Source organism: Calypte anna, chromosome 2, assembly GCF_003957555.1.
Source record: "Calypte anna isolate BGI_N300 chromosome 2, bCalAnn1_v1.p, whole genome shotgun sequence".
NCBI lineage: Eukaryota > Metazoa > Chordata > Aves > Apodiformes > Trochilidae > Calypte > Calypte anna.
Window position 1 is genome coordinate 49,718,053 of NC_044245.1, and position 72,089 is coordinate 49,790,141.

At 41.7% G+C, this 72,089-nt stretch overlaps 1 protein-coding gene across 1 annotated transcript; it reads right to left on the reverse strand.

The window, feature by feature from the left end:
• Nucleotides 1-16,479: 16,479 nt before the first annotated feature.
• On the reverse strand, nucleotides 16,480-51,412 carry TBX20 (T-box transcription factor 20). The gene is made up of 8 exons (XM_008503374.2): nucleotides 51,215-51,412; nucleotides 48,759-48,993; nucleotides 47,231-47,395; nucleotides 41,959-42,067; nucleotides 36,314-36,472; nucleotides 32,637-32,713; nucleotides 21,197-21,306; nucleotides 16,480-16,927 (listed from the first exon to the last, which is right to left on the reverse strand). Exons 1-8 carry the CDS (start codon nucleotides 51,339-51,341, stop codon nucleotides 16,587-16,589), a joined length of 1,323 nt encoding a protein of 440 aa, XP_008501596.2. The 5' UTR covers nucleotides 51,342-51,412; the 3' UTR covers nucleotides 16,480-16,586.
• Nucleotides 51,413-72,089: the final 20,677 nt, after the last annotated feature.

Genomic DNA, 72,089 nt, shown 5'->3' on the forward strand with positions numbered 1-72,089 from the left:
CTGACCTGCTGCCTGTAGTAGGTCACAAGCCCTGAGGTCTCCATTTTCTCATGCAGTGCATAAAAGCTCAATCAGTCATAATTAAGTTTCTCATGTAATTCAGGAGATTGAGGAGGCATCCTTGTACATACATCCTCAACCCCAGGATACAATAAATACCATTTTTCATAGAATGGTATCCACTCTATTGTCCATATTCAAGAATGGGTCTGTCTCTCATGTGATGGATTTTTGATGCCTTCCTCTCTGGAGAACTGACTCTGGAGGTCTCTTCCTCCTCAAGGCTTCTGCAAATCATAGATTCACAGAATCCTTTTAGTTGGAAAAAAATCTCTTAAGATCGTGAAGTTCAACCATTAACCTACTACTGCCAAGTCCACCACTAAACTATGTTCCTAAGCACCAGATCTACACGTCTTTTAAATACCTCCAGGGACTCCACCACTTCCCTGGGTAACCTGTTTCAGTGCCTGACAGCCCTTTCAGTGAAGAAATTATTCCTCATATGCAATCTAAACTTCCCCTGGCAAAACTTGTGGTCATTTCCTCTCGTTCTGATTTCCTCGTGCTCCTCTTGTTCTCTTGCTCTTGTTCTGCTTGTTACTTGGGACAAAAGACCAAGACTCACCTTGCTACAAAGTCCTTTGAGGTAGTTGCAAAAAAGCGATAAGGTCTCTCTTCAGCCTCCTTTTTTTCCAGATGAAACAACCTCATACTACAAGTCCCAAGGGTCTTGTGGAGAGTATGTGTCTCATCCTTCTGGCTCATTGTCACTGCTGTCTGGAAAAGGAGAACTACACCCCTTGGGCTTGAAGGAAAGAAAGCTAAAGAAGTCAAGAGACTTCACACCAGCAGACAGATACCTTGCAAGAAGAAAGCAACTGCATCTTCAAGTTTGTCTTAAATTTCTCCTGTTGTAACCTTTACCTCAATACTGTCAGATTTCAGTCTTCTCTCTAGTCATCAAAGATGCTTTATCCTTGTCTTACAGTCCATGTAATTTTAGCACTAATGGAATTGGCATGTTCTTTCTTGGGGCTTAGCCCTCCTGTTTCTGAAAAGCTCCCCAGATATGGCTGGGGAGAAAAAGGAAGAATAGAAATTTCATGACCAGTCAAGCATATGACTTACCTTCTAAGAGACAGCAGGACTATGGCAGACACAACCTCTGGACTTCAGTATTTCCATCGGAAGGAGATTTATTCCCATTTCACTAGGGAGGCCAGCTGAGCCATTTTGATCCTCCAGCAGAGACTGCGCTCATCCCTTTCAGAAAGTGGATGAATCCATTTCTCTCCTTGTGTCCATTTAAATACTAGAATCCAAAATCACAAAGATTAGAAATGAAAGTAAGTCTTTAAACTCAAGATTTTTACTCAGTTTCTGGGTATGCATAAATGAATCTGTCCGATTATACCAAAAGATTCTTTACTATTCTTTATTTCAATGTAATTCAATGGTCGTGCATTCAAATAGTAGGGTGTGGTTTTGCATTTGGGTGACTTCTGTGTCAATAACAATTTAGATCTGTGTAAAGAGTGGAAAGAAAAGAAGTCAAAGTGTGAAGGGAACTTCAAAGAGAGTAAATCACAAGGTGTCTTAGCTCACTGCCAGCACACTTTCTTAAACTCGAAGTGGAGGTCTGCAAATGTATGAAAATTAATGCCACAAAAGAAAACACATGCATCTTCATGCAAATATGCAACCCACATAGCTTTGCCCTGAGTAAGGTGTTAGGTGTGGCACTCCTGCCTGGTTCAGCAATAGCAGGTCCTGAAGGACTATCCAGTTACACAACTCTGGTGTGGAAAGGAAGCTTTAAGTGGGTGCAGACATCTGCTTAAAGCTTTGCAAGGCTTCCCGAGCATTATAAATTGGCTTTTGTGTAAATGAAAATCAGACGGCATATTTTCTGCCTAGTAGAGTGTTGAGTACATGTTCCAAAAGTATTTAAAGATAACTTCTTTGTTAAGATATGGGCTGGCATACTTGTTTTGTCTACCAGGAAGAAATTAGCAGTAGTGCATATGGGTATGAGCTAATTATTTTCTCTTGTTCAGATAGCATTTATTACAGAGAATGCGAATATTTGCTGAAAATAAGAGTAAAAAAAAAAACAAAAACAAAAACAACCAAAACCAGAAATCTTGCCATCCTTAACCACAAAAAAAGACATTACATTTTACAGCTGCTTGGCTATCATCCAACCAGTATGAGTAGAAAACAAACAAACAAAATAACTGAGACAGAAACAAACCAGAGGAAAGCCTAATCAACTTAAGAAACACAAATAGCTAGCTGATGCAGGCCAGCATCCTCTCAGTCGCCATGTGGATTTTGCACCTGAGGACCCAGTGGGCAGTCTGTGAGTACCTACTCCAGACAGAGTGTAGACTACATATTGTGTAGGGGAAAAAAAAATAAAAATAAAACAAAATAAAACCCCAAACCAAACCAAAGCTCGATTTTGCTGCCTGGAAAAGGTGTGAAGTGATCAAGCTGAGTTCCGTGGCAGGAGGTGGCTGGGAGAAGGACTGAAACGCCATTGCTGATGCAGGGGTTTGCAGGCAGAGGATGGGGGGGGGGGGGGAAGGCAGCAAGAGGACTACTAGGAATGGCATCTGGAGCAGATAGAATCATAGAATCATAGAATCATAGAATCATGGAATTGGCTGGGTTGGAAGGGACCTCAGAGACCATCGAGTCCAACCCATGAACCACCATTGCAGTTGCTAGACCATGGCACTGAGTGCCACATCCATTCTCTTTTTAAATATCTCCAGAGACTTCGGAGAAGCCAAATCTTTTTATCCTCCTGGTGTTTGGTTTGGTTTTGGTGTTTTTTTGTTTTCTTTTTTCCTGTTTACACTACACTCCCCACTCCCCCCCCTCCCCATTTCCCTCTTCTCGGCCGCCGCGCATTGCGGGGTCAGCCCAGCAGGGGGCGCGCCAGGCCGCCACACGCGCCGTGGTGGAGGGGGGGAGAGTGGGGGGGGGACGGGGGACTCAGCGTTCCTGTGCCTCAGGCGGCGGCTCCTGTACCGGGTCTAAGGGGGTATAAAGGGAGGGGGGGGGAAACAGGTGTTGGCCCCCAGAACATCGGGTTTTAGGTTTTTTTTTTATAAGAAACAACGGTGCGATTTGTTCTCGCGTCTCTGTAGCTTCAGGTGAGGCTGATAGGTGAGAGGGAATTGCGTTGGTGCCGCCGTGTAGCGCGGCGCGGCTCCGTCCTCGTCCCCTTCCTCTTGGGAGGTGCTCGGCGGCGAATGGCTCCCTGTGGGAAAGGTCCCCGATAGAGGCACCCGGGGCGGGAGCATCTCCCTCAGCTTTGGAGTGTTATGGCGATGGGAACGGCCGTGGAGACGCCGGGGGACACCCACCTGCACCAGGAATTGCGTGTGTGCGTGTGGGAGTCGGTAGTGCAAAGCTTCCACCCTCTGCAGCATGGCAGGGGAAGGGGCTTGTGGCGTGGAGCCGTGCCCGCTCTTGACCCCAAGCAGAGCATGCAAGAGGGAACCAAGTGACTGCCTGTAAAAGGAGCCTGATGGACAAAGATGAGGCTGTAAAAGGAGCCTGATGGACAGATGAGGCTGTAAAAGGAGCCTGATGGACAAAGATGAGGCTGCAATAGCCCAGCCATGTAGGGCGCCTTCGTTCTCCAGCAGGTCAGCACTGCAAAGCAAAAGCACAGGCAGGACACGGGTACTGGGGGAAGGAGCAGTGGTCCCCAAGTCACTGATCTTGCATGGGTAAAATAAAGATCTCAATCTCTCACAGCATTCAAAACTCCAGAAAGAGGTGTGAAATTTTGTGTTGTCTCAACCTTTGCAGTAGTCAGGACTTCCAATTTTACCTTATGGTGACATTTTCCGGTTAGGATTTTTTTTTTTTTTTTTTTTCATCTAGCGATAGAGTATGATGGAATGGCAGTAATGTAAAGGTTAATGTAAAGCTAATGTAAAGATTAGATACTCAGACGAGTGAGTATGAATTAGGACCCTACATGGCCAAGAAGTTCCGTGATCCGTGAATTTTTAAAAAGAAAAATCTGGTTTCTTGAAACTGAAATGAGCTTCTAACTCAGACCAAATTATTTTCAGCTGGAAATAAAAAGAAGAAACTATATCAAGTTCAAAACAAGAGGTTTTTTGGATATATAATAAAGTATTTCAATGTTTCATTTTGAAACTGATGTTAATAAGTTAAAGAGGCATGGTAGCTATCCTGAGGACACAAATATTCGTAGTGAATACAGCATTGCACATTTACTTTAAGTGGGTGCTGCTTCTTGTACTTTTTAAAAATTCCTCTCTTTATATTCCTCCAAATTTAATTTTTGCATTTCCAATTAATTTTGAATAAATTTTTCCCTAATTTTTCCTTTCATCCACCAAGAAACCATGACCACAAGCCCCTTATTTTAGATTCTCTGCATGAAGGAGCTGCATGAAGGGTGACAGTGAAGAAAAGTTACTTTGCTGTGGTTATTTATTTTCATTATGTAACTGGATTAAATTATATTACAAATAAATTTATTTTCCAGCATAGCAATAAAAGCAAAAATTATTCTATTTCTAGTCCCATATATAAATAATAATAATTCATAACCAAACAAGGATCATAAGGGTGTGTAAGATACTATCCTAATTTTTGGAGCAGATTTATTTCACCTATTCCCTTCCTCCCTGTTGTTGTTTTTTTAATGGAAGCTGAAGTTCTCCTGAAATTTTGTTCCTCATGGTCGTGTTTTTAAGAAAAATTGTGGAACATCACAAAAGTCACAACAAAATGACAAAATAAAGACAGCAGGGTCTCCAGCAGGTGGATGGTGAGGAAGGGGGCCTTAATGCTGAAATTAAGTATTTCAGCATTAAAATTGGATTATGGGTGCTGCAGCTATCCCATATTCAAATTTAAAATGAGTCTTGTACCTCACAGCTCTGTGTGTGGATACTTGATACATGTGAGGTTGGGCGGAGCAAAGTAAAACAACTTGTTGCCAATATCTGATATATATGTAAGTAGAAGTAACTACATACAGTAAAAATAGCTGAAACCACATTTTTGTTCTTGAGCAAGGTCCCTGATAAAGTCCTTTTCATCACACAGGAACATAGCACATAGAATCAGGATTCTACCTGACCTTTATCATGTTTAAGAATCGCGGCTTTCTTTGCTACCAAGCACTGTCATGTAACATTTTTGCAAAGGCTTGCGTTTCTTTTTTTAACTTGCCTTTTCCTCACTAGCTTAAAATGCTTCTTAAAAGTTCTACGTTTCAAAGTAATTTCACGGGGAGAAATCTATTTTAAGGTATTTGTTAATTCAGCATCAGTGAAGTGTGGAGTTAAAAAAAAAAAAATGAAGTAATTGTTCATTTTAAGGTTATTTATGCCAGATTCAATTGGTGAGGGAAATTTTGCAGAGCTCTGTTTCTTTTCTTGATTTTATTCCAACAGCTTGGTGCACTTATTAATTCTTATGGCTTTCATTATTTAAATGATGATGATATACAGTTCTCCATTTCCTTTTCTGAGGTCCTTTTTGTCTTCTCTGAACAATTTTTCCATCTGGATGCATGCTCAGCCCTTGTCATGAATCACAGATAAAGCAGAAATCTATTATTGCCATCCCATTTGTTGTCTTTGTGTGTTTTGTGTAACTGGTTTAGCCTCAGCCATGGAAGTTATTTTATGTGGACATACTCCAGAACCAAAGCAGTAAACAGGGAATTAGTAGTGCATTCTAACACAAAAATTAGGACAAGCATTTCTTTTTCTTGTGCTTAGGCATGCTTAAATGGGACATTTTTAACATTTTCTTCAATCAGGATCTGGTATAACTAAACTTTGGATGTACGATCTGTTTTTTTTTCAGGTTACGTGATCACGAGAACCTTCTTCCTAAGCTAAAGTTGTCATTAACCATACTGCAGTTTTGTTTATGATCATATTGCATGTGTGACTTTCAGTAAAATACTCTTTTTTGTGGTTTGCAATTTCTCATGTGATTTTAGGTTTTAAAATGTCTCCCCTAGTCTCCTGTTATCATGCAGTGCAAAGTTTTGTGCTTGGCTCATAGAGCAGTTCATCTCAAAATTACATGTTATTTGCTTAATTTGGTATTTCTATTTACACTACCTCTAAATACCCACTTGAATCTTATGATCAGCTTCCAATTTATTTCTACTGCACCATCCGGATGGATGCTATTTACGTATTCCTAGTTTTTCCAGTGTGTTCATTCTGGAGAAAGTGTCCATCTCATCACAGCTCCACTGTGGATTCACAGAATAACAAAAGTGTTGAAAGTATTTCAAGTTGTAAGGTTTTGCATGCATGAGAGAGACTTGAACACTGCAGATCTTAAGTCTTCTGGCTTCTAGATCTCATGGGGAATCCACAGCCCTGAGTAGCTTTAGGCACAGCAGCTCTGGGCATCATTTCTAGTCACAAGCTGTCAAGGCACTTCCTCGACATCAAACAGTATGTGTGTTTGTGAACAAGGTGGGGACAAACCAGTCCCCAACCTGCTGACTGATTCACTGCCTATACTGAAGCCCTGAAGAAAAAAAAATGTATTATTGCTTTTGCTGTGGGGGGAACTTCAACATGCATGGCAGCAGCAGCTGCTCAGGAGCAGGGCTGGAGGCACTGCTTGCTGGCTGCAGTCAGAGCATGCTGATCCTGCACTCCTCCACCTGATTTTACATTCTGACTTATCCCCATTTCTTATGTGGCAAGACACAGTTTTGCCTATTTCTTCAAGATGGCAGGTCTGCTTTTGACACAGGTGTATAGACAACTCTTCTGCAAAGCATAAGGTGAACGAAGCTCCCAAGAAGAGAATCCACAAAAGCAATCATGTCCCGAACTCTCCAGAAAGACAAAACAACCACCCACCTCCCCAAAAAAACCAAGCCCCAAAAAAACCCTAATCTGCAATGTGTATGAGTGCTTTTATTATGGAGGTAGCAAATGAAAAGGAGCTATCCATGTGCTCTGTAACAGTTTGGCCAAGGCTGAAAGAACAGGAGGACAAAGGCATAATATTATGGCGTGGAGCAAAAGAAGTTTTAAAATACTGTTTCAGGAAGAGATCACAAAAGATTTAGGATGGTCTCTGAAAAAAAACTATAAGTTTTTCAAAGGAGCAAACACTAATAGCCAAGACTTTCAAAAGAGGATTTAGAAGGATGATGCTTGCTAAAATTTGTGGGAACTGTGCATCTACATCAGTAATGGTTTTTTAATCTCCTATAATATTCCTTGTTAGTATTTTCCCTTGTCGAGCATGTAGGAAGGAAAACATTTTCTTTGAAAACACAAGTGCTTGTTTGTCTAGAACTACTGGAAACCATGCCAAGTTAAGTGCTAGGCAGGCTATGAGGTATGTACTAATTCATTTAAGAACAACTGAAAAATACTTAACACCTTGTAGAGGAAATTAGGGGACACAAATGTTAGACTTTTATACTTTCATTAAAAAAAAAAAAAAGTTTCATGGTGCACTGTAAAATGAAGGAGCAAAGAAGTCCAAAGTCTTTAACCATCTGAAACAATCCAATGATCCCCTGGAAATGCACTGTTTGGGGTGACTATGTTAGCTGAAAAATGGAATGATTAAATAAAGTCAGGCTGATAAATCTCCTGAGTACTACTAACTTATTTGTAATATGATTGAAGATGAGTAGTATGACTGGTATCTCAAGTCTAAAAGCTATGACATTCAGAGGAAGGTAATTGAAGCCTGCCATGCCAAAGCCCTGGTTACATGTTCAGATATTATCAATGCAAAGTTTACAACCAACAATTTGCATCAAGATAAAAGTCAATTCTTCTTTTGGCTCCCTTGGGATCGATCCATGAGAGAGCACAGGAAGAAATAATTATAGATCTGTGACTATGTATGAGCCATGACTTTATGACAGGAAGTAACATAAACAGAAAAAACCTGCATTGTCTCACACTCAGCTTTCACACCAGAGAAGACCAGTGAAGACCAATAAACTTTTTATATCTGAAAAGCATGCAAAAAATGCTGGTACAGATGGAACAGCAGGAGTCATTTTCCACAGAAAGACCACTGATTCAAATTGCAAGTTCAGTTCCAGCAGCCCTATTAAGCACAGGCTACCAGTTTAAGAATCACAACTTATTCCAGCCCTGTGAGAACTCAGATAGAAAGAGCATGGATTCTGATTACACCAAATACTCAATTTTTAGTTATAATTACAGTATGCATTGACCCTAGAAGCTGACTGGAAGACAGTGCACACTATAAGTAAGGACATCATCAACTCCTCCAATTTCATATTATTGCTTTCAGGAAATCTTAAGACAGAGATCAAGGTAAAAAGCATAGTAGTAAGTCTAGTCTGAGGTCACAAAAACATATGAATGCATTGCCTCTGAAAGGGCAGGTAACAGCCTTCTGACACAGGTAAAGCATTTTTTGCTACATACTCATCCCTACTATGAATATCTCAGAACAACTGACTAGAAGTGAAGCATCTAAATGGAGGAAAACTGCACCTGTTGAAGGAACTCTATCACCTCCACCTTTTGGAGAGTTATTTGTTCTAAATAGCATCAATTACTCATTCAGTTGCAAGCATTTGCCCATCTTTTATTTCTCTCACTGTTTAAGCTATTCCCCCACAACAGTGGGCTGAATTAAAACAAAGAGCTAGCTGAGTGCTCCTTGCAAATCTGCAGGACAACCACTCATCTTATCACTATTTTTGCTAGCCATCCTTCTCTAAACACAGGAGAGTGCAGAACTTTTTAAAGCAGGTACTCATAAATTCAGTGAATATGTAACTCAAATCCAGATTTTCTAGCACACAGAAAGTTGAAGCCACTCAAAAATGATGGCATATATTCCTGGAAGGCTTCACAGTGACAATGAAAACAATTCAAAGGCAACTAACAGACCAAAATTATTTGGCATGGTTGCTTGGTTTTAATTCCACAAATTATTTAGTCAATGCAGTCCATGTATTAAGCCTGTTTTCCAACCTAAAAGGATGTTAAAAATACCAGGTTTTGTTGGGGCTGCTTGTAAAAATATACTTTATATTAACAGAGCTTGAAAATGCTGCAGTGGTGAATTATGAAATGCTCTCTTTTCATTTGGAGAAATTCTCATCTTCCTGTTCAAAAAATCCTCTGGAAAAATTTTATTCTACTCATAGTCCTCTGGTTATTACAAGGACCAGCTTCTGTTGTTCTCACAAAGGTCCCTAGAACCTTAGAAACCAACCCTACTATCAATACTAGTAAGGATCTTGGGCGTGATATCACTGACACTTTGATTCTTTCTTCTTAATGATCACTGTTAGTTTGTACATAATGCACTTATAGTATGCAATGATTTTATTTGTATTTGAAATGGTCTTTTTACTGGTGATTCAAAATATTTATTGTTCCATAGCATACCAATAAAACAGTGCATTCATTGTGCTTTTCCCCCGGAAGTTTAGAAAATATCACTCTCCAAATAATTTGTTTCCTGCACTGTTCATCTCTAAGACATGCTTCTAAGAAAGATAAATCTATGATTCTAAAATAGACAATTTAGATATAAATGCTTTCTAATCACGAAACACAAAGCAACCTACAGTCATCATGGCTACTTATCAGTCCCTTCAGAGTAACCCTAACTGGGAGGCAGTTCAGAGTCCTCACTTTATTTAATCCCCTGGTTTCTCTTTGGACAACAGCAAATAAAGGCTCCAATTATACAAGTTGCACCGACAGCTTGTTCCCAAAGGTCTTGATTCTACAAAGCACAAGGCGGGTTACAATTGCAGAACCACCAAAATATTTCAGCACCCATTTAACTTTAAGCAAGCAAGCCTACTGGTTTCAGTGAGACTATTTCCATAACTACGTCTTGAATCTGCATCCAGCCAGTATTTCTGATTCAGTAAAGTGTGAGTGTATGCACTTCACATGTCATCAAGAAAGCCCTCTAGCCTGAGGTTGAGCAAAAGACTTCCCATGCACTAAATATCCATGAGGGAATACCTGTGTTTTGCTAACAAGATGACATAAATATATACCACAGAGACAAAAAGCATTATAGTCATTTACCAACTCAGTGAGCTGTCCTCATTTTCATATGTTCCAAATGTAAAAGAGATACATTAATACACAGTTGCAACTCAGCACAGTTAAAAGTGGGTTTGAATTACCTCAGGCTCTTTGCTCCATGCTTACACTCACACACAGGGACCAAATTAAAGCGATGCTACTGCTATTCATGAAGCCCTTGCAGCTCTTTTATTACATTCAGTTCCCTTGTAGCCAGCACCTCTTGTTAACTATCTGCAAAAGACCCAGCAGCTGATCTCACTTTGAGGACAAGCTGAGCTACAGGTGTGTAACAAAAACTTTTGGAGCAACATGAGGATTTTGTCAGAAGCTGCTTTAAGGGATGGCTCTCATAGAAAGCTTGGAAACACCTCAAGAGATGGTTTGGTTGTCCCAAGGCAAGATTAGCTCTAATCACATCATTCTTGACAGGTATGTTCAACCTGTTCTTAAAGACTTCCAGTGATAGACATTGCTCCTTATCTTCTTTAGGCAATCCCATGCTATTCTTCACCATCCCTCCTCTTTGAACATCTCAGATGTCTCAGGTAACTGTCTCCTGCTTTAAAATATGCTATTAAAATAGAAACAAAATCCCATTGAACAAAAGGCTGCAGCAGATACGGAGAGGAATTTATTCCATGTTCTATATTCTTCATTTATTTGACAACTTTATTGCATCTTTCCACAATCTTCGCTTCGCCAGACTAAACAGACCTCATTCTACTCCACTTTCCTCTTAGTTTGTGTTTCCTAGGTCTCATTTGCACTCTGGTGGCAAAACCCAGCAACTTTTCTGAATTTGCAAAGGCTTGTGAAAAAATCATTTGTCTAACTACATGTGAAGTACAATTGCATTTACCTACAGCACAATTCTCATTCCACAGGGGTCCAACTAGAACACCTTTTGCAGTTGAGGAGCCCCACTGGATTTTGCACTCTTGCAGAAGAATCCTTCACTGGTTCCACTGCACTCAAATGAGCTGGTCAGAGGGAAAACAACAGCAGCAGAAAGATTTGCCTAGATAAGAATGATATATATCAAAACACCCAATATTTTAATGAAAGAAACTGAATATCCACACATTTGCACTTCTGTACAATTTTTTGTGATATATATATAATTTTAAGCTGTTTACAAATAACATTTAATGCTTCAAATATTACATAATGTTGATATTATATTTCTAGCAGAAATAAATATATTGCACTTAAAAAGAAACTTTTCATTAGATGTTGCTTCATAGTTTATGTTCATAACTTCTTTTTCCATAAAAAGATTTCCCCCTACCCCCACCCCGTACACACAAACACACACCTCAGTACATGGTGAATGTGCTCACGCAATGCATTTTAAACAACAAAGTCAACACAGCAAACAGCAGAACTGTGGTACATTCTGTTAAAGAGGTTACATCCAGTTTTTTACCTTCCTTATTTTTAAACCAACTCTTTCCTCGTGTTTCTGAAGGTACAATTAAAAAAAAAATTATTGTTTAAATGTGCTAATAAAATACAGCAAACTGCATTTTTTGTCCTTAAACTATCATTAAAAGTTACTTCAGAGTTTACGTAAATCACTGCTTAGTTCTCTTTTAAAAAGATAAAGTCGTTGTCATATGATAAAGTAGATACTATATGCAAGGACAGTTTATTACAGAGTAATACAGAAATCCTCTGGCCAGCAAGTGAGTGGTTACTCAAGAAACCACATCTACTGCAGCAAAAAAATGCTCTGTAAAGAAAAATGAGAATAAGATCTCACTAAAACTAAAATCAGCCTTGCAGGGACTGAATGTTGTCCCTCTGCTGCTGCCGAGTATAAGCACTGTGGCCACAAATCCCTCCTCAGTAAGGAACCCTCAGTGTTACACTGATCTCACTGTTGCTTTTATCCCTTATCAAAGGGTAAATTAATTCATATGAACTTACAGATTTGGAAAGCTCCCCAAGTTTTTGCAATAATTTTCATTGCTATTTGTTTCCCTGTAGTACACACAAATAAGGAGGATGTAGTGCATAATCAAGTTGCCAGCCCAAACGTTTTCCATCTAAAAGAGGATTATTTTCAAGTGCTGTTTAGTGCTTGCTGGATGTTGGAAGTGGCAACATGTTATGTGTACATGCTCATGCAGTGTCCCAGCCTGCATGCATAAAGCTATCTGGGAGAAAATTTGCAATTCCATTTTGTAGATTGTGTTACCAAGCATGGTAGCAACCATATAATTTACCATCTCTGAACTCACGTAGAAGCATTTCCATTAAAAACTCTGTACATTTATCCACTTGGTCTCTGCTAGTCTGTCAGTTTATAGTTAAAAAGAGTACCACTGAAGCCATTGGCACTGAATTTCCATCTTTGACAGTGTCTCAGGCCATCTAAAGCCATACTGAAAACCAAACAGCCAAATTAATGTTTTTTTTATGTCTAGCTTCTCTCAGGGCTCTAAAAGTAGAAGAAAAAAAGTTCAGACAAATGCATGAGTCAGCTTTGTTAGTCTTTGGGATGCTTTTGTTGGATTGAAGACTGTTAACTGTCTATGGATAAAAGGGTAATCCAGAAAACACCCAGAAGTATTTGTAACACTTTGAAGGATAATCTTATTCCCTCTGAAAAGCATATGCAGGCATGTTCTCCCCACCCTTCTTAAAAAAAGCCAAACAACAAACAAAACACAAAAAAACCCCAAGCAAACAAAAAAATCCCATCTCCCAACAACATAAACCAGCACCAGTTTGTTCAGCCAAGAGAGCTCATAAAGGTGAAGAGCACTTCTCATGGGATATAAAATGTGAATTATACTGGAAAATAAACTCAAGATTTTATTTGGCATTCCTAGACCATCTACCAGCAACAGATGTTCTGTCCTGAAAGTGATACAATTTTGACAGCAGTACAGCAACTCCTTAAATAAGTTACTGAGTTATTGTCAAAGCAGTTGTGGGTTTTTTTTTTTTCAAGAAGCAATTTTACTCTTTAGCCAATTAATTATGAGGTTCCATTCATTTTCTTCCAATGGTGAAATCAGTGCTAAAGCTGATTTGTAGTTGAGTTTTAGTGTTTACTTCCGTAGAGGTCCTAGGTTGTTGCTGTTGCTACAGTCCCTGTTCTTGCAGTGAGATTTTAAGTGGGAGTGTTGAATGAAATATTGACTCTATTACAGTCAATAAATTTGCAGCTGACTTCAATGAGGTGGGAATTTTATCCCTGGAATCACTCCCATGCTGCCCCTTGTCCAGAGGAAGGTGAGAGGGACAGGGAGAAGAAACCTTGCAAGGTGTCAGGATCTCATTGGTCATCCTGGGGTCTCTGCGAGCTCAGTCCCTTCAACCTCAACTCTACACAACAGCTTCTGGAGGTAGAAATGGAGGAGGTGAGAATGGGACATACCTGTTGATCTTAGTCCTAGGGAGAGCTCTCACAAGCTGCCTTCATTACCTTGTGTGGGATCTGCCCATAATTTGGCATTAGTGGGGAATGCAGTGGGTTTCTGATGCAAAGGACTGAATATTCTGGAGAGCAGATATGGCAGAGAGCAGTGTTGGGAGAGATAAACACACTGAGAGAGACTTGATCGGACTGGAAGTATCAAGCTGTGGATTTTGACAGGTAGTTCTGAATTACTGGCACTATGAAACTCATCACAGAGAATTTGGATGAGAAGTTGGCCTTATTGTGTTTTTATATAGGAACAGTCTATTGCCATATTTTTTCAGATATGGATTATATTTTATTTGTAGTGAAAAGCACTTGTCTTTCATTTAATATTTTTGTAAATGAAGTTGTCAAAATCTAGTTTCATTCTCGAGCAAGACCCTGGAGAATTGAAACATTTATCAGGGCATTTCTGCATGCTAAATATTGGTATTTTCAGAACAGGGACTCAGATGAGGCTAAAGAGTTTATTTCTCTAATTTGCTTCACAAAGGAAGGACAAGTCAATGTATAAGGAGGCTTTATGTGACTTGTAAAGCATACCTATATCAGCCTACCTGTTCCAAAGTTATTTCTGGAGTCATGTAAAAGCTGCCTACTTAGTTGGTCATTTCCTGATGGAAATATCATCCTTAAAGCTACCGGCTTGAATTCTGAACCTAAGCATATCCCCTGCAAATCCAGATAAGTTAATAACGCTGCAGAAGGAAAGAGATAAAAGAAATAGAATTTCCCCATGGGCTTAGTGCATGTTGTCACCAGACCTTCATAAAACTCTAAGAGAAAGTCAAGAAAATGAAGGAGAAGGATTGAAATTTTCTTTCAAATCTCCCCTGAAATTCTTGTTTCTGTGGAATCATATATGTACTTGAAGAGTTCTGTTGTTGTGGCGCCAGTATCATCTAATTTCCTAAAAAAAACAGGAGCTTTGTATCAAAACAGGTTATAAGTAGATACAACCTTGCAACATGCACTTTTTGGATTGATCTGATAGCCTGGAGCAAAATCTATTACCTGGCTACATCAAGCCAAATTCAGTGTCTGGTTCTAAGTCATTCAAATACTGCAGAACTTGGCCTATTATATTTATTTATCTAACTCCTTGTATTAGATCAGAACCCAGAAACTGTAAACACTTGTTTTTCATTCACAAGCAGACCATAGAAGTTGAAAATTGCCTCAGATCATTTTTTGACAGCAGGTCTAATGATGGGTAAAGGGAAATTAGGATGATACTCCAAATAGCTGGGGTGATTGAAATAGCCAACTTGACAAGATTTTAAATTCATCTACTGGAAAATACATAAAAATGCCCCTTATCTGTGGGATGCAAGTACTGGCCTACAATAGAAACTCCAAAAATCCTGGGAGGGTGTCATTGCTCTGGATGATTTGGCATATAAAATGAGGCAGTGGTACAGAAAAAAAAAAACAAAAACCAAAATAGGCACCTGACTTGCCTTGCACTTCAATGAGGTGGGAGATAGGTGACTCTGTACTGCACTCAGCTTCTTACCATGACACCAGCACACACTGGTCAAAAATAGGGAATAGTTCCCCAAAAATCTGTTTTCTATTCTGTGTTCCAGCTCTTTAATGTATGCAAATCTTTAATGTATGATCTTTAATGTATGAAATTGAATTGCTAGCTCTTTTTTATCACTAGATGTATCATCTATAACTTGGATGCAACTCAGCACAGAAACTCTGTGTTGACTTCTTATTTACAGTGGAATCCTAGCTCCTGCCATGCAGAAAGTCAGCATTGCACTGGAACTTTTCAGCAGTGCAAAGCATTTGTGCTAGCTCTCTGCAAAGAAGTCACTTTTCCTTATACCTCTACAGTTCCTCTGGTGCATCAGACATAACATACTAGAAAAAGTGGATGGTACTTTGAATGAGAACCCTAATTACTAACTCAAAAAAAGGCAAATAGGGATAAAAAAATTACACGTAAATTTCTGCACTGGTATTTTCCTAAGGAAACTCCACCATTCTACTGGGACATGGAAAAACAGACATCAAAACCCTCATTTTCCTGGCCAAACAGCTTGTATAACAGCCATGCCCAAATCCAAGAAAGTCAGAACAAGTAGAAGGATACTCCAATGCCACTCATCTTGTACTAATGCATCGATTCTAGTTCAATCTAGAGAGTCTATAGGCTGATCTAGCCTGAAATTTGCATAAGTTGGTACCCATTTTCAGTTATCAACAGGTCTTCAGTGGCAAGTGCAGCAGCAAGAAACCTTGATATCTTGGTTTTCTAAGTTTCAGTAACAGAATTTCCCAAATCAGTATTTTCCTTCATCATACCTTAATAGAGAGTTTAATTGCTCCTCCTAGGATATAGCACAATTTTTTTTTTTTTTTTTAGACTGAAAGACAGAATGTATAATTACTGCCACAGTCATATAATGTAGTTCTTTTTTGGAACTGATAAGAGTTTTGTGAAAGAAACAAAGACAGACTTGTAAATAGTTTTCTCTTTGGGATTATAGTAGCAACCAAGAAATACTGCTTTTGGTGAATAAAAGCCAGTCTTTTAAAAAACACAGTGGCCTTCACCACCTTGTCCCATTCCCAGTAAATGTGTGGTGAGATAGCCTTAAACATGCTCAGAGTTGTAGCAAGACATTTTCCTGGTTAGATACTCTTCAGTCATAAGAAGAGATGAAAATGAGTAAGAGTACTGCCTTTCTCAGAATTCTTCTAACATATGAAAAAAGACATACACAATTAATTTGTACATTGCTGCATAAACATAATCTCTTTCTGCTTGGTATAATGCACCTTTGGAGCAAGCTGCACACACCCAAAAATCCTGGGAACGTTGGGATCCCTTTTGGCTGTGCTACACAAAGAGCAGCTCCAAGCTGCATGCGCTCTTCTCATGATCCCTCAATGGAGGAATCTATATCCATAATGCATTTTCTTAGCTGGTTTGTTATGAGTTCAAGCACTCCTGCCACAGGCCTTTCAGGAAGGTCCCTCGTGTTTTTCATACCAAACTTGCACATGGAAAACCTCGTGTTCCTCTCGCCTTCCGTCAGTCATACAAACGGCGTCATCACTGCCGAGGAGTGACGCAGTCCCTGGATGGCTGCATAAGGACCCTGCTGAAAATAATGGTGGTACCTGGGCATGTGGAAGGAAGGGAAGGTGGGGCCACTACCTTGCATGGAGCTGGCTAGAGCAGAGGGTGTCAGAGGCATTCCCAGGCGGCTGTATGGAGGCAGAGATCCTTGGATTGGATGAGGAATGGGCGTAGCTATGGAGGCAGTGCTGGTACCCAGGGCGCTCAAGGATTGTGGATGCTGAAAGCCAGGGAAGCTGGTTGAGGAGGATACCCAGGAGCTGAGGGACAGGTTATCAGATGTTGTAAAGGCTGACCCTGCAGGCAGAGAGAAAGAATGCCTGATGCTTGCACTGCAACACACAAAGCTGGTAAAAGAACAAAAAGGGAGGAAGTCTTTCACAGCAAGGCTGATTTTAATGACAAGTTGCCATTGGAAATACTTCCCAAATGCTTCTCTGTCCTTATATCTTTTTTTTTTATATTGCAATTTGCCAGGTGTTGTCCTTTATCACTACATCTTAAGTCGAATTTCCATTTTAAGAAGGTTGTTGCAGTGACTTGAACACTCAGATCAGCTTCATACATTGGACCTTTTTAGGTATGAAAGAACCTTGTAATGCTGTCACTAGATATTGAAGCATCTACTCCGACATGGAATCTAATGGCATTCCATCCCTGTTTTGAAGACATACTTGTAGCTTTTTACATCAGATCCTTAATAGAACTGTTTATTTTTTTCTCAAATGCAGAAATATACAATTTGCACTACAAGTTTTCCTTATTTTTTACTCCAGCAAAACTTGTCAACACTGCATCTTTTAACTCTACTTGATTTTTTTCCCAAAATATAGAACAGAAAATTCTACAATGTCAAAACACTTGCTATTTTTCAACAGTGTTCTAAGAAACAATTCTAATGCTAAATCACAGTAAGAGATGCCAGGCTTCAAGTGAAATGAAAAAATATATATTAAAAAGTTGTTTGAAGGGTGATTTCCTACTTTTGATCAAATGGAATTGCTTTTTTTATTATTATTATTTTTTAATCTGAAAAGTTCCAAAAATTCTTGTCACAAATCTTCCACCTCTTTAAAATGATTTTTCTTTGAAAATTGCAGAATCAAAAAAATAATTAAATAAAAAACTTTAAAAAGGGATAATGGCTTCTTTATATTAAAATGAATTTATATTAAAACTACTCATTTTATTTTGACAATAAAAAATTTTTGGAAAACAACACTTTGTTTGGGTATTTATACGTGGTCATTTTCAAATAATCTGGTGAAAATATTGCCCTTCTTCAGCTCCTCTATGCACATGGTCATCATCAGATGTCTGATTTCTAGAAATGCTGAATACAATAAAATCCTATAAAGTCTTAATTTTCATTCCTATTCAAACAATAATGCAGCTCATGTCCCCTCTGTATTTTCTTTCTTGTCCAACTTCGTCCATTGAGAAAATGTTTCTTACTTTAAGAAATAAATTTACTGGCAAGAATATTTGACTATAATTTCAAGCCAGTAATGCAAAATGATCTGAGATGATTAATTTTACAGCAGGTATTAGTTTAATAAATCTGATTCCAGAGGACAGGTTCATCCAAACTGTGGAAAGAAAAAATATGAAGACATCTATCTCTTGAGGTAAGCTTATTTGAATTATATGTACTAACTAAATGGAGCCAAATACTCAAACCTTGAGCAAACAACAATAAAAATTTAAAAATGCAATTTAAAAATGAACAAACAAAAGGAAAACAAAACAAAACAAACCCCAACATAATTTTTTTTAGGGATACATTCTCAAATCACAAAGTGTGCTGCTCTTGATTAATCCCTACTCTGCTTAATGAAACAAGTTAAACAGCCCAGTAACAGGGAAGAGAAATACTGGTGATTCAGCAGCAGAAATGGACTTGAGACAAATCCTGACCCAACTACCACTGAACCAAACCCAAACCAAGCTCTGAAGTTAGGATCCAGAGCCAAACTACAAGGATTCAACTATACTTACTGACCAGAGCAAAAACTTCCACAAATCAGGCAATATCTGAGCATTATTGCACTACAGGAAAAAGAAGACGTGAACCTGGATTTGCCTGGAAGGTTTACATTTGGCTGAGTTCCAGGTGGCTACTATGAATACTCTGTGTGGGTGCTGGAGTGAAGGCACCCAGACACTATGAATTAAAGTGTTTTAATTGGGTTCATATATTTCATATATTTCTGTTAATTCCTTTGGAAAGTGACTTCTTGTGATAAATATACTGCTGAAGACTAGCCACTTCCATCTTTAGAAGGCTGGAATTGTCTGAGTTGAGAATGTTCTGAATGTAATTAGAAGTAAATAGCAGTGATAGACTTTCTTCTACACACAGCAGAGGATGTGACTTCTCATGAGGAAATTTGTTCCTCCAACTGCAATCATTTCTAATTGTAACTTAGTACCTCAGAAAATCTCATGTCACATTTGCCATTACCAAGGAAATTGCCATAGTAATTCTGAGGCCACTGAGGCCTCAGAGAGCTTGACACACACCATCCAGCAGTGTGTTTGCATTTGGCTGTCAACTCTCATACGTATAGAAGGACACCCCTCAAATTTGCATGCAAGGCAGTTTACATGTGCATCAGAAGAAATAAAAGTGTCCATGAAGTTCAATAGGATTGTTATTTCTTTCCTCATATCTTGGAGGATGTTTCTTTAGTGGATTCTCCGTCCCTGGAGATACTTAAAAAGAGACTGGATGTGGCACTCAGTGCCATGGTCTAGCAATGGTGGTTCAAGGGTTGGACTCGATGATCTCTGAGGTCCCTTCCAACCCAGCCAATTCTATGATTCTATGATTCTATGATTTAAGGGCACCAGACCTTGAAGGCAGTACAAGAGCAGTATGGTTTATCCTCTGGGCACATATCTGGTTGTCAGAGTAATCAAAGAATCACAGAATGGGTTGGGTTGGAAGGAACCTTAAAGATCATCAAGTTCCACCCCCCTTGCTATGGGCAGGGACACCTCCCACTAGAACAGGTTGCCCAAAGTACCATCCAACCTGGCCTTGAACACTTCCAGGGAGGAGGCAACCTCTAGGCAACCTCTTTCCAATGTCTTACCATCCTCAAAGTGAAGAATTTTGTTCTAACATCTAATCACATCCTATATTAGCATATGGCTACCAGATTAGAAAAAGCTGATTGCCACAATTCATCATCTTCCTCACTTGCACATTTACCATATTGTGAGCAAATACGGAATTGTATCCTCTGTGTGTTATACATTGAATTAAGTTTAATTAACTATTCCTTCATCCCCTGACACCTTCCTTAGGATTCCCTTCAGAAGAGACAGTCTCTTAAGAGAGAGTTCTCATATTGAGGTTCAGCTTGTTCACTTTGTCACTTCCAAAGGAGGACACCATACCAGGGAGCCATGTAATTCTGAGAGAGAAGGTGCCTTGCTTGGAGCCTTCTGGCAAGGGAAAATTCAACACTGTCTTCAACAAAATCTGGCCTAGGATCTAAGCTGACTTGAAGTGAGGTAATCCCCGAGAAGCACATAAAAGGTTGGCATGGAACCAGCTGAGCAGTTGCTCCAGAAATTTCACAATCTAAGAAACTGCTCTTGGAACAGATATGTATGAGCAAGCCCACCTAATCACATTTTGTTGAAGAGCAACTTGTGGTTAAAAATAAGTGTGTTTTCCTTGCACAAGTCCAAAGAGCTTATGACCAGAAATAATGCTCTTATCTTAGCAACACTGTATGAAGTTAGAGGACAAGACAAGGGCACTGCCAGTTGGAAGGCAGATAGAACTGCTTTACCTCAAGTGGCTGTTGCATATCAGGCAGGTCACAAAGTCAACATGCAAAGTATAATGCAACACAAAAGTTTATGCTACTCAGTGATCCCACAGGATGGGTCTGAGATCTTTTTCCAGTGGCAAATTATGACAGATGGCACAGCTCTCTTTGCTACTACTGTTGTGACTGCTAAAGTTGAGAAACCATTTGATAAAACATTTGAAGTGACTTGCCTCAGCGGGAAAAGCACTGTTCAGAGGCCAAGCAGTAACAATTATACATCAGGTTTTTAGGGAACTATGGATTTTTTTTCCCATAGAGGCAGAGCAGGTTAACCACAGCCTGGTTGAAAACACTCAGAACCACTTCTGGTCCACAGCAGCCTGAAGGGGCTGCAAACACCTCCAGGCTACATTGTACTTTACAAACAGTGTTGAGCTCCAGGGATGGGGAGTGTTAACTTGTTCTCAACACCAGGGTGTTGAAAGTTGTCTGGTTTTCAGCCATCCTGTAGAGGAAGCAGAGATAGTTCTTTTGATGGCAGAGGCTTCATAGGAATCTCCACAGCTGCCTCCTGAACTAGCCACCAAGACAAGTGCCATGGACATACCAGGTGTCCAGGAGAGCCACAAGATAACAAATAATTTTCTTCATTATTGGATATCAGAGCAGAGAGGCACAACAGAGAAATGCTTCAGAGTACCAGAGTACTGGCTGTGGTTCTCCTTTTCTGGAGCATAACCAGGTCATCACAGTTTCCCTCATGAGCACATTTTCCTACCTCTGTTTTGTGTTGCTTGGCTGTCATCTCCAAGATCATCTTCTCCTCCATAGGTTCGAATGGGAGATCGGGCATAAGAATGCTTTTGGATAAGGCTCTCCACACTTTCTCTGTGAAAGTAAACCACCTATTGTATCAATAACATCCTGAACAGCCTTTGTAATTCATTAGGTTAAATACAATGAACATGCTGCCTTTACCCTGTACAGATCACAGCTTTCTTACACAGACTCTCCAGAACTACTTGACAAAAGGGTTACCTCAGAGCATGTCACTGGAAATGCTGAACTTGGCCTGCAGTGTTATGACGTTGCTGATCACATCTTACCTGCATGGTACTGCTTCTGCAGCAGAAGAGTGAACCTCCCACTATGTTTCTTGGATGTGATCTGAGACAGTGAATATAACACCAGCACTCTTCACAAATTTCAAAATGCACGCTCTGACATTATTTGTGCTGAGTGATCAGCTTGGGTTCAAAGAAAACCTGTGGACACCTGTGGTCCAGCTCCTTCCAAACAAGCTTTCGCATCACACTTGACCATCTCACAACGTGCTCTCCCAAGATGGGTCCAGAGACAGCTCAGCTCTAACCATCCCTCTCTTAGCATCAGAGCCAAGGCCAGTTCTGTGCAGCAGGAAGTCTCAGATACTACCAATCTCGTGCCACGTCTATTCTGGGGGGTTAGACGTGTCTGCCAGGCCCCAGCCTCACTGCTGGTACAAAGGACTGAAGTCACCCAAACAATTTTTAAATAGAAGAAAGACATATCTGCATGATAAGCCATAGCAGCTTGTAAGGAAGATCCAACCTTACACATTCCCAGCGTGTTTCCATGTAAGTAGGTGGCATTACACCAAAGATGAATATTACTGAGGCACATTTCCAAAATGGCTTTGACCTTCTGTTCCCATTTAAGAAATCTAAGTAGCAATAGCTGTATAAATCTGCTGCTTGGTGAAGGAATTGACCATGTGGCCATTCATACTTGCTAATGCCTTTCACTTTGAGAACATGGCTGTTGCAGAAATTCTGAGGAAAACCACTTTCAAAGTAACATGACAAATCACAACAGCACATGTTTTCCCTTCCTGCAAAAAGCCCATTATGGTCATTTTGTCCTTGGTCTATCACTGGCATCATTACTTATGCTAGTCTCCACAGAAAAAAAATAAATAAAAGGAGGATCTTATCAAAGTGATTTACTTGTGTCAGGATTGGAAGTGGACTGAAAGCAATGGCAGTTCCTACATAGAGGATGATATAATTGAATTACTGCCTTTTAAGTGATTGAAAACAGTAGGCATATCAGGGCTATCTCAAAGAAGATTTTACAAAGAAAAAGACAGATGGCATTGTTTACATTACGTGCTGTATGCCTCTTAGAACTTTTTTTCCTGAAGCAGAATGTGAAATGCAAAGAATTTTACTTAGCCAAAAGACTATTTCAGATGAATAGAGAATAACAGGATAATAAATCAGACCAGTGTTGTCTAAGTGATTTAGATACCAATCTGTACACATATTCATAACCAAAGAATTACTGATCTCTAACTGTCTGAAAACAAATGTGATTCAGGTGATTGGATTGTCTCCTGGCTTTAGTAAGGGTTTGCTTATAATGACAGACAATACAGCATGTAATAATGCTGTGATGCAACAGAAACAGTGCAGTCTCTAGTTCTAGTGCAGTGGGCCAAATTCTCTAAAACGTTGGATCCAATGGCAGTTTGGGGATAAACTAACTCCAATAAATTTACATTTGAATTACCTACAGGGATTTAAAGCTAAATCAAATGCCCACAATTATTGCAGACTAAATTCTTTCCAGATGGGTTTGTATGCTAGACAGAGGACTCTATTATTCTATATGGTTGTCTTCTTTTAAAGAAAAAAGACATGACTTCTTAGTGAACCCTGAATCTGCAAAGTTTGAAACCAGGGAATTATGTGGTAGGTTAATTTATTTATTTTTCATGTTGTAATGTTGCAGGTAGTATGCTAAAGGTTTTAGAAGATTAACCTCATTCATTGGCACAAACAGCAAAGGTTTCTATGATGGAGGGAATGACCTAGTGAGGAAACTCAGATCAGGGTAATTTCACAAAAGCAGTTCCTTTTGTGCCACTGGGATTTAATATTCAGAACTCTATTTGCTTATCTTGCCTAACCATGTTGGTGATTTACACTATAGTCACAAAACAGCTATCAATTTTTCACTTAGAAGCTGAAACTGTGATTCCTATAATGAGCACAAAACACTGAGATCCACGCCAGAACTTCAGCACCTGGGCCTCCACAGCCTTCAGCCGGACACTCTTCTTTCCACACACACACTTGCTGCATTGAAACTTCCAAACAGATCAAAAAGAAATAAAGAAAAGCAACAAGTGGTGTATTTTCTCCATTTGTGAAGCACATCTCAGAGTTATCCCATGAATCACTGTTTCTTCACTCTAGCAAAACATGAGCTGAAGTCTGCACTCAGGTCACTCCAACCCTGGAGAAGCGAGCCACTTGCAAGTTGAAGGATAACCAACCTTTCCTACTCACTGTGTTTCAAAGGAAAGGGACTGTGTCCTCTCTGCATCATCCTCAAATGTTTCATGCTCAGAGAGCACTACATGGAGATCAGTTCTTCTCGGAGAACAAAGGGGCTGCAACTCTATGGAAACATGAGGGGTTTCTTACATATGGTTGAAAAGAGGAGCTGCACCTCCTCCACCCTTTTAAGACAGGGGTGCTTTGGGACTTGCTCCAAAGTAGATGTGTAGGAAGATGCAAAACTTTAACAAGATTTAAGTTAAGTACCTGTGAAATCTAGTTTGAAATGGAGGAACAAAGCTGGCAATCTGAAACGCTGGTTTCTGTTTACATGCTGTTGCTGAAAGGACTTAAACCCCTAAATCTTCCTGAAAATTCTGCTATGAAAGTATAAACTCGTTAGAATGTCCAGAATATGGTCCTCTGTAGAGTGACCCAATAAAATAAATTTTAAAAAAACCTAAAATATAGTAGTAATACTAAAAGGGAAAGATTCATTAATTCAGACCTCTGGCTTTATAGTTCTGTATGCAACATCTTCAGATATTTTAGTGTGGCTCAAGCTACTTATGGAAATAATTTTATAAATTACTGAATGAAAAATCAGTATTTCCAATTTTATGATTTTGCACAATAAAAAGAAAAAAGTGATGAGTATGGTGGAGGTTGTTTTGAGGTTTCCTTTAGTTTTTTTTCTGAGCTGATGCACACTAAACTGGAGAAGATCAACGTGACTTTCAGTTACTCAATATTTAACTTCTGAACTTCACAATTCAGTTTCTGATCAGACACTTGTTATGTAATACACGATTCTAAATTTTTTTTCCTTTTTTATGTATCTTAAAACTCTACATTTTATTCTGCTATAGCCATAAATTAGCAATAAATTTTGTTTAGAGAGACCACAAGCTACCAGCTGGATAACAGAAAAATGTCTCCTATATGTCAAATTCTTCTGTGTGGTCTACCAACTATTTTCAGTCTTCCAGACTTCTTTTCAACTCAGTTATCTTCTAAATACAGAGAGGGGGAAACGCACACACAGACATAATATATTACTATGATTAAGCTGTTCTGTGTGCACAACTGGGCACCATAGCAGATGACAGGCTGAAGAAGAGTGAGTTAAGGGCTAAAGCTGCTTGAAAAAGAGAAGGAACCCTGTGCCAAATGGAGAGAGGAAAAAATAATCTCGTATTGCCTAGCACACCCACAGAGAAGATGCTGAGGAAGAGTAAATAAGTCAAGGTAATACAGAGAAGGAGCTTTAGTCTGATCCCAGTGATCTGCATTCTGACAGAAGCACACCTTGGGCCCAGCCTTGTAAATAAACTTCTGCTTATGAATGAAGCATTTCTCTCCTTTATGCAAGAACTAAACCAGCAAGTTTTGGACTGGGATACCAAAGAAGTGAAGAGTTGAGAGAGCTGACCAATTAGCAAGATTTTAGGGTGTACAGAGAGAATCTTGCCACCCTGCAGATTTTAACCTCTCAACCAAACATTTCACTCTTGCCTCTGCCAGCAACCCATTCCAAAGCTAAACTTCCAGCTTGGGATGCTTTATGTCTTCCAGCTTCAAGCTGGGTCTTTGGCTTTGTTGAGTTAACAGTGCCCTGTATGTATTAAGTAGTCTCAGAGGACCAAAAGTAGATAGGAAAATCCTGATGTAGCTGATAAATGATTCACTAAAACTCCACAGGGTAAGCCCAAAATCTTGCCAAGGATATGAACTGGAAGACAGAAGAAAGCAGAGCTGATTTGAGAAGCAGCTGAGGAATAAGGCCCTGCATGAGGATGTTGACTTCCTTTTGCTGTCAACCCAGATTACTGAAATTCTCTCAGGAGAAGGTAAAGTCCCAGATTACCCTGAGTAGGATCTTTAATCAAGATGAAAGAACAGGGCTTCTTGTAGATGGAAGCTGGCATCTCTTTGATGCTTCTTCATGTCATTTTTTTCTTTTCCTTTGGTGTCTCTGTGCTTCAGCTGTGCACTCAGAGCAGTCTGCTGATCACTGTGACCCTGATTCTGAAGAGCATGACCACAAACTCTGCTGATACTGAAGAGGGCTCACCTGGCCTTAATGCACTGACCACACTGGTGTCACTACATGCCTACATGCACCTGAAGTTATGGATTTTCCTGGCTTTGGTAGACAGAAAACCTACCTTCTCCCTTTGGGATGAGGAGTCTTGAGGCAATACACCTGGTTGTAGGAGAAGGCATTAGAAAAGCCAATCCAGAACTAGCTTGCTGGAGCCAAACCTGGGTTAGTATCCATCTCAGGTATATACCAGGGCTCCAGTGAGGATGTCAGATAGGACATTCACTGGTAGGTGGGTTCAACCCCTATTGAAGACAGTGTGCAAAAGTCAAACTGTGGTGGGAAAGAGAGGGTGACAGATCCTGCATCCTCTACAAAAGTTACTGCCTCAGTTTAAGAGGTATAGCAAAGCATGGCTGAGGAACCTGTCAGTGTTTTCTCTTTTCCCCTTATTATCCAGGTGCTAGGTAAGTGAAAAATAAGGTTATCCTCAGAATCTGCTCTCTGTTCCTGGGTTTTGTCTTTTTTTTCTTTACAAAAAAAGGCAAGGTAAAAAAAAAAATTAATAGATGGAAAATAATAAAACTGACAACCATGTTTTGCTTGGCTGTTCAGCTCAACACAAAGAAAAATACAGAACAGGATATAAAGCATATGAATTATCAGTTTGCAGCCTGAATGACTTCTTTAGTTCTGCATTTCAAAGGTTTCCTTTTTTTTTTTTTTGTAGCTGCCAGTTAGTATGTTTGGAAGGGAGCCCAGATAACAGAAGACATCAGAAGTGAGGTGAGGTGAAGACAGATGGAATAAATGGCCTGAGAAGGCACAAAAATAAACTTGTCGGAAGTCTCACTGTAGTAGAACTTCTTTTTAAGGGAAAAGATGACTAATTTGTCTAAGACGCAAGTGCTAAAAACAAGTCTGTAAAAAAAAACAAAAAACAAACCCCACAAAAAAAAAACAACCAACCAAGAAAAAAAAAACAACACACCAAACCCAAACAAAACAAAACAAAAAAAACCAAGAGGAGGAACAAATATATTTCCATGACAGCAACTAAGGGTGTAAGAGTGAACAACAAACCCTGTCAGAATCACTGTTCAAATATCTCTCAGCCTTCATGTGCCTGTGGCTTTCAGTTGATATTTTGCACATAAACAAACGTGCAGATATTTAGCTGCTCTTTTACTTGTAGATGAATATTACAGACAGACTCGGGGAACTTCACTCAGCTCTGACATAGTATGAATCAAATCCTTAAGCAGAACAAAGTAGCTCCGTTCTACTGCTTGGGTTAGACCTGAACTAATTCCAATATACTTGGAAGCACATCCGAGTATATTGCTTCATGTGTGCTGAAGTTCTGTTTGGCCCCAAAGCTGACACAGAGCAAACACTTTTATACAAAGTCATAACTATCGGACGAGTTCTGTATGAATACAATAATCCAAGAATCCATATTGTTTTAAGAAAGAAAGGAAATGAGAATTAAATTATGAAAAATCAAGTTTCAGTCTTTGCAAGAGAAAGAACAAGTCAATCTCCAAAGTTGTATTTAGTGATGACCTCACAATAAACATCAGCCTACTGATGGCAATTGTGGAAGAGTTATAATATAGGTGAAGGTGACGTAGCCTGGCTGTAGCCACGATATGGGAAAAGTAATGACACTTAATGGAGAAGGAGCATGAGGTTATTAAATATAGCCATGCCACTTCTCTCAACTGCAAATAAGAATGAGAGAAAAACAGCTATCTTAACACAGGGCAAAAAAAAAAAAAAAAAAAAAAAAAATGTTTCTCTTCTCTGCCTTGGAAAAAAAACACACCCCACACACTTGCAAACGTACGTCAACTATCTTTCTCTGTATCTGGTTTTCCCAAACATAGTTACACACGTAGTTCTAACGTAGCCAGCCCCATGCAGTTCCACGTCACCAAGTGACAACAACCATTTCTTTCTGACTGACAGGCAGAGGATGAAAGGTGAGAACAGTGCAATGCTGTGAAACTGGAACCCCTCTCCTTATGCATGCACTACACCTGCATGGGGTGGGTGGAAAAACACAGGCAAAATAAAGTATTTTTATACTGTTTTGCACAAGTAAAAAGCTAGCAGAATATCCAAATAGATAATGAGACAGGATATGAGCACCTGAAAGTTTGGGAAATAAAGAGGTTTTAGGTGGCATGGAGGGCTTTCTGCTGGGGAAAAGCAATCATTGCCTGGCTAACAGTAAGTAGAGATGGAGGAACCAACTTTGAAGGGAATGCTTCAGGTGACTAAATATAGGCAGCCAGAGCTTTCTAAGACATCCGAGTCATCAGCAATGCTCTAGAAGGGATTATAGGGAAAATATAGACAACCCATCCACCCCTCTGAAGCAGCAGCTGGAGACTGGAGTAAACTCAGCGCATCTGGAATGGCACCAGATACCAGGCATTTAGACACCTGAATCCCTGCTGTTTCTCCCTAAACTTAGGACTTCACTGCTCCCAATCTAAATATTGAAGATGCTCTCCCATGGCCAGTTGCTGACATTCACAGCCTGAGAACTAGCAAAGATAAAAGATGAGCTGGTGAGAACTATGACACAGCCCTACTTAAGCATGAACATGGAAGTAAGCCTTAGAATATATTTCTGGCAGTTGGGAGGAGACTTTCAAGAGTCAGGCAAGTTCTAGATCAGCTGTAAAAAAGTAGGAATGGGTAGCAAGGCAGTTCTATGGGGTGAGCAGGGGAAGGAATGGAAGAGAGGTCTGCAGCACACAGGGCATCCTTAAGCATGCGGCTTTGACTACTACTTCCACAAGGCAGTGCCCATGTCCAGGCATTAGCATCCCTTTCACTTAATGCCTTGCAAGCTGCTACAATGTATTTCCACATTTTGGACACGAAGTTCCTCAGGGGAAAATTCAGAAACTGATTACCACGCAAATCGGCTGGGATGTAGCCCTCTTACTTATTTTTCCCATCTCCCAATCCTTCTTTTCTCTGCTTAAAGATTACTTGGGTGTGCAGCCACGCTTTTCCATGTTGTCCCCCATGCACAGATCTACCTCCCAGAAACATTATTGGAGTTGGGCAGATGGGTAAATACTCCCTTAGGTCTCTAATTGTTACAAGTCCAGACCCTGAACCTCCCTATCACATACTGGATCAAATAGACAAGAGACAGTCAATCATTATTTTACAATTCAGTAGTTCAGTTGACTCACAGTCTTGAAATTATTGCCTTTTTCACTGGATTGTTTGCATGAAATTAATTGTGATGTTTTTATCCACTTATTTTCAAAAGGCTAATTCTTCATAACAACTCAAGATAAATTTAGGCTCAAGATAAAAAAAAATAATTTTTTGGGTTTTGATTTTGCATCCTATATGGCTCTGCCAGTTTTTTCTTAAGCAGAAGCATAAATATATTCCCATTAAAATCTATCACCAGAGTGAACTGCTCATTAAAAAAAAAACCAACAAAACAAAACAAAACAAAACAAAAAACTGCATTAGTTTTTTTCACAAAGGTTACCATTCAAAAAAGTCAAGTTTCTCCACATTGCTGCCTTCAGCATCCCAGATGCCAGGAGCTTAACACCACAGTATGTTAAGCTCCACATTCTGACAGTTGTGCTAAATGTTCAGTTTTTCAATCACAACCACTGTGGCATTCTTTATATAATAGCAGAAATGTAAATACCACATAAAAAGACCAAAAGGTGAATCAGCAACTTATGTAAATCACAGTAACCCCAGATAAAGTTCACCCATTGCGATAAATCGATTGCTACCAGTAATGTATGGAAGCAGTTGATTGATACATATGAAACTCAACAAATATTTTTTCAGTGGTAAAAGCTTTGTATACATAGCTATGAGTAGAAGGAAACTGTAGTAAGGTATTTAGACAGGAACAAAAGAAAATACAGGCACTTCAACAGCTTTGCTGCTGCCTACCTCTTTTACAATTTTGCATATTTCACCACCTTACATATATTATTTTAACTGCAACACATACAATGCAAATAGATTTAATCCTACAGGCATTTGAAGCTCGAATTTCCTACACAGGGATCATAAATCTAGAATGGGAAGCCTGAAATCGTTAAAGTCACATATTTATAAAATCATATTCAATTAGGTTAAAAAAGTGCAATTTCTGTCATCATGTCATAAAAAGATGTGTTTTTCTCTCAGATCTACTATAAAGAAAAGCTCCCTATATTGTTACAGATAGAGGCTGTTTTCAATCAGTTACAAGGAGCAATCCAATTACTGGATGGTTTAGTGCAGTAACTGACTCCAGACTAATTTAATTTCTTTAGGTCTCTAAAGATCAATTGATCCGATTTGTTTCCCTCCCCAAAGGCTGTTTAGGAAAAAGCAGGCTTAAATACCTGGAAATGAAATACAAAGCTCTGTACACTTTCACACTACTTAGGTCATTTGGAAAAGCTGGAACTCACAATAAATGAGTGCTCTCTTGGCCCTAACATCACAGGAAGCTTTACAGGAGACCATTAGGGACATCACACAGCACTGCAGGTTCTCTGTGCATGGCTGTCCCCAGGCTGGCTTAGTAATCAGTGTATGGGAGGTATTTTCACAGCTTCTAGATAAATGTTCATTTCTCAAGGGCTGTGCAAGTGTGTGTTTGGCCTGCATAATCTTTTCCCTGACAAATAATTTTTTCTTTTCTCAGACTGTGAATTTATAGAAATAACTAAATTTCCAACTCGATCAAGTGAGAGCCATGCTGTACTGTTCAATCTATCACCAGCATCTTCTGATCCATGTCACAGTGGACATCAGGCAGGAAAATCTTCCTGTTGCCCTGTCTCACTGTGCTGTTTCTTCTGCCTTTTATCAGATTTACTTAAGCAATTTTGAAAGTTGAAATCTATAGAACCAGTGGGCACTTAGAGAATTACATTCTCATCCCCCTGAATATTTTAATGCTGGACCTGAATGAAACCCTTGGTATTTCTGGATAATATTTGGTAACTAAGCAAATTCTCAGTCTCTTACCAACCCTCTTGTGTGTTACACTTCCACTGTCCCATTACCTGATGTGTTGTGCAACAGGTTTTGGGTTTTAACTACCCTTGCTTACTTATCAAGGTAAGCTTTTCCATTTAAGTCACAATAAGACCTTACCTAAACTTGGACTCTCAAATCCAAAGTTTAATGTCATTTCCATACTTTTCACATTCTGCTTCTTGAATTTATTTGAGGTTTCACATTTGGCTGCCTTATCTTTCCTGGTAACATTTGTGCCTGGGCAAGGCTGCCTCTCACAGCCTCTGTTCTTATGCTTATCAATAAACAAAAGGGCACTGCGGTTTAAGCTCAGCATTTCTGACTCCATGCCATGTGCTGTTATAATAAGATGTCCTCTGGAAAAATTCCCTTCCTATCCAGCACCACGATAGTTAGTTCATCTTCACAGAGGTAACTAAGTTTTTCTCCCAGCTTATCTCTTCAGACTTTCTCAGCCCTTGCAAAACTGTGTCATTAGATATTGCCTGGCTGTAAAACAGGGAAACTGAAACGTGAAAAGTCAGTGTCTTTTCCTACAGGTCTCTTCTTGACTATTTATTGCATAATTTATACAAACATGAGCTTTGCATTCTGCTTACTGTGGTACTTTGTCAATACAGCAGGCTGTGATATTTTATTTAAATTTGGTTTTGTTTTGTTTTTCTTTTAACTTTTCGACAAAGACTTTAACTTAAGAAGCAATTTTAACAAGTTGTCAAGTGTGCACTGTAGTCTACTAGCTTGCTTTTCCCAAATTACTCTTCTTTCACCCAGTTACTCAACATATCACTAGTGATCCAGTCCCTAGAAAGCTGTAAAATATTCCCATCCATGGACCTGCTTAAATTGATGTAAGTTTGAATAGCTGCAAATAATTTCTCTAGTTGTATGGATATGACCTCCCTGAGCAGTTTGTCCCCTATATGCACCCGTGAAAGATGATTCACAGATACATCTGGATATCACCACATAGGAGCCTGGAGGGTTTTGGCCTCTCCAAAGTTTCTTTCATGATTGTGCACTCATAGGAAAATTTCAGTGTGCTGTATCCATCTCCATCAAGCTATCTTCCAGCCTAAAGGAGGCAAGCAGCTTAATTTGCTTTATTTGCCAAACTATTTGACACGATATCATAAAAATGTGACACGCTGGAGAGCTCCCAAGAGACTGAAGTGTATTTCCTACACAACTGTGTGTTAATGCTTCTGTCCCTATGGCAGCAGTTGCTTGCAATGAGCTGTGCAGAACCCAGCAGTTTCCAGATAAAGCTTTCCCCTGATGCAGCCTGCAATACAATTTTGATGAAACAAAAATGGCATCTTTGTCATCAGGATGGGAGTTACGGGATTCATCCTGATGGCAATAATTGCTGAATTCAGTGTCTGGGACTGCTAAAGTGTATTTTGGGAAGATCCTCTCTCTCTTTTCCACTGTGTGGAGCAGTGGGGAGCTATAAAGATGTTTTTCACAGGACCACTGCCCTTGTTTCTCACAGCCCTCAATAGGATTAAATGGCATGATAAGAAAAAAGCTTTTCATTCTGAAGTTGTAAAACTGACCCTCTCCCCCCTCCAAGAAGCCCCCTCAGGAAGACGAATATATCAGCCTCAACTGAACAGATGTCAAAACTCAAAACAGCTCTTTTTTTCATAAAGTTTATAAGTATTTTTAAAAGAGGTGGAGGAGGCTTACTGTATGCAAGGAGATAACAATAAAATGCACAGCTTCTCAGGAGTTGAAAGGATGCTTTTCCTACAAACTCTCTCTTCTCTTTATCTTATCTGCATGGAAAGTAAACAGAAAGTCCCCATTACCTCTCGATATCAGTGAGTCTGGAAGAGTCCCGGAATCCTTTAGCAAAAGGGTTGCTGTCAATTTTCAACTTGGTTATCTGGAAACACAAAAAAAAAAGAGAAACACGACATGAATTTAGTGTTAAGGTATTGCAGCATACAAAGTGTTAACCAAGCCATCCTCCTGACCTCACTGCTAATTTTATCCGTGTTCCTTGTGAGTGTATGTGTGTGTGTGTGTGTGTGTGTGTGCACACTACTCTTGAGTTTCTGCAAAAAAGTTGGGAGGTAAATCAGGTTATATTACACAGATGGCAATGGAAAGACCAAAGAGCACACACAGTGGACTCAGCCTTCATGTTAACCAGAGCAGGAGGAACCCACCCATGTACAATACTACTGCTTCCAAATACTTTAACACTTGAGTTATTTTTTTTTCAATGAACAATGTGCAGCATCCTACTAACCTCTGAACCTCCTTCATCGAGCTACACACCAGTGAGTATGAGCCCCAGCTATGAGCCACTGCCTACAGACCTGAAGATACTGCTTCTGTTCAGCCTCATTTTTTATTTTATTTTTTTGCCATGGGATGCAAATGTTCTCAGCCAGATCTACCAACCATCATCTATGTGCTGTTTAGCTGTTTTTGCATGGAAAGATGCCAAGGAAGTGAAGGAGGGAGGGGAGAACTCAGATTTAAAGTGACAGAGCCTGTGTTAAAGGAGTAATCCCATTAAAACCATCACTGTCCTGGAAGAACAGAAGTTTTACAACCAAAACTCTCCTCCCTGCTGCAACTGGAGCTACAGACTGGCTTTCAAGTGCATCTTCCCAGCCTTCCCATTCTGTCAGAGAAACCCATCCTGCCCCAAAGCATCAGGGTTCTCCCTAACTTTCCAGTCAAACTTTTTATGCATAGGTGGTGGCTTCCACTGAGGTTTTTTGGGAGCAGGAAAAAAATATACAATTGCCCTCATGAAATTTTCTAGCTGCCCAGCCAAATGAGATTTGGTGAATAAAGCCAGAGACATCATTACAATATTCAAATTTTCTAGCCATACATCTTCCAAAATTTAAAAATAAAACTGTAAGTGGGAGTTGGAGCTTGATGAGGGACAACACAGGACCTGTGAATGCCACCAACTCTATCTGAAAGCCATGAAAATCAACAGCTCCCAGAATTTTATATTGAGTAGCTATTTCAGCCTAGCTTTTCCCAAAACAAAAACCAGTCTGTAACAGAGAGACCACAATTTCATTTTTAATAGCTGGCCCTTGAGACCTGAAAAGAAAGGGGATATTTTCTGAATTTTCAGGCAATCAAATGCAGTCATCAAACAAAGGTATTTCAAAACGTGGTGGCTTCTCTTCATGAAAAAAAAAAAAAAAGATTGAACCCAAATTTTCATTTTAAGAAAGAGGTCTTCTAGGAAGGAGGAAAACACAGAGAGGGAGGGACAGGTTTACAAAGTCAAAACCTGAGTAATTACTAGTCTGCAGTTGATGAATGATGTGCTGAGCAGCAGCCAGCAACCTGCTCTGTGCCCTTGGGAAACAACTCACTGCACCCCTGGGCTGCTGCCTGCCCTGCCTGGCTTGCCACATCCACCCTGGGACAAGGTGTCTGGGGAAGGTCCTTGTTTTGAGGCACTACAGATTGATGGTTGTTCCTATGGGCTGGCCAAGCAACATGGGACCTCAGCACTGGCTGCAGATTTGAGGCTGTCTCATCATGCAGATACAAATGGTGGAAACTACCCTGAACACTCAGCCTTGTCACAGAACTCCATCTCACCCTATTCCCAAGATATCCATAAGCCCTTGGCTTGTGGTGATGCTGCAAAGAGCATCAGGTCAGTGCCTCACGTACAGAAAATGTTTTTATGGCAGCACTTTGGAAAGTACCTTGAACAAAGACAAGCTCTAACTGGTTCCATTGACTTAGATCACCAACACACAGAGCCAACTGCACTGCAGAATAATAAAGATGTCTATTCATCTCTTGAGCGTATTTTCACTAATCAAACTTCCATTTTCCTAATATTAAAGTTTTGGTATGACATCACAAGAGAAAATTTTTGTATCCACTGAAGCCAGATGAGACCCACAATCATTTATGGCCATATTTTTCCTGAGAGACTGTCTCACAAACAATCAGAGAACATCTGCTAGAAAGCATTTTAAAATGAAATCTGACCTACAATTCAACTCTGTGGCAGTGGTTTGGCTGTTTAAATAAATGCATGCCCTTTAAATCTTAAATTATGAGATAGTTTGTTGAAAGTGTAATGTATTTAGCTTTTATCTAATAACCTCCAGAAAGGTAATCAGCCCCTCCTTGAAACAGTTCTGAAAGAAATGGCAAAAATGAAAAAAGGCTCAATTTTCATTAGTCATAAATAAAATGACAACATCAACCTCTAGGGGCTCCAGAGATGTTCCATTGAGAAGTTTTACAGGATACAACGTATGTGCTTTGGGAGGGCTGGTTGAGAAACATCTCTGGTGTAAATACCATTGGTAAACACAGATCCTTCCTACAGAATAAATTCCAGGTTTAGCTGGTTTTGTGTCTGTTACTATTTTGCTGGTTTCTACAGAAAGTTAAATGGAAAAATCTAGCTGCCTGTCCAAACATTATATTCTTGGAATTGCCAGGTGTTCAATGCATTTTCTGCAGCATTCAGAGAAAAACCTGAGTTTCAAATTAATACATTCTGATATTAAAACCTTCAAGCAGGATATGGGGTCCGTCTCAAGGATTGCTTTAATACTATTAATTTTATCTTCAGAGCTTCTTTGCCCCCCCTGTGCAGTAGTTTAATTTTATTTGTAGCATTTAGAAATTACTTCTGCTTTATATTAAGAAATGCAGACTTCTTTAAATCATCCAGCAGGTTCGTTGACTCTGAGATGCTGCCTGCCCACATGTTTGGACAGAACTTGTATTTTTCTTAACTTGAGGGAATTAAGGAGAGGGAGAGGTATTTTTTTGAAGTGCCATAGACACTAAGCCCTTCAAGCACACTGAATTGTACTGAAGCCAACAACATCTTTTCATTGACTTAAATATTAAAGCCCTACCCACTGTCAAGCAGAGGCTCTGTTCTCCAATTGTTTATATACTTCCTAAAATTACTCATTAGCAATCCATTGTTATGATCTCCTCCATTTTGTATATATTATTTACTGGCATGCAAATTGAAATTCAAACATCTGGATGTAATCTGGGCAGCCTCTGAAAAGCATATCTCTGAGTGATTTCCCTTATGCTTGAGCCTTACAACCTAATTAGTCAACTTTTTAAGCCCATGAAATCATCCTGTGCAAACCAGAGTATCTCTCAGGTAATAGCTTGTGGCATGAAAGTTCACTGCAAATAAGAACAGCACCTTAATGAGCCATAACTTGAAAAGGTCTAAACAATAATATGCAAACAACTTTGTCTACACAGAAGTGCAGAAAAATGAAAGCTTTTTTATGTCCTCTTTACTTCCATGAATAATCCTTATGGCCCTTTGAAGTTAGAAGCACTACCTGCATAAGTAAAAATTACTCCTGAATAGGAACTAGGTTGGGCAAGGTCACTGCAGACATTGTCATGGAAAGGGAGGTTACATCAGAAAGTTTCCTTTGGAGAGTTTTTAGCACGGTGGAATTCAGTTAAATCCATGGAAATTAACAACTCTACTCACCAATTGATTCTGGTAGGCAGTAACAGCTGTAAAAACTGTCTCTGGAAAGATAAATGTCCTGAACTCTTCCGATTTCAGATTTAGCAAGGAAGCTGTGTGATCCTTCTTCTTAATAATGTGGACTCGTGGCTGATACTTGTGCATGGAGTTCAAAATGATCTGCAAGAAAGAGTGAGAAGGCACTGTCCTGAGAGGAAGGTTAACAGGACCCTTGAATGGCTGCAACACCGGAGGGGAGAATAGAGATGCAATAAACACTGCAGGGGAGACATCTGCAACCTAACCAGCCAGGGGCTGATTTTCAGAGCTAAAGCCTCCAGCTGCTTTGGGCAGTTCCAGAAAACGAAGCTGGAAAATCAGGCATCTCAGGAGCTGGTTTCCTCTCACTCCTACACAAGTGGTGAGCACACGTTTCTTGAAGCCTAAGTACCTGTTCCTACAGGTGAGATGGTTTACATACACAATTTGTTACTGCTAGTGTGTGCCCCAGTTTGCAGGTGTCAGCTGCAAGTGGAAATATTTAACTCTTAAAAGCTCATGACTAGAAGCCCAGCACCTGCAAAAATGTGCAGGTGCAGAATAAAAAGTCAGGAACCTCTCAAATAAAAGATACCAAACCAAAAAACCACCACCACCACCAGCAGCCCAACCCCCCCTGACCAAAAATAAAACTCCCCAGATCCCTTTAACCGTGGAAAACCTTTAAAGCAAATTACTTCGTTGATGCTCTTCACCGCAGGCTACCAAAAATGAGACCAAGGAGGGAAACCAGTACTGAATCCCGAAATGACCAGGTTTTGCCATTTTATCCTCATTAATAATTGTTTACGAGCTCCCAAAATAATTCTAAACCCAATGTACCAACTAACCAGTGTCTACGTTTGCTGGCATCAAACCAGGAGTCCCACTTGCTTCAGTTACCACTGGCTGGAGGCCTGTTGGGCTGCTTCTAACCACAGTATTACAATATAAGAATTAAATACAGAGCTCAGCTCGCACCAGTCCTTGTTTTGGATATAATCACAGTCACAAGACAAAATTGGCAATGGTGTGGGTGGTTCTATTTTGCAGGGGCCATAACGACACTGCAGCCAGCTCTGTACATCTGGAATAGCTAATGTGCATTCCTTGGGAAGTGTTAACTTCATCTGAAACACAGCAGAAGTGGTGCAGTATTTCATGCTAACTGAGTCGATGAGGGAGGTTGCACGTTGCATTGGTGTGGAGAACTTAAAGACAGCTTTGTCATGGCTTTTTCCATTTTTCCAGAAATTTCCACCAGCATTTTAGTCACTGCTCCTTTGGAGCCAAATATGGCTAAGACTCACACTGTGACTTTACATAGGGCACACAGCAAGAGGGAAATCCCCACGATGATGGGGAACCATCACCCTGAAAGTGTTGCATGGCTGCTTGTACCAACTCAAATCACTTCACTGTTTTACACATGCACACATTGACTTTGCTGTTAATATCCTCAGCACTTTCCTCTCTCTTTGTAAAATCGTGTCTTACCAGGCTAGTCACTTGGGCTCCTCTAAGCAGCTGGAAAAGATATTTTAAAGGATGGTGAATGGATGGTGGTGAGCTTACTGAAGGGTTGGCTCACAGAACTTGGTACTTCCCAATGCCTTTCATGGCTGTGTAATCCAAGCCAAGGCATTCCATCTGAGCAGCAGCTGAGGGGAAGGAGGAAAAGGCTGTGACAGAGGAGTTTCCACACATGCCCTTTCTTTTCATTCCTCTGTGAATGCAAATTGTGACGAAGAAACTCCATTTCTCAAACAAGACCACTTAATAGAAGTTTTCCAGAACCAAAAGGGCACAAGAATAACACCCCCTGCCACAACACTCTACTCCTCATGGCCCCAGCACTGGCAGCTCAGGTCCCCCAGGTATAAAACAAATATTGAATGCAGCCAGGAGGTCACAAAAGACCCACAGTTGAGGTTAAGTTCACTATTTGGTTTTGTTAGGGTTGGTGTATGCAGTACTCCATCTGCATCCCTGCACAGGCTGCTGATGTTGAAGTCAGAAGAATACTGAACAAAAGTACTCCTTAATACCTGTGCAACTTCTTACACTAGACCATTAAACAGTCTAAAGGAGCTGGATACACAGGGTGTATTGCACAGAGTAGCCCCCAAGAGTGGTCTCAAAGTCCAAGCAGTCCCTCTCCTAACTGCATGGTGTATCTGTCAGAAAAATCCCTGATGCCAGCTCTGCAATACTCGTGCTGAGGTGCCCCGAGAGGAACATCAGGTGCATGTATACTTACAGCAGCCACCCCAGCACAGGCTTACTGGCAGTGCACTGTGGTCACAGGCCCTCCACCACCCCATCTGCCTTCATGCTGAGAGTCTCTGGCAGGGAAGATGACCAGGATCCATCCTTACAGCATCCTGTGTGCTGTAAGGTCAGGCAGGTTTGCAGGCATCTGGCTCCCAGTGCCTACAGACCCATCACCAAAGGCAATCTGGATGCCAGCTGCAAACCCCCCTAGGTGGCTTTGAATTCAGGAACTATGCTGTGAGCGTGGGTTCCATGTTCTCTCAAAAAAGTGTTGCCAGGCAAAGGTTGCTTTCTAAAAGTATGGAGGTTCCTAATTGTTACCAGCTTGACTTTAAAAGGACACCTGCACGTAGGTCCCTGTGGCTATTCTGAAACCTTTGCTTTCACAGTTACTGGCCATGTTGTTCACGACTTTGTGTTTCCTTTTTGCATACATCCACGTGTTCAAGTTTTGCTATCATAAATTCCAGAAAAGCAATCCTATCCTCATGGTTCCACTCACCATAACACAGAAATTATTCCCCAGGTAAATACAACCAGAAGTCCAAAAAGAGTGAAAAACATCACCAAAAATCTGGGGAAAAAATCATGTTCGTAAACGTTCCACAATGGGAAAAATGGGAATTACTCTCTCAGCTGTAAAAATCCAGAGACAAGAGCCATTTCCTTCCTCTGCTAAGGATATCTGAAAGTGTTTCCATGGAGCAAGCTGTATATCGTGTGCACAGAGATAAGACTTCTTTCCAGTGCTTGGGGAGAATACACACATAGCTAGGGAGTTATACATGCTGCTGAAGACACACAGCAGTAGAGATGCATGCCAACTCCGAAAGTCTCAGAATAAGAGAAAACAAACAAAAGCTAGCACAAAAAATGGCTCTCTTCTTTTCAGATTACTTTTTTGGGAACTGAACCACCCTACAAATAAAACACCACAATTACCTTAACAACCAGAACTGTCTTCTGGAGGACAAAGAAAGGACGCAACTAGAACAAACTGGAATCAGGTTGGTTGCAGCTTCTCTACCTGTACCTACTGTATGAAGACATCTTTTAGATCATTGAAACTTTTTCAGGAACCTTATCAAACATAATAAAGATTTTAACAGTTCAATTAAAACAATCTCATCAGTAAAAAAGGGCTCTTTCAAACTGAAGAGAGAGGTTTCAGGAGGCATTTCAGTTCTCTCCTCCTCTTCGGAAACAGGATCTCAGAAATGCCATTGGCCATAGCACAGTGAGCCCTCCTTAAAGGCTCCAGAGAATGAATTTCTTCTTTAATTCTACTGAGCATCCAATGATGGTATTTACATCGTTTCAATAAGGCAGTACGTAACATGTGACAGCCTAATTTGGAAAACAGAAAACCATACAATAATAAAACGGGCATGCTCTGCGAAGGCAGAAACTTGTCACACAAATCTCACCATGGGATCAAGCCTTCGGGGTTTATTCCTAAATGAACATGCAAAATTTCCCATCAGCTTCAGCTGTCCAAAGCCTTTGTGTAAAGAATGGCATCCCCCTCTGCCACTTCTTGGAACATGTATCGGGAGGCTGCATCTTAAATGCTACAGATCATTTTCTCTCACTGCCTGTATTTGAGATCATTACATCTTATTGCTCTGTCACATGTCTCTGTTCCCGACAGCTTCTCAGACTTACTTCTCTTTTATACTCATCTGGTCTTCTGGGAACTGCACTGCTCCTAACTGGTTTGCAATATACTGCTGCAAACCCTTTATTAGAGGCACACATGGCCCCTGTTATGATGAAAAATGCTTCTTTTTAAATGTGCAACCATACTGCTCTATCATCATTCCATGATAGAGCCCACAAATCTTCAGGTTTGCCCTTCTACAAACCAGATTCAAGACAAATCTGAATCTGGTACCCACAAACAGAACCTTAAAAAAGAACTACAAACAGACATCTACTTGGGCTTTCTTTTCCTTTTTTAAAAACAATTTTTGTTGTGATTGTTGTTTACAGGTTGTATTTTAAATGATCATGGCCACAGTTCAGTTTTTAGTAACTGAAATGAGTAAAATGAGTAAAATTTTGAAATGAGTAAAAATGTTATTCAGATAAGAAGCACATGCACAGAATGCAACTCAGAGAAACAAACACTGTCACACAGTCTGAAAAGACAACAAGTACTAGGCTAAAAAGGGGATTTTGGATACCACAGTTATAAAGCTTATAGGTCAGTTACCCCTACACATTCTTCAGAGTTCAAAATCACTCCTCTCTTCCCAACATCTCACTCACTAACACTGCCTCCGTGCTCATTCTTCTCAACTGCCCTGTTCTCAGCCAACAAACCTTTCAGATCCATCCCCTTGCTTCTTCAACCTTCCCCTGGTAAATATCTGAGCTGAGGCAACACTTTTATCTCTTCCTTTGCAATCTGGAAGTGTAACAGGCTGTTCCTGAACTTTACAGGAACTTTTGGGTAGGAGATAGGGTGAACAATATGTTTTAGGCAGTCAGGTAGCTAAAGGAGTTGTTCCCAGTGATGGAGCACTGCAGGAGCTTATGGCCAGCAGCTCTACATCTTACTTACCAGCTTGCAGCCTGAAGGCTTGTGACAACCCGGTACTGATCCACGTCTTCAAGTTTTGCTATCATAAATTCCAGAAAAGCTGGAACCTGTCTCCTTTAAAGGCCAAAGTCCTTATAGCACCTTGACTTTCAAGTAGCCTACAGTTACTTCAGGGGCAACTGAGGCACATTTATTTTTTAAATTTGATAGCCCTGCTTTGGTGTCACATCAGCATTTTCTGCTGACTGTGGCTACACTGCATTGACTCTGAAAGTACAAGAGATCTTAGTGATGGCCCTAGCCCTAATAGGTTTCTTGTAACAAGAGCTACCTGCCAAGCACAAGTGGCAAAGCTTATGAGCTTGCTAGCCAGCACACAAGGCAGAGCATAAGGCCAAGTGACAGCAAAACAAGGGCAGAAGCACAACAAAAAGCTCACCTGCATCCTTTGTCTCCCTCACCTTGATGCTCAACTCCATCCTCAGCTTGTCCTCAATGGAAATTCTGCCTCTCATTGCAGTAGGAGCATGATTTGAAGCCTTACATTGACCTGGGCTCTACCTTATGAAAGTTAAAAACCCTTTTTCCTGAACTCACCTGTTCCTCTACAATTGAGATTAAAGCCCAACATGTTTCAGCAACATTCTCTTCCACTACAGTACGAAGGGCTGGCCAAGAAAGGTGTAACATGGGGCCGTGGCAGCCTTTCCCCATTGGAGGCTCTCACCCAGAAGCTTAGCCCTGTACATGGGCAAGCAGTTCCACTGCTGTAGTTCCTCTACCCTTTCCCACCAAGAGGGCTACTCACGTGGCCATGCTGATCCAGCTCGTTGTTGGTGAGTTTGACCTTTTCAAAGGACACCATCTGCTTCAGCAGTTGCTCTCCTGTGAATGGGGAGTCAGGGTGCACGTACAACCTAAAACACACAGCAAAAAGTTCTGCTCATAAAAAAAAATCTCACCTCTTGGCTTGTGCATGGGCACCACCTCCATATGAAATTAAAAACCCCATGCAGTGTCTTGCTTTCAGGATATGTGGTGGGCTCACAGACGTGGATTTCCTGAGAGCTTAGGGTAATACAGTGCTGCTACTCAAGACACACACAGTCTCACACAAACTAATGAACACCTGAAATACAATTATTGACAGACAGTAAAGCAGATGACCTGGGTTGTTTAATTCAGCTGAACATAATGAAGAATCCTATGTCCAAGAGCTAGAATGCTTCCTAATCATACCTCTAATTTTATCTAGTTATCTAAAATGGAGACATTAACTAACGTTCACAGTTGTGTCTTTTCCCAAATGAAAAACTGATCAAGTCTTTCCCCACAGCTGTACTAACAAGCACTTAAAATAACAAGTACAACTCAGAGAGAAAAAATATGGTGTCATTAGAGAGATAATGGGAGAATGTAGATAAAAATGCATTTTTCTTTATATGTACCATTAAGCCGTGATAATGATTTTAACCTGCACTCAATCACACGCTGGCTGCGGTGACGTCTGTTTACAAGATGTTGAAGGCTGCAGTCCAGCACAATGGTCTGACATGAAAAAATTAATTGCAGCCCTGTAATTAACAATCCACCACTTGGGAAATTAAGCAGAAGAAAAGGAAGCATAGAAGATTTGTAGATACAATGATATATACATTATGACCAGACTAATTACAAGTGCCAGGCTGTTTAAAAACAATGATTTTATAGGAATAATATATTGCTGAAAATTATTTAACTCAAATGTTCTTTTCTGACAGTGAATTAAGAGCTGAACTAGACCTTCAGCTAGCACAGACCAGACCTGTTCTGCTTCTGCCAGTGTTGATTATCACTGCTGAGGGCCTGAGTCTCATTTTGGGTGATAGCTTTGTCCACACAGATGGATTTCTTTGGTTAGGTGGGTGGGGCAGTGCTGAGATGCCCAGTTAAAAAAATAAACATTTTTTGTTGTTGTTGAGCTACGATTTTGGTTAGGCAGGAGGAGAATGGGAAAACCACTAAATGATGAGGTGTAACTCTCTGATAGACTATGTTGATCCCCAATCAAGGAATGCCCAAAGACTCCAGAGAGCGCAGATCTGTTGCTCAGTGAGGAAGATTTGTTTCTGCACCCTCCATTTTTGCCAGCAGAATCTCCAAGCTGCAGTGAAACTAAAATTTCACTGACACAGCTTGCCTCAGATGTGTAGGATGTTTTCCTTACACTGATCTGAAGCACAGCTTGGCTGGTATAACTATGTCCACAGGAGGGGTGTTTAGTGAGGGTTCCTGTTGCAATGAAATATTCCTGGCATTCAAGCATATTCACCACTATCATCAACAAAAATTATGATGCATCTGAAAATGCAAGACCTGGTATACTGTTACGTCAAAAGAATGTTACTTCTCATGAAAAATTAACTTCATCTTCCTGTAAAAAAAAACTGTGAAAATCTTGGTCTTTGGAGCCCTGAATTACAGAAAGCAAAAGACAGTCTGAATACATGTCCTGCAACTTTTGAGCCAGTCTTGATGCATTTCTTTTTAGAGCCTGACTCTTAATTTTAAATGTCTGGATAGCTAATAATGTTTACTGTGATCACAGAGTGTCAGACTCAGCAAAGTTTGGCTGACTGGGACCGAAAATCCAAACTATTACAAATATGTGCCGGGGAATGAGTAAAGATCTTCACATAAAAGCATATTACTCATGTAATGAGTAGACATAAAAGCTGAGCACAACTGTTCTACATTGTTAATGTTTGGCTCTGCTTTCAAAATATGAAGTGCCTGGATGTTAGCAAAGCTGTAATGGGAAAGTCACTGAAGGATGAGTACATATGAATATCATACAAAAATTGGGTACATAAATGTACTAATAGGCCTTGCTCTTCTTTTCTGACTTGATATGTGCCATCAATCCCATGGGTTTCATTCGGTGAACTGCACCTATTTGCACACCTCTGGAGCCTGAGCTTGTATGCATTGGAGAAGAGGGTTGAAAACAAGGCATATGTCCCACCGAAGTAGAAGAAGTCAAGGAGATGGAGAGCACGCATGAGCAAAGGAGTTAGAGAAGTAGACGTGCATATTCCAGCACGGCACACGAGGCTCCCCCAGAAGTTCACACAGGATCTGCTGCCTAAGGCTGGCCAGATGTGAGGGGCTGCTTGCTTCAATTCACAAAGGATTAAGGAGCCATATTTGGATGTGATTTTGCTCCACAGTATATGTTTCCTGATATATGCAAGGTCTGAGTGCTGCTTCCTCCTTGCATATCTTGAATTGTGGCACTGCTCTCCTATTTAGTTTAACAGTTGGACTGGTCCTACAAGCCCTATGCATGCTGCTTTTAGTTGCCTTACCATCTCAAATAATGTGCAAAATATAAGACCTTTTAAAGGTTTCTTACCTAGAGTTCTCTGTAAATGTGTAAACACTGTAACTTTAGTAAGCAAATATTTGTAGCCAAAAACAGGGAGGAAAAAAATGGGAAAAAAAAAAAAAGACTTTTGAGTGAAAGAAAGGAGACGAGAAAGAGAAAATAGAGATAAAAAGGTACATGCTGACACTTATTTAAATGATGTTTCACACAGTCTTAGCAATTTGGAGGAACAAATATAAAATATCACATAGGAATTCTCCCCAGATAGCACTTTAGAAGATTTACAAAAGACTCTCTGAAAAGTGTTTTTATTTAAGTATTCATTGCAACATAAACTTGTCTTAAACATTGACAGCAGGAAGACAGGGATAAAACAGGGTTTTGCACCAAGTTCCCTGGAGGGCTAATCTTTCAGACAGAATCACTTATTATGCTTATTAATTTTTTAAAAAAGTTTTCTTAGCACTGCAAGCTATTTTTATGATGGAAAGAGCAAAAAATGCAGCAGGTTTGGTCCTCTGATCCTGCAAAGTCTGACACCCACGTGTAACTTGACTCCTGAACCGTTCCCACCATACCACTGTGCCGACGCGGGCAGTGATGGGCATCAGGAATTAGCACCTTGGTACCAGCACCCAGGTGCTAAGCACACATCCAACCTCTCCCTGACACTCCTCAAGTAAGGAGAGTTAAAACCTTGTGTCTGAAGGCATGTGTCTGGAGGGCAAAGAAAGAGAACTTCATCCAGGGGTCCTGCTACTGGATTAGGATCAAACCCATTTCAAAATGGGAGTAGAACTATTTCTAATCTGTTCAAGCAAGACGGAGGCCTCCCACCTCAAAAACTGCATTAACACTCTAGGAGCTCTAATAACTCAAACATCAGCACACTGAGCCTCTTGACATCCTTTTCCTCACCAAAAAGGAGCACAATAAGGAAAAAGTGCATAAATGTGTACACAAGAAACATGCATACAAAGAAAAGGTAATCTGTGCCTGTGCTATGATCAGTGGTCTGTTGGTTAAGCATCCTGAAAATGAAACAGGGAAGGCTCATGTTTGCACAGAGGGGCACTGATCCGATGGGGTCTGTAAAGAGCTACCACAGCAGGATGATAATAAATATTAAACTCCTGGAAAGTTTGACCCCAGGTCCCAAACAGTCAGCAGGGCAGTTGCTAATTATTCCGAGGTCAACTCTTGTCCTATACGATTTTGAGTATTTCCTCACTGAACTTGTCTGTGCCAAATAATGTGAAACTAGATGTCTATTTAAAGGTATCCCAAAAGGCATGTGAACAGAAAAATAATAAGAAGAGAACCCTGCCTTAAAACTATTTCTGTCCTTCCCTTATTTCTTCTTTTGATGCTGACTCTTTTAGAGCATGATCTGTGGTGTTTTCTTTGGGTTTTGATCAGTGTCCATTACAATACGTCAAATGAAGCCCTCAGACGTTAACCACATTGCAAGAAGGAGTTTTTGGCGATGAAAACAAAGCCGACATAACTCCTAGGTTGCTGTCTTTAATCACAGCTTCTCTGCATGCACTTTTTGTTTGTTTACTTCCTTGAGCCGCCTTCCAGAGATCAGCATTCAGCAACATTTCAGTCAAACTATTTATATGAGGAAAGCATGTAGGATTTGGTCCCTATACCCACACACACACAGAAATGTGCTTCCATTTCTTGTGTTTCATTTCTAATTTCTCTCTCTGTAATAAGCAAGTTCTTAACCCCAGGCTAAGCCACCTGGAGCGGATCTGTGTGCCTGCACAGAGCCTTCCACCCAAAAAAGTTCCTTTGAAGGCAGGGAGGCATCCACGTTATTTCTATATCTCCGGCTCTGACTCAGCAAAGCCGTTCGACATGTGCTTCAGACTTTCTGGACTTGGGAACTTAAGTGTGTACTGAAGTGCTGGGCAGAATATGATGAAGTGTGGGGTCTCCACTGCTGTTGGACAGCCTGGTGCTCCAGCCTCAGTTTCCCAATGCCAAAAGGAGACAGTCGTTAAACACAGAAACTGAAAGATTTTAGAAATTCATTTTCTACAGCATTTTGTTTCTGTACAAAAGGGGGTGGAATTTACTTGAGATTTTCCTAATGTCTCAGAAACTGACATGGTTGCTTAACAGAAAAAAAAAAAAAAAAATTAAATTTCTGTGCTGCTCTGTACTTTCCCTGCTGCCTAAGAGATGACTAAAAGCAAGAATAAAAGTGCTGGTTAGCAAACGCTGGGCGTGTTATCAAGAAATAATACTATTTCAAATATAAACAGCACTGGATTGTAATGTAATGTATTATTTCTACTTGGCTGGTGGTGCTTGGATTCCTTTAAATTACAAGGTCAAATACAGGGGGCCAAACCCAAGAGACAAATCAATATTTTTTTTTTAGCCTTCTTATCTGAATTGAGACAAACTTCATAAAAAAAAAAAAAAATTATATATGTACACACACATATAAGAGGTTTTAGCCAAATCCCGCATGCCTCACAACATTCAATATAAATCAAGCATCAAGCAGAGATTTGAGGCCCAATTCTGCAACCAAGAAAGTAACAAGTTTGCAACTAACTTTGTTGAGCATAGACTCAGAAGTCTTGGAGGATGGTTTGCAAATGGGGGGAAAAGATTAATGGCAGATATTTCTTGAAGGAAAATGAAAGTTAAAGTAAAGAAAATAAAATAAAGACCGGCAGTAAAATCTACAAACCTTGCAGGGAGTGGAGGGTCAGCTTTTCCAGCCACTAACCAGGAAGACCTGTGGTAGGCATATCTATATCTTTTATTGTCCACAGGAACTATATCCATTAACACAATGTACTTGGCTTCAGGATCCACCCCCGAGAAGGAAACCCTGATTGTGGGAAACATTCTCCTGAAATAAAAGGCAAATCATAAAATAAATACATGAACGGAAAAGAGAAGCAAGAAAGATTCTAAAAATGGTGCTAGGATTAAGAATTATATTTAAAACATGTGAAAAAAAAAATTAAAACATCTATTGTTTCTTCTTCAGCATGATCACAGTTAAATCCTGTGTGTCTCCAATATGCACAAAAAATGCAGCTTGAAAGCACGATTTTTTGAACAAAAAAAGGTAAAAAGGGTAAAAGTGGAAAAGTAAAGGAGAAAAGTACTTTTTCCTGTTAATTAGAATTGTACCTGAAGTACAGAAGTCCTTAGAAACATCGATTTTGTAAATAGGATTCATGCTACTGCTAGGGAAATCCTGAAGAAAATATTTCTGTTAATATTCTCACATATTCTAGGTGCATGGTCTTTTAAGTCTCCTCACAATATTTCTGGGAGGAATTTTCAAAACCAAACTTCTCTTTCTTCACTTAAATTGACAAAAAAAAAAACAAAACAACAAACAAAAACCCCAAACCCAAACAACTTTAAAATGCAACATTTTGCTGAAGACCAGAAATAAAGTTAAATAACTTTTTAAAGTTTTTAAATAACTTTTTAAAATTGACCCTAAAAATCGATTGTTTTATACCTTTTCTTCTCTTTTTTTTTTCTTTTTTCTTTTTTTTTTAATAAAATAATAATTTTTTAAAGTATGCTATTAAGAAAAAAATAATTATCAGGGACCTAAATGAGTAACAGCTAACTCTGGGGATTACAAAACCCGACATTTGGCTCCTCCGTACTTTTCTTTGACTGAAGGAAACGGCACGGTCCGAAGTGACGGGAAAGCCCGAGATTCTTTCGCACATTTTTTGCAGCCGAGAGACAACCAAACCAAATCCAGCCCTGCCTGAATTACTGCCCCGCGACCCCGCACTTTCCTGTGTTTCTACCAACCCGGCCCCCCAAAATCCCTGCACCGCACCGACACCGCAAAGTAAATTATCAGGGAAAGGACATTTCTTCCCACTCGCTGGGACCTTCGGGTTCATTTCAGGCTTGCCGCCCCGGGCACGGCGCAGCCGCCCTCTCTCTCTCTGCTACCTCTGCCGCGGGGCTCCGCGCACCGCACAGCATAGCGCAGCGCCCGCCGAGGGGCTGCTGACAAGCGCGGCTGCAATTAGGGGGTTTCGCCTTTTTCCTCCTGCCCTTAACCTACTCGTGCTGCTCTCGTCTCCACCCCCCCTCCCCCCCAAAAAAAACCCAAAAAACAAAAAAACCTCCGTGTGTTTTCGTTTGGTTTGTCCCCTCCCTCCGTCATCTCCCCGCACCCCAGGGCACTTTATGAAGCTGCCCGAAGGGACCCCCGGGTTGGGCAGCCTTACCTTCCGGATTTGGTGATGATCATCTCGGTACCCAGTTCGTGAAACTTGTCCCAGAGCTCTTTGGTCTCCAGAGTGCAGGAGATTTTGGCCATCTCCTCGCTGGGAATGATGGGGGTCGTGGGGATGAGGGGTTCGGTACACAGGGATGAAGGGCTGGTGCTGAAATCTCCGTGAGGGTCCAGGCTGGACAAGTCACTCAAAGGTTGGGCGCAAGAGGATTTCTCAACGAATTGCTCTGCAGAGGTTTGGGGGTGGAGGGGAAAGACAGAAGGAACTCAGCCACGGAGAGGCGACCGACGGGGGAAAAAAATAAATAATAATAATAAATAAAACAAACAAATAAAAAAAATTAAATACCCCACAAAACAATGCCATGTATCATTCATCTGCCTCCCCCATGTTCCAACACACCCCTAGATCCGTGCTGTTTCTTAGGCTTCGGCTCATCATTTGAGGGCAGGAGTTGTGATTTTCGGAGATCGGCTCTGGGAAGAGCTCGGAGCTCTCCCCAAAGGAGCACGGGGATGGGTGCCGGAGGGATGACGGGGGGCGGCGGGAAGCAGCGCGGTCCCGGCGGCATCGCCGCCCGGCTATTACGCTCTCGGTGGGGCGCGGAAGGGCAGGGCGGGTCCTGGGCGCTGCCCCTCTTGCAAACCGAGGATTTCCATGGAAAGGTCACTAATTCTCATTAAAACGGGAGCGCTCGGCCGTGGGGAGCTGCTGAGGGCTGGGGTCACGCTGGGAGAGAGAGGGAGACTGCTCCTAAATTGCACCACTGCCAGAGCGCTTAACAGAGACCGGCCGCGCAGGCTCCGCGCTTCCTCCGCGGAGGGAAAAAAAAAAAAAAAAAAAAAGCCAAGGAAAAAATAAAATAAAACAAAAAAACCCACCACAACCCACAAACCTCAAAACTGTGAGCGCGTTCACTCGCACGGAGACCTGGATCTGCTGCGGCTGAACACACTCCAGTTTTTGAGAAACAGGATCGGGCGGACCTGCCTGCTGCCGCGCAACCTGCGCGGAGGAGGTAGCCACGACCGCCGATGGTTCCTGCCGCTGCTCCCCCCCTGCTAACCCCGAGAGGCTTCGGCGGCTCCTCTGGGAGTGTCACCCGAAGGAGGGGACAGGAGGGACAGGGGCCCGGGGGTCTGTGACTCAGCCCCGAGTTGAGGGACCGGGATGCGGCGTTGGATCCGCCGCCAAGAAAAGAGAGGCGGATAAAACGTGCCCTGCCGTTGCAGGGAAAGATTTCTCCCACATCTCCGGTTAATAAAAGTCGAGTTACAGGCCGTTGTTTCCCTTCGATTTCTAACTGAAATTGGTAGGGTAATGAGTTAAAAAAAAAAAAAAAAAAAAAAAAAAAAAAGAAGTTAATTAAGAGAGCTTTTCAGAAAGAAATAAAGAAAGGGAAAAAAACCAAAACAAAACCCAAGAAAAATAGCTACGCTTAACACAAGACAGTGTAAATATGTCAGACCAGTATACCACAACATTCCTGGCCTACGTTATCGCCTCGACCAAAAAGTAAAGTTTAAAATGAATCCTTGGACTGTGTAAAAGCTACTGAGTCAGTTGATGAGATGGAGCAGACGCTGAGAGAGCTGCCTTTTCTAGATTCTTATAGGATTGGATAAAATCTTGTTCATTTGCACCCTGAAAGCTTAATTAACATTTTTTTTTTCTCCCTTGCGACTCATGGATGCATATGAGGACCGCAAGATGCAGAAATTGAGAGAGAAGGAGGGGAAGATGTTAGTGTTTTTTTAAAAGGCTTCGGGAATCTGAATCGAGTCGACCTAATACAAGTGAAATCGCTTGTCGAAATTAGCGAGGAATTACTATTTTAAAAATCCTCCTAGTTCTTGTAAAGTAAAACAGTCTGTATGAGCCTACGCCGAGTAGCTGTGGAGCGAAGGGATTTTCAGGTCTACGGATAAGTTTTATTACCCCTTGTAAGGTTAGGTGTGACACGGAAGATCCCTTTATTTTACTACCAAAAAAACCCAAACAAACAAACAAACAAACAAAAAAACCAAATAAAACAAACAAAAAAAAACCACAACCAACCAAACAAAAAAACATAGACGATTTGCAATAAATATTTAAGACGTTAATTTCCTACCAGCGAAATGTAGCTGCCTTAGGGTGGTGAGGTTATTCTACGAACCGATAAATAAGTGGCGTAATTTAAACTAAAGGAATTTAGGAAATGGTTTGTGCTATGACCAGCCTCGCCTGAAAACGACGGTGGGTAACGAGGAGACTTCGCTGGCTTTCACCGTGCGGCTTTCCCTTCAGAGGGGAAACCTCCGGGGAACCCGCCACTGCCTGCCCCGGCAGCCGGAGCTACATGGAAGGCGAGCCTGAGCGGAAAGGACGGACAGACGGATAGATGCATGCAAGGGAGTTCTGCTCCCCACAGCCACCGGCAGTCCCCCTACCCCGTCCCCACTCACCCAGCGGCTTGATGGTGCTCTCGGGGGACTCCTTGTCCTTGGAGCTGCCGCTCGACATGAGGGCGGCGATAGAGAAGGCGTTGGCCCTGGAGGAGAGCTGCGGCTTGGGGGGCGGCGTGTACTCCATGGCCAGCCGGCGGAGAACGGCGAGACTCGGCGATGCCCGGACGGGAGGACCGGGAGAAGGACCGGCAGAGCGGGGTTAGGGAGCAGGCAGGAATTGCTCTGCTCCCGGCGCCGCTCGCTCCCCCGCCTTAACGCGGGGCCGCCGAGATCCTATCGGCCGGCGTCCAATCGGCGGCGGGACACGTCAAGGGCCCCGGCCCGGCCGCGAAGGAGGGGGCGGAGGCGGGCAGCGGCAGCAGAAGGAGGAGGTGGAGAAGGAGGCGGCAGGGGAGGGCTCTGCCCGCCCGCGGGGTGGGCAGGGGGCGGCAGGCACTCTGGTGAGCTCCCCGCCGCCTCCCCCCGCTTCGGGAAACGCAGCCCCGCTCCCCGCCGGGGCCCCGGCTGCGGGTCAGGGTGCGCCCCCCGCTCCTCTGAGCCCTGGGACGGGGCGGGGGGGATGTAACACGGCCGGGTGCTCCCGAAAAAGTCGCTAGGCTTTCTTGATTCAGTGGAGGGGTGGTTGAAAGGAATAAAATAAATAGTTACTGTTTTGTGTTGGTTGTGTTATTTTTTTTTTCTCATGAGTGTATCTCTGTGTCTATTTTCTATTTTCAATTCAAATGTTAAAATCTACAATTTTCAAAGCAGGCGTTCCGTCGTTGCGTGCATTCTGCTGGTATAAAAAGTTCCTTAAGGCTGATCGTACACTTGGTTTTCTTTCACCAGACCCTCAATGTTGTCATCCCAATCAGATGTACGCGCTCCGACCGACTCCCGATGAGACCTTCGCTGGGATCCCGTCCCAGACAAACCAGTGCGTGGACCACTGGTCGCACTGTTTTCTTCAACTCAGTTTACGGAACTCCATCAAACTAGATGGTATTGATCACGCACATAAAGGCAGAGAGAAAACCAGGACGGGCTGATGGTGCCAACGAGCAGAAAGTCAGTAATTTAAGGAAGCTGCTCAACAGTATTCTTTTAAACACTGTAAGCATCCTCCCGTAAATAATAAGCAAATAACAATAATTTTAAAATCCAGGCGATCTAACTAACGTCCTTTCAATAAAGCGGGTATTTAAAAGATTTGCTTGCTAAAAACGACTCAGAGCGACATTAAAATTTGTCACTAAACTTTCAACTTCTAAACCTCGAACGGAATCCGAGAAGCTTTAGATACGCAGGCTTGTGTCAACAGATGTGCTGCCCGCAGTCGGGCACCTATTCCTAATTAACTTATTTAATTAATAAGGAGAAACAAATATTCGGCTCACCCTTTGCAGCCAGTGAAGCAAAACACTAATCAGCACCCTACCTCTTTGAAATGAGTGCGAACTAACTGCGGTTTGCCCTTTTATTACCTTAGTTTTCTAAGATATAGGATATGTAGATAGTGTAGAATACCAATGTATGTTCTATCACAAATCGGACGTTCACATTTACAAGCGCCTGAAGCTTTTTTCAGGGGGGGGATGATTTCGGTGTGTGGCCCCCGGTGGTCTGGGGGTCTCGGTCTTGCCTAAGAAGTAAGCTGGGGGAGAGAGGCGAAGATGCAGAGCCCAAGCCAGCGCCCGAGGGCCGGGGAGACAGGAGACCCTGCCGCGGCAAGGTCAGCCGCTCACGAAGCATCGCCTCTTGCCACAGAGAAAAAGAGACGAACGATTATCCCGACATCAAACCCATGAAAACAAAGAAAGAAAAAGTCTCCAAACCGTTTGACCTCTTTACTCTGAGAGAGACTCCTCCTTTTAACAGTGTGGATTCCCGGCGGGACGGCCCCGCTCCCGGCGTGCGAGAGGCGGCGGCGCCGGGACGGGGTCCCGGAGTCCGGGCCCTGCGCTCCCTTGGCCCTGCCTGAAAAGCAGGGTTCGGCCTGCCTGAAAAGAAATACGAGGAACTGTACACATAGTTTAGGGAATGATTCGTTTCACCCTTTCGCTGGTGGTGGGGGGGTTGTCTAAAGCCCCATTTGGTTTCCTCCCTCCTCTATGCGTTGCGCAAATAAGTGTAATACCTTAAGCCCCCGTCAAGGTAACTACGCCGATCCTGCAGAAAGAAAAAAAAAAAAAAAAAAAAAAAAAAAGAGGAAAAAAAAACCAAAACAAAACCCAAACCAACAAATAAACAAACAAACAAAAAAAAAAACCCCAAACTCTCCCTCTCCTCCTGCTGATCTCTATCCCCGAGCGGCCAGGTCGTAACATATCTGTCCCTAGCAAGAACTGCCCGCTGGGTGCACGGCCTGTCGGGGCTCAGGGGAGGGGGACAGCGGGGGGGCCGTGAATAGTTAGCTCGGTGCTGCCTGCGCCCGGATGGAAAACATCGTAATGGGGGGGGATTGCCTCAGCCTTTGGGGCTACGACAGCGCCCGCATCCTCTTCTGCTTTGCCTCGCCGCGGGATTTCCAGCTCCGTGGTGTGACCGGTCACTGTCTTTGCTGAGGAAGAAGGTCCTAGACCCGGCGGGGGAAAGTGCTGTGCGGTGAGAGGGGCGCGGAGCGGCTCAGAGGGAGATAGACTGAGGCCGCGGCGCAACCGCGGAGCGGGGATGGGGATGGCGATCGTCCTCGGACAGGGGGTTAGACCCCTGGCAGAGGGACTGTCCTTGGATACGTGCGGGTCCCTGGTTGTACCTTGGAGATTAAATACCAGGGGGAAAGAAACTGGATTATTTCGTTTTACTTTATTTTCAATAGGGTCCGTCTGAACGGGATGGCTCTTTGCTCAGTTAAGCCAGGCAAGCTTTTGTTCTATCCCACGAGAATCTTAGTTTTCTTAGTTTTTCCCCTCATTTCGCCTCCGATAAGGAAATGAGCCTTGTCTAGACGTCCAGAGCACCCCCCCCTCCTTCCCTCCTCCCCCTTCTCCATAGCCCCCCTCAACCCCGCCGTGGGCAATAGTGGAGCTCGGCTCCGGCCGCCTAATCCTGGCTGCGGCTCTCTCCCTCGCCGGGGCCGAGCCGGGAGACACACGGATCAGAGGACTCGAGTGGGGAAGGGGACCGGCTCCCTTGAGCCACCCTGCCACCCCTGATCATGGCCCTCTCCGAGTTTTCAGAGACGGGGTTACGTCCTCAGGACACACCGCTACTCCAATGCTTGGTCTACCTCCTGTTTCCTAGCCAGGAGGATGTAATTAATAAATCCCTACTCGCTTTTCCCGGGGAACGCAAGCCGGAGCAGCCGGCCCCCACCGCACTTTCCCCTTTCCAGCTGCCAGGGGACAGCTGAGCGACTGTCACCGCTGTACCCACCCCGGTCCTGAGAGCAGAGTTACAAACCCTGATGCACCCGGACAGGGCGGTCGCCTTGTAGAAACCCGTTTACATTTAATCCTTCGTTATTTCTTTATCCTTATATAAAGACCACGCCACGTACACCGCAGAGTTTGTTTTCTGCCTAGCGAATCCAGGTAGGTGTTCGTCTCTAGTGTCACCCTGGCATGGCAAAGCTGTTTCATTATACTTTCAAACTATCTTTTTTTCCCTCCTCCTCTGCGTAAAAGAGCTCCTTGCTGTCTTGTGCTCTAGCAAAAACCAGCGCGTGGGCAAGCGCTTCCTACCTCGTTGCGCTGGTTCAGTTACCAGCTTTAATCAGGATTAAATATTGGTTTCAGCGTTATGTTTCAAACAGGCAGTCTACAAGCCGCTTCCGAAACGTCTCTCTGATCTCTGAAAAGCAAAGGTGAAAACCCTAATTCCATGAAAACGGTGAGCACCGCTTCTTTCCGGCCCTTCTCCCACCTAGCCAAAATCAGGACGGGAAAGAGACACGAGGGATAGAAACATGCAGAAACCCACCAGGAAACCCACCGTTCTGCCCAGCAGCAAGCATGAGTTCAGGTGCGCCTTTGCTTGAGTGACATGAGCCCCAGCCCTGCGCTCTTTTGCGCGCCCGCGCAGCCCCGTGGAGGGAGGGGAATGGTCAAAGGGGCGCAGGGCTGGGGACCACGCTCAGGTTTTAAGCGACTGTTCTGCAGGGGGATTAGAGGGGCCACTGCTGATTTTTTTGTTTAGTTTTAATTTTTTCCCCCCTGTCTTTCGAAAGCCCCCACACCACGCACTTTACAGGCGAGGGAGAAATCTAGAGGCGGCCCCGCGGCGGCATCCGTGGGGCTGTGCCCCAAACCTGTCCCGGCTGCTGTTTCTCCGCAGAGAACCGAGCTGAGCCCAAACCCGCCCCTCTCCTGGGTGCCCCTTAGGATAACGTGGCATCTGCATCCCATCCCTCCTCCCCCGCTACTTTCCCGCTTCCCCTCCGGAGCTGTCGACTGTGTAGTGGTTGAGAATCTCCTCTTTAATTAGGAATCGAGGGGGTACCTCTACCGACACCCCTCACTGCAGCCTTCGCGTCCTAATCTCTTCCCTCTCACCGCTGCCAGGAACTGGTGCCCGAACCCACACTGATCGCTGCAAGGTAACCTGCGGTGCTGCTTTTAGCTTGGAAGCATTCCCACCTCGGGAGAGGAGGAGTTAAAATCTTTTACTTAGTATTATTTTTCACACCCCTTGTAGATGAAACCAGCTTGTACTATGTAAAAAAATCACGTTTATTCGCTCGATCAAGGTCGCAAGAACCCCCATTCGTGCCTTGTGAGCGCTTCGCTGCTTTACCAAGCGATGGCTACAGGGCTCCCCGGCTCCGCTTCTCTGCAACCTTCCGCGATTATCGGCTCTGTTTTCAGGCCTTTATTCTCCTCCTCTGCACATAATTATATTGCTCTCTCCGACGGATTCACCCTCTCTTCGCGTTCCCCGGTTTCGGAGCAACCCCCGTTGCCAGAGTAATTTTTTAGGGCGGGGGCATCTCTCCCTTCGCCGCTGCCATCCAGGCAAGAAGCCCAGGTACCGGAGATCCAATTTCACAGCAAAAGCATCTCAATGTCACCTACACCGAGAAGGTGGCTTATTGGAGCAAAATGGGAGGCATTTTAAACCCATTAGGCATCTCCCAGATGCAAATCCAATGGTGGAAAGAGAAAGGCTCTATTAAGACCCGAGGGCTGACAATTAGATTATAGTCCAATTGCCAGTGGATAATGTGCTAAAAGCTTTCCCACTTAGTGTAACTCCTCACTGAAAATTATTCACACTTTGCAAGCTGCTGCACTCCTGAACGGGAGACGTTTTTGCCCACGGAGAGAGCGGGTGGCCGAGCAAAAGCTGAAGATACACACACACGGACACACAGCCAGGAGGATCATTAAAACACATCCATCTTGATCAAAACCCACAGAGTAAATCTGCTTTTGGTGCAGCCTTGCGAGCGCACACACAGGTGCTACAGACGGGCAAGTACAGATGCATCCATAGGGGTATAAACCCCTGCGGAAACATGCGATGCTCTGTGTGTAAACTCACTGCTCGTCAGCTGGGTGCGATTACAGATCTTAACACCCCTTCCACCTGCAGAAAATATACTGTATTTTCCATATAAACCTAAAGTTTACGCTTAATGAAATGATGGCATTTTTATTTTTTGTTATAAATCTGAGTTTGGGTACTCCACAAATATTTTCTTTGTCAGTTTACAACCGTCAGTAAAAGCTGACGAAATTTTCACAAAAGGTTTTAAACTCCTAATGTTCTGCAGCTGTAATATGAAGCACCACCAAGCAAGACTTCGGATGTGATCACTTACTTCAAATATCGCGAAATCTCTTTAGGTTTTAAGATTAGCTACCGAATAAAGCTGCAAGGAATGCACTTTTTTTCCTTCTTTTTCTTTCTCCCCTGGTCTGAGTTTATTAGCACCCTGACTATCCACGAAGGTCATTATCCGAGGCAATGACTTCCCCCTCTGGCGGGCAGCCGGGCTGGTTTCGCCCAGTGCAGGCAGCAAACACTCAGGAGGGGATGAGGGGGTTGCGGCCCCCGATGCTGTGCCTGCCCCCGGCAGGGGTAGGGATCCCTGCCCCCCCTTCTTCATGGACTATTCCGAACCCCCGTCGGGGATGCTTGCACCCCTGGGAAGAGGATGCTCCACGGCAGCCAGGCAGCATCTCATCCCATCTCAATGAGTGAGGAGGGTCTGCCCTGGACTAGAGGGGGCTCATGGCAAAACGGGGTTCCCCATGGTGCAGGAGAGGCTGCAGGGCCTTCCTACCTCTATGCAGCGAGGGATCTCTGCACCCTTTCACATCCCTTTCACACCCTTTCACCTTTTTATTTAAGTGTTATTGTCTGATTTTGGGGGGGGGGGTTGTGTTTTTGTTTTGTTTGTTTGTTTTTAATAAGTAACTCAGAAGTTTGTCTTCCTCAGCTTTCTCAGCATCGTTTAATTGAGAAAACCAAAGCAAAACAAGTCATTCCCACCAGCAGCCAGAACAGCCAAAGCCTGTACAATACACCACACACCAGCAGTGACCAAACACCTGCTTTGGATTTGGTAGTTTCAAGCAATAATCAGAGGTGTTACAAAAAGCCATATGATCTTTAATATTCTATTTCTATACAACAATTTCTTGCTCAATTTCAAAACCAAGGTCCTTAAGAACCCTTCCACCTGTTGTGCAGAGTTACAGGAAATATGCATTGAATTAACTGGCAGAACTGAGCAGGAAGCAGAACTAAGCATGCTGGAGGGATAAATAAGTTCAGAAAAGCTCCTCACAGGTCTTAAAAGTAAAATGAGAGAATATAAAATTTTCTATTGGCAGTCAGAGGGGCTGCATTACAATGGCTCGTGAAAGGATGTTTACCTAGTTTCTTTACACAAATAAACTTTTTTATTTCTCCACACAAAGCTCTTCAAAATTTTATGAACCATAAAACATTACTTGCTTACTTAGCAGGTAGAAATATTATTCAACATGAAAAATCTGTGTGCAAAGGTATAGATATATCTATACACATGAATCTGCAGTACCATACATTTGAACTTGCCCAGTTGTGCTTTTCTTGCACATATCAACACAAGCAACCTTCATTCTGCCACAGCACGTTTTACTGTAAGCTGAAACCACTCCTTTAGACCAAAATTCTAGTGAAAAACAAGACTTATGTATTTCAGTGCCGATTTTAGAGATGTAACAATGTATGTCAGTGACGTGGAAGCTGTTTTCAGATGCCAGAGCATCTGAAAAATCTCTTCTAGTTCATGAGATTTGAAGTCTCACTGAAGTTATCATGTCCTGACAGGCACATGTATGTCTGCCTATTCATCTGCCCTAGGGGTAGAACTGAGCTAGTTCTTGACTTTAAACTTGAAGACGGATCAGTAATCCCTGGCAGACTGATCTTTCAATCAGGTCCTGTGGTTCCTCTGAAATTTTGGGTTTGCAGTTTCCAGGAGAACCATCCCTACAATTTTTTGTTGGTTGAAGCAAGTCTCTGACTACTGACTGATACGGTTGTGCAGTGGGACTGCTGGAAAACTGTATTTGAGCTCTTGGAACAATACTAATTTTTTTTTTTTTCCCTATCAGGGACTGATATTTTTTGTAAGACTTTTAATTTTCTTTCAAGTCTTCTTGAAAATCAGCATTTTTGAGTTTTGTTACATACTTGAAATTCATATCAGTCTTGTTTGCAATTTAAATAGCTTGGAACACTGTTTATTTAAAAGACATAACCAACCCATTGCCAATTTAAAGTATTTAGAACAAATTCAGCTAAATAAAAAAGTCTCAAGGAGCTTCTTTTAGGTTAAAAAAAAAAAGAAATCAGATTTTACGCAGCATTTAATCTTAAGATTATCTGAAAGAAAGGACATTTTTCCCCTTGCCTTTTGCAGGCCTTGGACTAGTAGGAGGCTTTCAGAGTTGCCTGTAATGGCAACATGAAAATAGGAATAGCGGGAAGTGAGGGGAAGGATAAAAACCTCAAGAACTAAGAAAAAAACATTTTCTGGCAAATGCTAATTTTTTATTTTTATTTTCTTAAATAGAAGAGTCCCTGTTTTGGGACCTCTAGTTCAAGATGTCTTGGGTGTTACTTACTTCATCTAGATTTATAGTTCCTTGACACTTCTTTTGTTGTGTCCAAAGTTTTGTCCCAAAATACCCAAAGTTAAGAACCTAGAATTAGAGACTGCCTTTGAAACTGCTGACCTCTGCGTATTTTCCCTCTGTGAACATACAGCAGTAGGAATACGCCCAAAGACAACGAGCTTTGCTTTGAGGGCCAGCAGCAGAAAGCATTAAAAAAAAGACCATCAGCCCCTTTCCAAAAAACTCCAGTACCGGATGCTTTTTCGTTTTTCCTTAGCGATGCATTTGTATTTTGTCTGTCCTCACAGACGTAAAGGCAAATAGCAGTTAAAAAAGAAAGGAAAAAAGTTAGGAAACAGGGAGACGTAAGGCAAAGAAGATTTCACTTCTGGCCTAGCGAGCTCAGAAAGTGAGAAGAAGCTTCGTGATTCACAACTCTCCCAGATCATACGGAGCAGCTTGTAACAGAGCTTGTTATACGGCCTGGGAGCAGCACTGCTGTCACCAAGACACTGCTCCAGCAGCCTTCTGCTCTCTGAGGCCTCACAGCTACCATCGTAGAAACCTACTGAGCACAGATAGGGCCGTGCTGCCCGACCCATCAGGCACCACAGACAGGGCTGCCAGATATTTCTGGCTTATTTCCACACTGTAAGGACGGAGGGAGAAGCATTCCCACACCGTGGCGTGGTGAAAGGCATCGCTTTTGCTTACTTTAACAGCATGAGGAACAGGATTGGGGGTGTTCTGGCAGGAAAAAGAATTTTTTATTTTATTTTATTTTTATTTTATTTTTTAAAGCCTGCAATTTCAAAGTATTCAGGATTCAGGGCTTGGAAAACATAGTACCCGTAGCACACTGCTGATTTATCTGGCAACAGCTAAGCTTGCAGAGGGAGACTAAGCTCATTTGAAATAACCTGGTCATAAATAACAGTGAGGGAAAGCACTTCACAAGTCTGTGTACTTCCCAGCACAAGCTTTGCTGGAAGGCTGGCACTGAAAGGGTTTTCCTTTCAGCAGCGTGAAGACAACTGCAGGAGCCGAGTGCTTCCTGCCCTGCCCACATGACTCTGCAGCAGCAGCCAGATTGCTCCTATTATTTTTATATCAAAGCAAGGGAACCAATCAACCTGGAATTTGCACCAGAAAACGTTCCTACAAAGCAGGTAGGTTGCCACCGGCTTTCAGGCGGTCAGAGGTAAAAATCTGTCCCCCTGTAAAGTTAACAGTTCATTTCATGTGGATCACAGAAGACCTTGAATTAATACTGCAGCTGAACCTTACCAAGCCTTTGAGGGATTTTTAGGCTGGTTTTACGGCTTAACTTGGTCACCAGAGTACAGTGTTCATTGCCAGCCTTTCTGCAGTAACTATGATGGCAATTAATAAACAAATCAATTAGATTTCTGGGTATCATAGATGATAATATTTCCCTACAATAGACAAGAAATTGCAACAGGGTATATTTAATATAAATAAATGTGAAGTTTTTGCAAAGTTTTGGCTACCTCCATGGTATCCTCTTTTTTGCTAATGAAGGATATTTATAACCTTGTAGTACCCAAATCTCTTAATTTTTAATATGGTCAAACACAAGCAAATAAGGTGTTGGCCTCAAACACATGGTTATACAAAATTGGGCTAGGTTTTTTGAGATACAGGGAAGGTTTACAAAATTTTACACAACTGTTCCTGTAAAACATGAATGGAGCAAGCTAAACCAACAGAGTAATATCTTGCTGTACAAGCTGTGTAAAGAACCAATAAATATTATCATAGCTATAGTTTATAAATTCTTATAAGTCATGTATGTTGGATATTCTAAAGAGAAAACCAATTGGAAGTAAAAAGCTGTGAAAAGAGCTCCTTTCCACCAAAAAAAAAAAAAAAAAAAAAAAAAGAAAAAAAAAGAAAAGAAAAAAGAAAAGAATAGAAAAAAAGAAAAAAAAAAAAGAAAAAAGAAAGGAAAAAAAAAAAAGAAAAAGAAAAAAAAAGAGAGACTCTGCTTACTAGCTTACCGCAGAGAAACCACCATCCCTAGGCTTTTATTTTGTTGATTCCTTGTTACACCAAGATTGAACTACATCTGCAGCCCAGTGTGCTCTTTTAGCCTAGCACTATGAAGGTAAATGAGGAGCTTTTTAAAGACTTCTGGGAAGAAGGGATCCCTCTCATGCAGGGCAATCCCCATGCAAGGTTAGGGGGGACACACAGAGCATATCTGACCCTCTACCTCTGTCCTGCTCCTGATGATGGGGCTGCCAGGTCTTGGGAGTAGGAACTGGCATTTCTGTATGTCTGTAGTTACCCAGTACAGACAAATCCCCCTACAACAAAGTTAATGATGAATAGCAAAGCTGCCCTGACATATTATCTTCCCCCCCATTATCTTCCCCATCAGTCAGTCAGGAGAGCACAGGGAATACTTTCAGCCTTACTCACTTCTGAGGGTCTGAGCTAAGCCTAGCTCAGTTAATCCAGTGACTTACACCTTTGCCTCCACAGTAGCCTCTTAAATTTAGGGTGAGACACTTTCTCTCTCTCTTTTCTTTTTTTTAACTTTTTCTGTGAGATCTTTCTTTGATGAGGGGATTGATGAAAATCAGCCTGAAGCCATATACTGTAATTCCATCCCTATATGGAAGCAACATTAAAAAACCCACCAAAGTCAAATAATAAATCTCTTTCATTAAACATTTTCCAGTAATGGAAATAATTTTAAAAATATATTAGAATAACATATTTCAAGTTAAAAACATGTTTTACAATGTTACTTTTCAGCAAGTTACGGATTTGACCAAGACCCTAGGTCTAGCACAAGTTGAAATGAGGGAGTTCTCTTTAAAAGCCCATGCTTTAGCCTCTTTTTATGTATGCAAGTCCATATTCTTTTCTTTTACACAAATTCTTCAGCAAGTATGGAATATAGAATTTTGTCATGCATATTCCAATTTTAAAAAACAGCTGCCAATGTATAGCACAAGAAATAAAGGTTTAATACATTTTTCCTTCTCATACTAGGATTGCTATGAGTGCAGGTGCTAAAACAAAGCTTCTCTCAGCTTTGAAACTTTTGGATGCAAGTCATCCCATGAAAACTTATATTTACCTTTATAATTAACTGTAGTGCACAAAATACTAAAATTGTTCACCATCATCAATATGGGTATCCTAAAATGTTCTTGAATAAGTGAGAACTAAAAAGAAATTTCCCTTTAGCCTACCAGAATATATCACATGGATTTGTTAAGTGGATAGTAAAACCAAGGCTAGCACTGTAAAAGAAATATAATGGCATACAGTAGGATGTAGCAAAGCTGGTGGAAGAAGCCTGGACACAATTTAGTGAGTGCTTTGACACATATTTTTTGTATTAAAAAGGGGAAACTGAGGTTAATTCTGGAAAAATAGACATCTCTGACAGTTGGTAATTGGAAGAAAATTAAGACCAAAGGGCTGAGAGGGAAGATTTGGTGTTAAGACCCGGGGTGGGAGGAAAAAAGAGCAGCTCAACTCTTACAGCCATAATGACAGCTTTGTACCTCAGGTGATGCCTCCATCTTCCTTGGCAATACCATGTTTGCTCTCCATCACTATGAGACAATACCTAGAAAATGAGTCTGGGATTTACCAGTCTTAGTTGCCTAGAATTGCAACTTCTCTACTTTTCTGCTTTGCCCAGAAAAGAGCACAACGATAGCAGCCTGAGGTATGAGCATCTCTGGGGTTTGCTGGTCAAAGGACCAGGCAGAGAGCTGGTATTGAGGCTGCTCATAAATAAAACAGGGCATTTGAATGGAAGTCAGCTTGATTTGGAGACTCCACCTGAGATTTCACAAAGGAGAAGGTAGAGTCTACTCTCAAAGCTGGTGTTGCCGCTCACTAGCAGCCGATGACACTGCTTTATTTGATTAGGTCAGATTTCAGAGGGCTTTTAAAATATTCTTGTTATCGAAGCATCCAATATTTGAAGCCTTTCTTTCCTCAGCTCAGTTTCAAAGGATTGTGTACCTTTCGTACTGATGTCTTCCTGGAGATTGAGAACAGCACTTCTACATTTAACATGCACTCACATTTTCAGCAAAAGAAAGGCTGTATGAAATCTGTCACTTAATATTTGCAACCTGCATGGCATCCTTTTCTTCAGTTTGACAGGGGAGATTATGCCCACAAATAAACATTCCCAATAGTATATTTGGGCTCTTACCACTTGGCATCTGTCAAACAACTTGCCATCAGCTTTCTAAAATTGACAATTTCAGTAGATTTCTGCTAAATGTTGAAAAATAGTTTCGGTGACCTCTTCTCTATTGAAGATCCAGACACCAGCTGAGGCAGCTGTCCAGTTTGCTGTATGATGTAGGAGAAGAAGAATTAACCCAACAGCAATTGAATTTGGAAATGTCTTTAGAAAAGCCACGGACTGCTGCAGAAAAGGGAGTATTACTTAGTTCTGCTGTCACTAAAATGGATGACATGTGCTAACCTACAGTGACTGATCCCTCTCTAATGTGTGACCTGAGCACTGGAGGACTGACTGGGTACAGACTGCAGTCACAAGCACAACACAATGGTCACCATGGTTTTGCTCATCTTCTCCTCTAAAACCTGAGTATATGCAGTTTGGAATAACGTGTTAACCCTGGTATTTCTTGTCAGTCTGTAGAGCGTTCTGTTTTGCCTGAAAATTTGTGTCTGTCACGAGCTGGTGCTTTCAAGGGTGATGATGGTGGAGTCACAAGAGACACATACAGCTGTCCCACTGACAGTGGAGTAGATGGCAGGGATGGGGGCTGGAGAAGAATACACTGCACAGTGGGATTTCTAATGTATCCCTGTTGCTTGCCCTGTTTTTAACTTTCATAGAAATGTGTGGTTTTTAAAGCTGCATCACACTGGAAAAACAGCTCTCAGAGGAATGAGACGGATTTCACAGAAAATTGAGAACCAAACAGGAAAACTTTTGAATTCGTTGGAAGGACATAAATGAGAACTGTGAGGGCTGAGGCGGTAGAGAAGGGAGGCCATATATGCAGTGAAAGAAAGGAAGCATTAGCCCTTTTTAAAGACATCTTTTCCCTTTCTTGTCTGTTTTTAGGCAAAAGAACTTTCAGTTTATTCACGCACAGTCTAGGTCATCTGCATGCCATCTCGTAGCCATCACTGGAAGCCTACAGTCCTTGACATCTGTAATTCTCTTCGGGTCTCATTTTCCTTTTATTTTTATTTATTTTTAAAGGAAACCAATTTCTGCTGTGAAATGCCAGCTCTCTCTTGGAGAATGTAAGCTCTGAGGTAAAGCTGAAACATCATCACAATCAGTCCCAGATCCAGAGGCAACAGTGATAATTCTGCAATGCCTGTGGTGTGGGACAATTTTATATTTTTAACCTGCTGTTAACTGGAGCTTTGCTAACACCCAGGGTAACTGATGTATTTAGCTGTTCCCAGGAAAAACACCATACATGATCTAGCAAAGACAGGATCATTTCAAAAGTTAACTGTATCCCTGAAATGAGCTCTTGGTATCTTAAAATAAATTCTCCTCAGAGCCACAAATCAAAGAATTGCAACAAACTCGTTTGCAGCCAAACTAAGAGTGAATCCTATTAATAGGCTATCCATAACCTGGTCACATTTTCTTCTTTGACTCATACAATTGACACCAGAAGTTGTGGTTTCTCACGAGGCTCTTTACCTAGGTCCTCACAATGTGCCCATTGCCTGTGTGAGCCTCTGCTTGCTAGCACATAGTAGTAACATGAAGCCTACTTATCATATCTGTCTGGAGTAAAGAAGAGGCAGGTCTGACTGGAGCACTGAATCTTCTGCAGGGAAGGATGAGAGGGACATGAGAGGCATAACAGAGCTGATGAAACTTGAGGACACTGGTGCAGGCTTTTCCTGTGAAAGGAAAGACTTCATAACTGACTCTGCATATGGAACCCAGATTTTACAAAAGCTGGGTTCTCTTCTTAAGAGGACAGACAGAAACCAGATTTACTATCTGTTCAGCAGACTTTATAATAACATGCCCCACTGATACTAAATAGCTTTAGACATGTCTAGGTGTGGTCCTGTTTGAAGGCTTACAGTGAAGCTCCTAACATACTTGTTTAATCATCCACGTGTCAGATACTGGAAGAGGTTTAAACTGTTATATATGAGACAGTAGCACATGCAACACAGCCAAAATTAGTTTTATCCCCTCTGGTATAACTTGAATTCACAGATATTTTGGGTTTGTGCTTGGTTTTGAGGGAGTTTTGGTTTGGGTTTTTTTTTGTTTTGTTTTGTTTGTCTGGTTTTGGTTTGCTTTTGGGGTTTTTTGTTTGTCTTTGTGATTTTTTTTTTAAAATGTAAGTTTATAACAAATGGAACAATCACATAAACCTGTGTAATCAGAGCAAGGAAGGACATATCAATTCTTGCAAAACTCTCTGTGTTGGGAAACTAGACCCATTTCCTAGGCTTCAGGAACACATCTACTGATACATCTACATCATAGTGGGCTGACTGAGGACCAGGCTTTTGTTTTTGATGCCATGGAGCAGGCAGTATGTGTAAATTTGGGTACACTTTCTCAGGAGCAGGCATTGAAGAGGACATAAAGAAATACTTTGCATGAAGTAGCAGAATCGATGAAGGCTGCTCACCTATGAATTGATGCCTCACAATAAAATTTGCTCTGTTAATAGTTATCTAATAAGAAAGAGAATCAAGTCATGCTGTAATTCTTCCATCAATGGAAGCATAAAGAGAATCTCTGCCTCCTATATTAGTCTGTCTACATTCACGAAACAAGTATAAAATTAGTATTATTGATATCCTGTCCTTATTTTCAAATTAAGTTGAAATTAGCCAAGTAGTCCAGAAGTTTTGTTGGAGGAAGGGTAGGATGGACAGACAGAATTGTTTCATCCTTGTATCCTTAAGGAAGCCAGTTTTAACAAAACAGGCAACAAGCATGGCTCCTTGATGGTAATAACACAACAAGGAAGCATATCTGTCTAGTGTTACATAAACAAGACAGTGCTTTGGGGTCAAAAACTCTGGGACAGACATTAAGATGCCTTGCAAACTGCCCTTATGTTTAGTGTTGAAGAGGAAGATCCTGCAGGTGACTCATAAGACAAGATGTCCCTCAATTAAAATGGATTGTGAAAGCAAATTGCACAGCATCCACACTGGGTGAGTCTAGGAAGAAGTAAAAACCCCTCAGACCGGCTAAGTGGAAAAATCCTAACTGCTGCTTCCCAGTTGTTTCTTATCCTACACTTCTGGGGAGGAAACCAGGATTAATAAGGTAAGAGTGCAATACTTCAGGAACTTTCCCTGCTTTTTGCAGCTTGACCAGCATCTGTTAAAAAAAAAAAAAAAAAAAAAAAAAAAAAAAAAAAAAAAGAAAAGAAAAAGAAATTTAAAAAAAAAAAAAAAAAGATAATGAAATACTGTAGATGTGGGAATATTTTGCCCTTGGCAGCAGTGAAGAAACCCCTATAGCTTATCTAATATGTCAGCAGATTGTTAGCAGCAGACGTGACCCCAGTTGGGTGGGTACTGCATCCATGGTGCAGTATAATGGTACAGAGAGGAACATAATGAGAACCAGGCTGAGCTGCAGCATCCCTCACATGGAGCAAGCCTTCCTTTGCAGTCACTGTGATGTGTCAAGGAAGTGGGGCCTTCTGTGAATCAGCAGCATCGCCAGTGTTCCCTCAGAGGGACACTGATGAAATGGCTAACAGACCTGAACCAGAGCTGTAAAGGATGAAAAAGACTATTAGATCATCTGAAACCTTCCCATGCGAATGATGGGGAGACTTGACTCGCCTTTTGGTTTCAAATGGAGCTTTAGAGCATCTGGGAACAGGATCTGCTGTTTCTTTTCCTCCTCACAGAAGTCCTCAGAGCTTTGTGGAGCAGCAAATGCCATAATACACTGAGTAAGGAGACTGAGCAGAAAAGTAAAGACAGTTTTGGATAAGTAGCCTTTTCAAGAACTCCTTGTGGGGCCAAGGAAACTGCAGACAAAACACCAGGGAACCAGTTCTCAGCCAGCCATCATGAGACATGCATCTCTAACATGTAACACACTACTGTTCCACTGTTCCCTCCTCCCCTATCCCTCACTTCTTGTCCATGGCTAAGCATATGAAATACTTAACACTGTCCATTTCTCTGCATTTGTACTCTACTGGCAGTAGATTTTGGCAGTGTTCATCACTTGCCTAACCTTGCATGGTTGGAGCATCAGCTAATAGAAGCAGCAAGAAGGTGACCAGGGCTACAAGTTGAACAGACATTGGGTATCTCAAACATTTTTTTCCACATTTCCATCAACATTTTAGACCAGCTCAGGAAGGCAACAGAGTGCCTTGTATAACTTCAGGTCAATGTATGCACAATCCTTCTTTTAATGACTCATTAATGAAAATCTGCAGAGAGGTGATGCCAGTATTAGCCAGCTCACAGCACTGAACTCTGCTGGAAGCTAATGTATGCTTTATGGTTGAGCAATAGTGCTAGACAAGTATTGGTATAACAAGGGCAGCAGGGTAAATACCATTCACAAGCCATGAATATTAGCCTGAGGAAAAATAATATTATCCCTTGCTACTTCTACAAATACTTTTTTTTTTTTTTTAAGACAATGAGATTCCCTACATATGACTGTAGCAGAAATATGTATCACCAGGACTAGCTGATGGTGTCTGGGTGAATATACAAAAATATTCAGTAGTATTGTGTCTTCTAGGACACAGCCATGCAGGAATAGAAAGAAGTAGGAAGAAGTCTGCAAGAAAAAGAACTTTGCTTCCAGTACACCCAGAATACAGCAAAATTCATCCAAGTTTGCCTGCACTGATGGTCACTGAAACCTGCAGAATACTGTAGCTATCTATTCTCTTTGTCTTGGGAGCTGAAGAGAGATCTGTGGGGAAGCATTTTGTTTGCTTGTTTCTTAAAACTGCAGCTCATGTTCTCCAGGTAGGCTGCAAAATCCGGGGACAAGGCTGGCAGGCAGTCGGTAAGAACACACCACGCCAAGGACGAGGGGGAAAAAAGGGACTCGAGCAAAACAGCGACATTATCCCACAGCACTCTTCAGAGAAAGTGTGCCACCAAGTGTCTATTCAAACACAAGCTGCTAAAAGCACCAAGCATCTGATTACAGCTAATTGATTCATGGAGAATCTGCATGAAGGAAATGGCGCAAGTTCATCTGAATACCAGAGATGCAGCTTCGCTGGCAAGCACATGGCATTTCTTCTGTTCCACCCAGTATACAGCAGAAAAGTAAATTTTTTTTCCCCTTCTTCTGTTTCTGGTAGATGAGGAAACAAAGAACTCAGTTGCATAGTTTCAGTTCCTGGGCACTTATGTTTAAGCGTAGTGGTGTTCCTCATGAGCACATGCTTGGCTCAAACTACAGTTGCCAATAAATACATAAATAATGATGAAAATACATAATAATGATGATGATAATAATTATGATAAATACAATAAATAATGATGAAAAAGCCTTTCACCCTACTTTTCAGTGGTACGACTCAAATGCGTTGCAAATAAGGGTGTTACCATGATGGGTAGGAAAGGAAGAACTACACAGGTTGTTTCAGCTTTGACCTCTGAAGTACCAGAAGGTAAATGCTCCAATAGGAACTGCACACATATCAATTGAGACTCAGCCCAGTACTCTATCAAATAGAAAACATCTATGCTCCTTTTTGGTATATAAACAAAGGAGCTACCTTAATACAGGTGCTTGGATTGATAGTGGCATTCCCGTACCATGCCAGGAGTCCACATCTAGAGACTCAGCAGTCAGTCTCCTGTTGGCAACAAACAGCCTGAGGTACCTTGCAGGAGCAAAGCTTCTCTGATGATTGCTTGGCAGCCCATACAGAAAGGAAAGAGTGTTTCTGGCTAATGGGAAAGGCATACAACACTTGGGCTACAAGGGGAAAAAAAAAAAAAGCATCCCATCTAGTCTATGATCTTTATGGAAGACAGGATCCAGCAGATGCACTGATAAAACTGCTACTGCAGTGGCAGGTAGCAGTGTTTTCTTTCTTTACTTACTATATGTGTGCAGCCCCTACTCAGATGTTTCCCTGCCTATGCAAAAGCCCTTTATGAACGAGTTTATCTCTTTTTCCTTCCAGAAATAAGCCATGCCAGTATAAAACATACCTGGTGTTCAAGAACAAAATGAAAATTCAGAATTGCTAGCGTGCTACATATATTCTGCAGCCCACATCAGAAAAATTTCAGGACATGTTTAAAGTAGCTTTTATTTCATCTCAATTGCTTCACTTCCAAAGTAAATTCAACAAAATCTCCTAAAGGACTTCAAAACTCTGAACTGGGAATTTGACTCAGGAATTTAAATGGAGTTGAACTAGTAGTTAAATATACACTTAGTTCATTTGGCTTTTTGGGTTATTTTTTTGTTTCCCTGTACAGTCAAGCTGTTAGACTGCTTGAGCTTTGGTCTTCTTCATTCACAGTGTCAACGCAACATGATCTTAATTTCAGCTCAAGCTGTTATCCACTGTGGAGATACCATGACAAAATTAACAGTAATCACAAAGTTTTATTGCTACTTATTTTGTCTTGCAGGAGATAAACGTATGTTTTGGTTAGTAAAGAGAAAAAAAAAAAGAAAAAAAAAAAGCCAGACACAAGGAGTCTCTCAGCCAGCACAGCTCTCTGAGATCAGACTGCCATTCAGCTTTCATCTCTAATTTTCCCCTTTGCTCATTTTTCCATCTAAACAAGAAGTGTTATTAAATCGAGAAGATTAGCAACAAGAGCAACGCTTCCCCCCCCCCCCCCCCCCCCCCGTCTTTTGCAAAGGAGAGAAACATCCAACATCCCTCAGTCCCTCTCAGAGCACACGCTCGGGACGCTGCAACCCCGCAGGCGGGAGCGCAGCCGGGTGTTGCGGCTCCGTCCCCCGGTGCTCAAAAACAAGGATTCAGCCGGGGCTACCTGTTCCCAACCTGATTTCGGTATTACGTTAGGGAGAGAAGGCTCTTTGGATCAGATCTGACAGGCATGTGTTCCCGAGGAAGTGGAGGGGAAGCCCTCCGTTCATATGACTAATTAGACAGGCTTCACGCTGGGTTGCTCTTTTTTGATGCTGATCTCTGCACTAATTGTCAGTTTGTTCCTTGGGAAAGCAAGGTTGAGTTCAAATGCTGGAGTGCCTTGTTCCCTCTTAGCTTTTCCTGACCTTAAACTGATGCGAATTGACAAGGGGCAGACTGAGAGAGAGAGAGTGGGGTTCATTCCGCTCTCCGAGAGCAAATTGGGAATAGCAGGGAGAGAGAAGCAGGGGCACAATTAGCAGGCAGTACACAGATAAAAGAGACGGTCGTAAGCCTGGAGCACCAGAGTTTGAGAAGGAAGAGAGCAGGATGGATACACTTTCACTTCTAGATGGGATTGTGGGATTGTGCAGCTGCCTACAGAAAATGCTGGGGGTTTAATCTTTAACTAGCTTTCCCAATCGGATTTTTTGCTTTTCTTTTCTTTGGGTTATATCTGTAAAACCAAGCTACTACAGCTGAGCCAGGCTTACTCCCTCCCTTTTTTTTTTTTTTTTTTTTTTTTTTTCTTTTTCCGAGGCTGTTTCAGCTCTGGTCAGGCTTTTATGGTAGAAGAGGAGGGAGGGGGAAGAAAGGGGGAACATTTAATCAAATCTGACATTCAGGAGCTCAATCCTGCAAGGTACTGAGCTCATTGACCTCAGTCCAGCAAAACAATATACATAGGACTTCAAAGGGGATACTCACATGCTTAAAGTTAAGCAGATGTCTAAGTGGTGTACTGGATCTGGGCCAGAGAAAGCAAGGCCTTCCAAAAAGCTGAGGCACTCCAGCCTGTTCAGGTCTGCAGACTGCTACCTTTATCGGCTCAGCTCTCTGTAGCTCCAGAGCAGGTGTTACAATTATAGCCAGGTCTGAGATGAAAGGGATTGAGGGGCTTGGCTGCAAAGGCAGGAGAAAACTGGCTGTTTTCTAGGCAGTAGTCCCCCTTCCATTCCTTGCAAAATAGATGCTGTCCTATGCTATGTCTGATTTACCATGAAATGAGGCAGCCAAATGCTCCATTTCCCTCTGAAGTCCTAAAATTCTAATTTACAATTGAGTCGTGACAACACCTCAAAAAAAGAGGGAAGAAAGACTTTGATTTTACTGGTATTTTCCCCCCTTTTTCTTTCTGGTGCTTTTAATTTTAGTAAAAGAGTTGAGGAGCACAAAGCCATAGCTTTCTGATTTTAGGGTAAGAAGCCTTGGAAATCACTTTATGTATCACAAGTATCTTCAGAACCTGACTTGAAAAAGCCGGCTTTGTGCAACTTTTGCAGACTTCCCTCCACACTGTGCATAGGCATCTGGGGAAACCAGGAGTTTTCAGTCAAGTGATGCTCTGTCTGCAGAACCCATGGTCTCAGAAGAACTTCAACTACCCTTGGAAGTAAAAAAAAGTAAAGTAAAAAGTGAACAAGACCTGGCTCTGATGTTAATAGAAGAAGGAGAGAAATCCAAGTGATGATCTTCATGGGAAACACTTAGTAGTGATTATCAGCTGCTCAGCTCTCTTTGTCCAACACCTTTCAATTAACTCTGTTCTATGCAGGTACATATGTACACACTTATGTATCTTCCAGTTTTTAATTTGCTGCTCAGCAGAATTTGGACAACTGGAAAGCTTATTTCTAGATACAACACAGATAGTACGTATGACCACCTTGTGGTATGGAAACATAAGCAAGTGGGAGAGATACAGATAGAACATTTCAGCCTCTGAAGAATTAATTCACTAGA

Bases quoted from the DNA above. Each gene is read 5' to 3' on its own strand.
- TBX20 (XM_008503374.2), bottom strand. From the start codon at position 51,341: ATGGAGTACACGCCGCCCCCCAAGCCGCAGCTCTCCTCCAGGGCCAAC. The intron at 42,068-47,230 runs GTTTGTAGATTT...TGTGTGTTTTAG, and splicing joins GACCCTCCACTCCCTGCAAG to GTTGTACGTGCACCCTGACT. The intron at 16,928-21,196 runs GTAGGAAAATGT...CTCTGCCTGCAG, and splicing joins CCAAGCAACACAAAACAGAG to GGTCAGCCTTTACAACATCT.